The sequence below is a fragment of the Nicotiana tabacum genome, chromosome 10, assembly GCF_000715075.1.
Source record: "Nicotiana tabacum cultivar K326 chromosome 10, ASM71507v2, whole genome shotgun sequence".
Lineage (NCBI taxonomy): Eukaryota > Viridiplantae > Streptophyta > Magnoliopsida > Solanales > Solanaceae > Nicotiana > Nicotiana tabacum.
The window spans coordinates 12,327,415-12,399,503 of NC_134089.1; the positions used below are offsets into that span (position 1 = coordinate 12,327,415).

Below are 72,089 nucleotides of genomic sequence, written 5' to 3' on the forward strand. Positions count from 1 at the left end.
CACCAAGATGTTCAAATACCAACTCGGTAAAACAATGAAAGTTTATGTAGACGATATGTTGGTCAAATAAAAAAGGAAGGAAGACCATATCAACCACCTGAAGGAAGCCTTCAGTATACTAAGGCAATACGATATGAAGTTGAACCCCGAAAAGTGTGCCTTCGGTATAACCTCGGGCAAATTCCTCGGCTTTTTGGTTTCACAAAGAGGCATCGAGGTCAACCTCAGCTAGGTCAAAGCCATCGAAGGGATAACCGAAGTATTGACCATCAAGAAACAGATGCAAAAACTGACAGGCCATATAGCTGCCCTGTCGAGGTTCATCTCACGATCCTCTGACATATGCCACAAATTCTTCAACATGCTTAAAAAGGACAACGGACTCCAGTGGAATTAAGAATGTATCGAGGCCTTAAGAGAACTAAAGGCATACTTGTATTCGCCCCCGATACTCGCTAAAGTAGAACCCGATGAGCGCCTCCTGATATACTTGGCCGTATCAGAGGTCGCAATACGTGCAGTACTGATCCGTGAAAACAAAGGTAGGAAATCTCCAATCTATTACATTAGCAAAACCCTGGTCGACGCCGAAACAAGGTACCCCTACTTCGAAAAATTGGCTTTGGCATTGGTCATAGCTTCACGAAAGCTTAGACACTATTTTCAATGCCACTCCATATCGGTGGTGACGAACTCCCCCCTAAAGAGCATCCTACATAAACCCGAACTGTCAGGGAGATTGGACAAATGGGATATAGAATTGAGCGAGCACGATATAACATATCAGCCGCGAACAACGATAAAATTGCAGGTACTCACCGAATTCGTCGCCGATTTTAGTGCCAAAATAATGCCCGATGTCGAGTAGGAAACTTCTCGTACCTCTCCCAGGTTACCCGACCTATGGGTCCTATACACCGATGGCCTCTCCAAGTTAGCAACAACCACCAAGAACATTAAAGAAAATGTGGTTACCCTTCTCCACTCCTCAATAGACCAACTTGAGGTACACTCTGTAAATTTGACTTGGGACTGGTGCAACCGTATTATAACATATTTTCAGGAGGGAGTACTCCCATCAGACAAAAAAAAAGCCAAAAAGCTTCGAATGCAGGCGGTCAGGTACAACATCATAAACCATGACCTATACAAAAGAACATTTGGAGGCCCCTTAGCGAAATGCGTAGGGCCGAACCAAACAAGATGCATCCTCGAGGAAGTACACGAAGGCCACTATGGTGCCCATACCGGCAACCGAGCCCTCATTAGATGCCTCATACGAGCAGGTTATTATTGGCCCACCATGAAGAAGGAAGCCGCCAAATGTCAAAAAGTGCGAACAGTGCCAGAAATACGCTCCTATGATACACCAAGCAGGCGAGCACCTCCACTCGGTCACATCGCCATGGCCGTTCATCAAATGGGGAATGGACATTGTTGAACCCCTTCCAGTAGGACGAGGTAATATACGATTTCTTTTTATTTTAACTGACTATTTTCCAAGTGGGTAGAAGTAGTTGCATTCGCTCGAATACGCGAACAGGAAGTTATCACATTCATATGGATAAACATCATATGCCGCTTCGGCATTCCCAAAGAAATCAGCTGTGACAACGGACCCTAATTCACTGGGAAAAAAAACGATGAATTCTGTGAGAAATGGCACATCAAGCAAATACTCTCCACGCCATATCACCCTGCCGGTAATGGCCAGGCCGAATCCTCAACCAAAACAATACTAAACATCTTGAAGAAAAAGTTTGAGGACGCCAAAGGACTGTGGCCGGAATTACTACCGGAAGTGTTGTGGGCATACTGCACCTCGCCAAAAACAAGCACAAGAGAAATGCCAAATTCACTAGTGTATGGGACTGACGCAGTGATGCCAGTCGAGGTCGGGGAACCAAGTTTGAGATACTCCAATGAAAGCGGACCAAGCAATGACGAGAACAGAAAGTAAGACCTCAACGAAGCGAAGGAGCGAAAAGACATGGCTTACATAAGAATGATAGCCCAAAAACAGCAAGCAGAACAATATTACAATAAAAGGCCACAGTAAGACCACTTAAAGTCGGGGACTAGGTACTTAAAGCCAAAACACATGCAAGCAACGACTCGAGACAAAGGATCATACAAAATCACGGCAGCAGCAAACAAAGGATCATTCCAACTAGAAACAATAGAGGGAAAGCTACTATCAAACAATTGGAACGTCGCTAACCTCAAATACTTCAACTTCTGAGAACGGACGCCCTCCAAGTCATGCTCTTTTTCCCTCACCGGGTTTTGTCCCAGTTGGGTTTTATCGGGGAGGTTTTTAATAAGGCGACTAAGGGGACATCTCGAAGTTCGAGTATGATTCATTTCCCCGCCTATCGACTACTTTTCCAGGCCGAACGATGAAGGGACTAGGTAGACTAGAACTTCTCCAATGTATGAATGAAACAAGCAGAAACATGTAATATTCTTCAACGAATGAAATAAACAAAGCAACATCATTGCACAACTCCACCAAGTCATTTTACACTTTACATTTGACATTGCTCGAATTACTCTACATTCGACCTCGCTCGAATTACTTTACATTCGACCTCGCTCGAATTACTCTACGTTCGACCTCGCTCGAATTATTTTACATTCGACCTCGCTCGAATTACTTTACGTTTGACTATGCCAAAACACTACATGCAAACAGCCGAAAAGTTAGGGACTTCACCGCATAGCAAACAAAAAAAAGAGAATGAGAATCCAGAAATACATAACAAAAAGGCAATCATTCCATTTCAATTGTCGAATTACAACTTTTTACAAAGAGCCTGAGAACGCCCTCACAAAATAGCAAAGCCAAAAAAAACTAAGTACTAAAGCTTTCTCACCATCCTGGCTGAAAAAGTCGACCAACGTTCAGTGCTTGGTACGGTATTCCTTGTACTTGGAGGTCATCTTCTTAAAAATGGCCGTCCTCCGCTCCTCCCGTCGGTCATGCTCAATCCCCATAGTAAGAGTCTGGCATGCAAAAAAAGAGAGAAGAAGTCAGTGTAAGCATATTACACATATGAAACAAATCCTAACATGGAAAAGCACTCACTCGTAGGGCCATGCCAGATATACCCAACAATAGATACACATCTTGCATCGCCTGTAGCGTCATGTTCTTAGAAACTGTGCACAGGGAGCATAGGCTCGCACCCGTTCTGAGTTGTCCAAGAGGTCGTAGTCCACGGGAATGACCATATGCCGATTAGGACCCTCCGTCCTTATCTCCACATGAGTAGTCCTCTCCATGAAGGTCCGTACCTCCTCAGGGTCGATGTCTGAGCCAGAGTCATCGTCCCCCGCAGGGACAACTCTACTTCCCCGGCCGCCGATGATGATCCACCTTCTGCGGTCCGTGTAAGCTCTCCACTACCACGAACCCCTCAACTCCAGAGGGTATCCTCTCCATGACAACCCGCCGTAAAAACGGCCTCGATGTCTGGCGTAAGCACATATTCGGCTTCCAAAGCAACGAACCTTTCCAGCTCAACATCAGCGACAATGGCCTTCCCGGTCTCCACCCTTCACCTTTTCCTCGATGATGTCTTCTCGCCATTAGATGGCTCGTCTACAAGGTGAAAAATAGGTTGAGAAGAGATTTCATCTCGCACGGCAATTGTTTGAGGGTCTGACCTTCTCGAGCAGACTCAGCTAAAGCAAATTGCATTCCGGCCGATGCGACAACTTGGCAAAATGCAGGTACTAGAGCCTTCGCTTTTTTGGAAACTCGCCGACCTAGCACCAAAAGAAGGTCGCGTCAAAAGGCAATAGTGAACGACAATAAGTTAAGGTAGAAATAACACTTATTGGACAAAGTCTTGGGTCCAAAGCACTTGTGAAAGGATGCCTAGTCGCGAATTCCCATGGTGTGGGGTAACACACAAGTCACCCAATCTTCAATATTGAAACGGGAGAAGGTGCACGCCTCTCAGCTGAAAACAAGAAAGCCATGAGATTCGAAAACAAAAGATAAAGGAAATAATGAACATACGATAGGACGCTTACGATTATAATTCCATTGCTCGGGGAACCCGATCTGATTCGTCACCAGGTGCTCGGTCTTGATAAAGAAGTATTTATGCCAGAATCGCCGATTTATCTTATCATCCATCCCCGCCACCAACCCCTTGACCCCACGATGCCGCAGATGTATCAACATACCTCTATATAAGCTGGGTGAGAATAGATGCAATAGATGGAAAATATTGACCTCACAGCCGGCCAACTCTGCATACTTCGCCAGCATCAGAAAATCTTTGTATAAATAAGGGGAAAGCTACGTCAGGGAAACATTATAAAAGTGACAAAACTCCTCCGCTAATGGGGGGAGAGGAAGAGAATAACCAACTAAGAACGGGTAAACATAGAAATCACAATATCCAGGTCGATGAACCTGTACTATGTCATCTCCCGCCGGGATAATCTCGACATGAGAGGGAATACGGTACTTGGACCGGAGGTCGGCTATTTGACGCAGCCCCATCTCAGAAAGCTCTTGAGCATGAGCAGGAGCAGATTCCTTTGGGAAATCATGTCTGACCAAAGGATTCTTGGGAATCACCTTCTCCACGGTGAGAAAACTATCTTCCTCCTCAACAACCGATTCTTATTCGCCGGGAGGAATGGCCACCGATAAGGGAGTGGCATCGCTGACTCCATCGTGAATGAGAGGGGAATTTGACATATTTCAATAGTAAAGTGTATACAGCAAAGTCAGAGAAAAAAGATGTCAGCCGAAAAAAAAATCGGGGGCTGAAGTTGAAGAAATTGCAAGAAATCGAAAGTGGAGATCTAAGAAGAAGATCAAAGAAAAACAATATGCATGCAACAAGGGGAATGCTGAAAGTTTAAAAAATGAAACCCCTCCTCTACTTATAGGGTTGGGTAACACCGAAATCGAGGCAGAAAAGCTGTCTACGTCACCAAAAATGAAGCGATAGAAGCACATACATTGCATTGGGAAAACGCATAATAATGACGCGCGTGGCATGATGTCATCCTACGATTTCCACACCAACCGCAGCCCCGCCTCCAGTTCGACCTCGGCCAATTCGATTCAATCGTTACGACCAAATTTCCTCTGAACGACTGTGGACAAGATTTGCTCATTGAGGACGTCCAAGATCACGACCTCAACAAGTGGAGGGACTAACTGTATTGGTCAAAATTTGGATTAGACTTAATAGTTGTAAATGGACGTAGTCGAGGATTAAACCGGCCACAGCATAAGGGCGAGGAGTCGTCTTAAGAGTGATTAGCGCTGAGGTCGAGTAACGGGTGTATGAAAGTAACGGTAGGATAAGATTGAATAGAAAGAAGGAATATTCTATTAAATATTCCTTCAGTTATACTTTTCTGGGGTTTCTCAGGGATATCCCCTATAAATAAAAAGAGATAAAGAACAAAAGAGGGATCTTCAATAAGAGCACATTACAAAGGGTTGACTAAAGAGAATATACAAAAGCTTGTTCACTGATCACATTACTCGATTTATGTTATTCACTCACAAGATCCAAAGATTCCTTACACATCTTCATTTTTTACCACCCCACATTGTTGTCAGGGAAGAAAATCATCCAAGTCACCTAACATTTAGGTGACAAATCCCTTCTTATTACATTTATTGTCATTATCTACGTTTATTGCATACTTCTATTATGATATTCATTGACAAACATTAGTCATATACTTGATATTTATTGTTCATGAGCACGGTCTCATCCCACTGATATTTTTCTATTTTAGATCTAGAATTTATTATATTTAACTAGGATTCACTCTCTATTTCCTCATTAATTGTTTTAACAAAAAACTCAATACTTTAGGGTCAAACAAAGACGAATCAACATTGTTACAAAATAATAAATAGTGGGCTTTTTTATAAAATATAAAAGTTTGGGGTAATTTTTAAAAAATACAATAGTAATATTTTGGGCCAAAATCAGCTCTTGAGCTGCTTTTGGGATTTGAATTTTGGGAATTTGCCAAAATATGGATAAAATTTATGAACATCATGTATTTGCCCAAAAAAAATCCGAATAAATTTTGGCAAAATCTATGGCCAAAATGGGTCCTAAATTTATTTATTTTGAAAGTTGTTTTTCTGAAAAATATTTTTTGAAAAAAGCACTTTTGGATAATAGTAGTTTTATGTTTGGATAATTAATTTTTTAATAAAAATTTAGTTACTCAATGAAAAAACTTTTATCAATATTATAGCAATAATTTATGCTTTGCCCAAGATTTCAAAATGCGCTTATGAGAAAATTCTACTTTTTAGCTTATGAACAATGACTTTTGCTACTATGTAAAAGTATTTGTTTTTCTCCTAAAAACTGGCCAAACAACTCAACTATCTAAAATAAAAAAATATTTTATTTATATATAAAAAAGGTTTTGGATCAAAAAAGCTTGGCCAAATCCTTACACTTGTAATGGCAAAAGTTCAAGGTGCTGAATTTTGGCACACTTTTCCTACTTTGGCATTGGACCAACTTTGCCTACTTTTCTTTTTGAATGAAAGTAATAAATAAAATAAAATATGGAACAACACCGCATCAATATTAGCTAATCTTTAGATCAGTAAGCATTTCACTTCTAGTATATTAAGTAAAAATAAAAAAATGTTATCTCAAGCTTCTTTCTTATTTTTATTTTTCTACTATATTTTTGGGTAAATGATTATTAAGAAGTTTTTAATAATTAAATTGATGACAATATTGCTTTTAACAATTGGTAGAATAGGCTTCTATTACGAAATATTAGTTTGGATTGTTGAAAAAAAAAAAGAAAGAAAAAAAAGACATGTTTCAAGTTTCTTTAATCTAGCAGGATCTAATTAAATTATCCTAAAATTTGTAACTTTGACAATATGCAACAATCCTTATGTATTTTGAACAAGCTTTCTTTATGATTATAGTGATCACTTTTCGTGACTTTTTGCTTACCATTATTGGATTTCTAATTTCAAATTCTAGTCGATGTAAATAAGGTTGCTTTTTACAAAGTAGAAGATAATATTATTAAAGACCATAGAAATTACCATTCTCTAAAGCTAACAAGTAACTAAATATACTTTCGAAAAAGTAACAAAAAAAAATAAAAATAAACGTATTAAGTAATAACTACGAGAGTGTCAACACAAACTAAGAAAATAAAATGCATAATAGGCATGAGCTCGTGTACAAACTTTATCATAGCATTATAGACATCGATATCTCGCGAAACTTGAACATTTCAATAGAGTTGGTTGAACAGAAGTGTCACCATATATATAATTTACACTAATCTCCATTTTTCTAATATTATAAAAGTCATAGTCCCTACTTTCATCCCATGCTTAATATTCATAGTCCAAATTTAAAAAAGAGAAGAAGAAGAAGAAGAAAGCACCAAGTTAAGACTATTCAATGTTATAAAAGAATAGGTGCGTAAGAGTACTTTGAATTGTATTACCAATGGTTATGCTGAAATAGCAAAAGGGTCATTTAATTTGAATACAAGTTATGCCGGGATTATTTGTGCTGAGATTAATTATACTAATATTATTTTTTATTGACTATTTGATATGTTGTATTAGTTCTGAAATTATCAATTTTACTGTTTTATCTTGGGATAACTTATCCTAGGATAATTATTTCACCCTATGGCAAATATAAGTTATTCTGATACTACTTTTAATCATGTGATAACTTATCTCGGGATTACTATTCCACCCTCTGGCAGATATACGTTATCTCACTATTATTTTAAATTTTGGAATAACTTATTCCGGAATTAGTAATCAAACAAGGGATAATGCGATACTAAATTTTATCCCAAAATTAATTTTACTTATTTATCATACCAAACGACCTCTTAGTATCTCTCAATTCTTAATCGTTGTATTACCAACGATTTTAAGTTCGAGCCATAAAAATGAAATCGTCTATGATAAGAATGAAATTGTACCTTTAAATAAGAATTTCGATCCAAATCCAAATTTAATCGGACACCAAAATAAATACGTACCTAATAGAAATAGATAGAAGTACTTTGAATTGTGACCTTGACCGTTACAATGTGGAACATGGATAGAAATTCAGTTTATTCAGCCATCTTTCTTGTACCCCTCAAAAGAAACGTAAACTATGCATTTAAAAGCAAAGCAAAACCCATTTTAGTCTTCTCTTCTTTATTTGTCTCTTTATTAGAAAACTTTAGTTACTATATTTGTTTTTTCCCACAAGAAAGAAAGAAAACAGATATATAATCTGTGGAGCGCATTCTCTTATAGCCAAAATTCTCTGAATTCCTCAATCTCATTCGTATTTCTAAACTAGCCACATCTTTCTGTTTTAGCCCTTCAACGCCCCAGGTAAATTCTCTATTAAACCCTTCAAAATTCTTATTTTTGAATCTAAATCTAGGTTTTCATGTTTAATTATTGAAAATGATTTATGGTAATTTTTTCAAATTTGTGTAGATGGAGATCGATAAAGCAATTAGAGAATGTGATGATGGAAGATTGAAGACTAAGTATAATAACGCCATTTACGTTATTAGAAGAGCGCTAGCTCTTTACTCGTAAGTTTCCAAAATCATTTGTAGATTCAACTTTATTGATCTGCTCTAAGTTTGTGCAATTTTAAACAATCAATGTTACTCCCTCCGTCCCAATTTCTGCGGCCCCGTTTGACTAAGCACCGAGAAATTGAAGACTTTTAAACTTGTGGTTTGTGTCACTATAATTGATTGCATTAAGTTCAAAAGGGAAATTTTTAAAGGTAAATTGTTTTTGAATGTAGAAAAAATGATATTCTAAAAAGGAAAGAATGACACATAAATTGAGAATGAGGGATTATTTGCAACTGGAAGGGACGTGGGAGTATAACATATAGCGTAATACTTCATTTTCAAGTTCACAGCATTGTGATATCAGAGCATATTATTATCTTGTTACCTTATATTATGCTGCTAAGCAATAAATGCACAAAATTTCACTTTTTGTTTGAAGTTGTTGAATTATTAGTAAGTGATGCTTCCACTTTGTTTTTTTCTATAAATTTATAACTATGATTGATTTGCTCATCTCGGCTATTCCACTGGGTACCTGCATCCTCTCAAGGGTGGAGTTAGAAGCTTGAGTACGGGTTCGGGTGAACCCAATGGCTTTGTCCAAACAATGTAGTTGTGTTAAGAAATTCGTTAAATATATACAAATATAATATTTAGAGCCCAGTTTTTAGCACTTGAAGTCTTTGTCCTAAAATTCACAACCCATAAAGTTGAAATCCTAGCTCTGCCTCTGCATCCTTTTACCAATATAGTAGGAGTAACTTTACCCGCCCAGATAGATGAGAAGAAATCAACTGCAAGTCTACACGCATAGATGCATAAGCTATACTCCCTCTATCCTTATTGTGTTGACCTAGCTGACATTTCTTGGATATTAAGGGGTTATAATTTGGATGAGGTATTATATCTAGATTCAGCAGAGAACTTGTGAAACTAATTCCTCGATTAAAAAGTGTATATAAGTGTCACATAAAATACAATAATGATATGGATCAATACTATTTATGTTAATTGGACTTTTGGAAAAATGGTATAGTTTGTCTTTTAGAGAAAGAGGTCCTTTTTTTTTTCTCTATCCAAAAAATAGGATAATGGGTAAATAAAACAGGACGGAATGATTTGCATCTTTGAACATGATTTGATCTGAGAGCTATCACTACTACTTTTCTGTTTTAAAATGAAGTTGGCTAAGCATTTCTCAGCTTTCTTTGTTTTGATATTGCTTATGTCCCCACACTGAACAGTGTACAAGAGGTTGCGTTAAGCTTTAATGGTGGGAAAGATTCTACTGTAAGTTCTTTACGCCTTTCTTGGTGTTGAGGTATAAATAGTTCGTTTTCATAAATTTTTGACCACATATATGAATTTTTGTGATTCAGGTTTTGCTTCACCTGCTGAGGGCAGGCTGTTTTCTACATGAAGCTGAAGAAAATAATTCAGGAGGAGATGCAGCTGATGGCGGAAAGACATTCCCGATACGAACAATATATTTCGAGAGCCAATCTGCTTTCCCTGAGATCAACTCATTTACCTATGAAGCTGCAGCAACGTATGTGAGAAATGATAGTTTACCTTGAACCAATTTTATATAAAGAAGCTGATACAGTGGTGTCGCTGTATATGATGTCATCTCCCTTATTAATCATTTGGCTTGATCTCTCTTCTCTTGCAGTTACAACATACAAATGGATATTATTAGACTTGATTTTAAATCAGGTCTGGAGGCTTTGCTAAAGGCAAATCCAATTCGAGCTATTTTTCTTGGTGTCCGAATTGGAGATCCTACTGCAGTAAATATTTAGTTAACTAATCCAACTAGTCAATGATCTTCTAAATGTAAACCAGTATGATCTGCGGCTGACCACTGCTTATGGAACGTACTTTTCAGGTAGGTCAAGAGCAATTCTCACCTAGCTCGCCTGGGTGGCCACCTTTCATGAGGGTGAACCCAATTTTGGACTGGTCATACAGGTTTGGGTACACCTTATATGCAACTCATACACATGCAATATAAGTTGGTAAAACTGATGGGTGCAAATAAGAGGAAATAAAAAGGAAATCTAGCGGTTCTCAATCTTATTCTATTAGACTTTAAAACATGAATCCAAGTAGGATATTAATTATCATCATACCTCACCATTTTCATCTGAGAAGAGACGACTACAAAATGCTTTTGCAGATTAATGTTAATATATTGTCGATATTGACATTCATTTGTTCTTCATGATTTTTCATGGAAATACTGTTAGAAGTATTAGTAGCCTCTTGAGTTTTTTTTTTGAAGTACAAACACTAGCTTCAAGTCCATTGACAGTTGGATTGAGATTAAAGCTTAATTATTCAAGGAGTGTAAGAAAGCAACTGTTGTTTCTAAGGATTTTAAATAAATTCCAAATGGAGGTCACTAGAACATGTTAAAAGTAGATAATGGTTGACTTGAACTATTTCTTTTATAAGTTGGTTCCCTCGAACTATAGAAGATCAATTATGTACTTAAGTGTTAAAGATAGCACTTCTGATGCATTGATGCTCGTAAGAGCTGCTTTTCTTGTTGAAATGCATGAAGAAAAGGGCCCCAGAAAGACAGCAGGCCGAAGAGATAAGGAAGAAAAAAGAGGAAGAGTTTATTGATTATCAAGCATGTTGGTCCTTACCTACAAGGAAAACCCTATTATAATACCAGGGACTGGTTTTGGTCTTTGTTTGGTGTTATTTTACGGTAAGGAGCTGTAAGATATTAATTGATGAAATCCACCAATGACAAGCATAAGACTATTGTTTATGGTTCCAATCAACCAGTTATCATAACTCTGATTCCAAGACAACCCAATGTCAAGGCATCATAGCATTGCTTCATTTCCTTATAGGCAAATTGCACATATAAAAAGTGAAGGTGGAGTCGAAAGAGTTAAAGAATAGAGAGATTAAGGTGAGTGTGTGTCCTTGCCTATGCCCCCCCCCCCCCCCCAAAAAAAATGAAAAAAAAACAACCCTCCAACCATTGGAATTTTGTATTTGCTAGTATTTTAAGTGATTATGTTAGAAATTTAGAAATATTAGGTTGTTACGTTAGATATCGTGCGTGTATCTGTTTGACACCTATAAATGGTGTGTTATGGAGTTATAGATACATCTTTTCTTTTTGTTCTTTAAATCTTATTTTCTGGTAGCAGAATATCTATGCTCTTGCCCCTACCTTGAGAAGATAGAGAGGCTGTTTCCGATAGACGCCACTTGTGGGATTACACTGGATTTCTTGTTGTTGTTGTTGTTGTTGTTGTAGAATTTCTACGATCTTGACAGTGTCTTAAATAACTTCCATTTATCTGAGGGTGATTGTGCCACTTGCCCTTTCGAAGTGTCTTTTTCCTCACAGTTGTACTTTCTTGACCTTTTATATGACTGTTCCAGCAGTACTGGTCCCGTTCCGGTGGTCGTGCCAGCGGCGACATGTCTATTTTCGATGAATTTTGCAACGTCACCCTTGTTCTGGTGATCATTCTGGCAGCACGACCCTGTTATGATTATCATTCTGGTGGCACTGCTTTTTTATTTTTCCACGAGCATTTCAGCATTTTTCTTGAACCCAATCCCCCAAACCTCTAACCTACCTACGGAGGTAGAGGGTCTCTTCTCTAGGCTATTCCTTTTGTGTCTTTGTATCTTAGCCATTCTTTCATTCACTATTTCTCCATTTTCTGATCATTTCTCTTGTAATTCTCTAGCAAGAATTACAAGAGAAATTCTTGTAATAGGTTGACAGAGCATGTTAGAAAATCTAACTCAACTAGGTTTCCTCACCTTGAGTTTGAGAGAGCAACAACAACAACAACAATGACCCAGTGTAATCCCACTTGTGGGGTCTGGGGAGGGTAGTATGTACGCAGACCTTACCTCTATTCTGAGGGGTAGAGAGGTTGTTTCCAGGAGACCCTCAGCTCAAGAAGACGACAAGAGACGGTATATTAGTATTATCAATAAAATCATAATAGAATAACAACGATATAAAAAAAAACACGAAGTAGATGGAAAGTACACAATAACCAGTAGGTAAAGACCGACATCAATAGAAACCACTAACATTCTAAAACTAAAACCTAACTGGCAAGTCTCACTCTGATGCGCCGAAGAAATATTCACAACTACCTCCTAACCTACAACTTTAATGCTCGACCTCCACAATTCCCTGTCAAAGGCCATGTCCTCAGTAATCCTAAGTCGTGCCATGTCCTGCCTGATCACCTCTCCCCAATACTTCTTGGGCCGTCCTATACCTCTCCTCGTGCCCATCACAGCTAGTCGCTCACATCTCCTCACCGGAGCATCAATGCTCCTCCTCTGAATGTGCCCGAACCATCTGAGTCTTGCTTCCCTCATCTTGTCCTCCACAGGGGCTACACCCACCTTCTCCCGAATAGCTTCATTCCTAATCTTATCTATCGTAGTATGCCTGCACATCCACCTCAATATCCTCATCTCTGCTACTTTCATCTTTTGGATATGTGAGTTCTTAACTGGCCAACACTCGATCCCGTACAACATGGCAGGCCTAACCACTGCTTTATAACATGGCAGGCCTAACCACTGCTTGAGTTTGAGAGAGCGTGTTAGAATATTAAGTTATAGTGTTGGAATGTTAGAAGTGTTAATTTCATTAGTTAAATATTGTCCTACATTGGAACAAAAATTATGTGTATTATGATTTATGGGTGGCACCTATAAATAAGTGCCTCTTCTCTTCTCTCAGTTGTTGGTCATGGCAAGTGATGGATGTGTGATTTTCCATTATATTTAATTGATTCAATATGGCAATGCAGGATTGAATGTTTTTTACTATCATTTTGAAGCATTACTTCCCTGGCACCAAGAAATAACATTCAGAAGTATGACCTTTGGAACAAACAATCCAAGAAAGTTCAACCTTTGGAACAACCTAAAGGTCTAGAATCCAATGTAATCCAGCTAAGATAGAGATGACCAAACTCTTAGTCAATATCTCATTTTAAACTATTAGTCATGACTCAAGCGATTGACATTTTCTTTCACTACTCTCCCTTGTTGAATTGGTTGCTGTTAGATATGTACATAATGTAGTCTTGTCCCACATTGGAATAGGAGTAGTATGTCCTTGTATAGTATAGCTATAAATAAGGACCTCTTGTATTGTATTGAACACACAATATCAATATATCATATTTTCTTCCGTGCCTTCTCACATGGTATCAGAGCTATCGTGAGAGATTTATCGCTGTGCATAAATTCCAGCGATTCCGGGAAGTGAAATCAGTCACCAGAACCCTTTTTTTCCGGCGATTTTTCAAAGTTGTTTTGCATCTGCTTTGTCTCGGTTAGTGTTGTGCAAAATCCAACACTACCACAAGAGTAGTCACTGTCCGGCGATCAAACCCCAGTGAAAATCTCCGGCGGTAGTCGGTCGGAAGAAAATTTTCCGGCAAAGTTCTGACGTCGCGTGGGCCACCTTGTGGCCATTTTTTGGCGACGATTCTTCAGGACAGATTATTCCCCTTGCAATTCCGAGCCTACCCATCCAGGTTACACCAAATTCCGACCACTTTTATATTTTTCCAGCGTGAACAGTGATTTCAGAAGTGGACTTCCGGCCATTTTTTGAAAAAGTTTCTTCCGAACAGTTGGGTCGTCTGGTAATTCCGATCCTACCCCTACTGTTTTTATTTCATTCCGACCACTTTGAATTTTTCTGGCTGCTACAGTAATATTCCGAGAGCTACAGTATTTCTGGCGTGAACATTGTTTTCCGACGCAGAACAATGTTTTGTTTTCCTGCTGTAAACAATGTTTTCTCAGCGATTTCTTCAGTTTTCCCAAAGGAGTTACTAATTTTCACTATTTCAAGTTAATCCTACTACTATTAATTGTAGCGACATGGGAACCGATACTTCGAATAGTCGGATGGTTTCTTTAGTGGATTATTTTGAGTTTCTTCAGTACAAAGCAGGTAAGCAGACATCTTCTGAGATAGCTTCCGTTGTTCAAACAGGTAATAGCGTGACTTGTGTCTCTCAATCTTCATCCTTTGAGTTTTGGGTCATTGATTCAGGTGCATCGGATCATATTTATGGTAACACATCTCTTTTCACTACTTTTCGTATTCTCAATCTCTTCCAAGAGTCACAATGGCCAAGGGTCTCAAACCATGGCAACTGCAATAGGTCAAGCAAGCCCAATTCCTTCCTTACCTTTAGATTTAGTTCTTTATGTCCCTAATAGTCCTTTTAATCTTATAGCTGTTAGTCGCCTAGCCAAATCACTTAAATGTGCCGTTTTATTTCTTGATGACTATGTTTTTATACAGGAACGCAGTACAGGGCAGATCATTGGTACCGGGCGTGAATCAAATGGACTTTATTACCTTATCCTTGCTAAATCACATGGACTCACATCTTGTCTTCCTTCAACAACTTGTCCTGTTACTGATTCACCAGATTTATTACATAAATGGTTGGGACATCCTAGTTTGTCAAAACTTCAGAAAATGGTACCTGGTTTATCTCACTTGTCAGCTCTAGAGTGTGAGTCTTTCCTCGACGTATTGATAATCGAGTAGAGTCACCTTTTACTTTAGTCTATTCAGATGTTTGAGGTCCTAGTCGGGTCAGTTCTACCTTAGGATTCCGCTACTTTGTTAGTTTCATTGATGACTATTCTAGGTGCACCTTGATATTTTTGATAAAAAATCGATCTGAGTTGTTTTCTATTTTCCAGACCTTTCACGCTGAAATTCAAAATCAATTTGGGGTTTCCATTCGCACATTTCGTAGTGATAATGCCCGAGAGTATTTGTCTTTCCCATTTTAGTAGTTTATGAAATCTCATGGGATTATTCATCAAACATCTTGTCCGTACACATCTCAACAAAATGGAGTAGCTGAAGGAAAGAATAGACATCTTATTGAAACTGCTCGTACCCTACTCATGCAATCTCATGCTCCGTTGCGTTTTTGGGGGATGCAGTTCTTACATCTTGCTATCTTATTAATCGTATGCCATCTTCAGCTATCCAGAACCAAGTTCCATTTTCTGTTATGTTTTTCCACTTACCTTTGTTCTCCCTTCCACCCCGTGTCTTTGAAAACACTTGTTTTGTCCATAACCTTACTCCAGGAACAAATAAGTTAGCTCCCCGTGCTCTTAAGTGCGTATTTCTTGGTTTCTCGAGAACGCAAAAGGGGTATCGATGCTATTCTCCTGACCTCCAGCGGTACCTTATGTCCGCTGATGTTACCTTCTTTGAAACCCAATCATACTTCACAGGTCCATGTAATCACTTAGATATTTCTGAGGTACTACCAGTCTCTTCTTTTGGAGATTCAGTCACTCTCCTATCCATCTTCCTCTACATCTCCAGCTCCACCACCTATAGCTCCCGTTCCACCATCTATAGCTCCAGTTCCACCACCTATAGGTCCAATTCCTCCACATAATCCAGTTCAACCTTCTGTAGCTCCGCCACTCTTGACTTATCATCACCGTCCACATCCAGTATCAGGCCCAGGTGATTCACGTCCTACATCAGATTCTGCACCTACTGCGGACTTGTTTCCTCTTAGTCAACCAATTGCACTCCGCAAAGGTGTACGGTCCACACTTAATCCTAATCCCCACTATGTTGGTCTAAGTTATCATCGTCTGTCGTCACCTCATTATGCTTTTATATCTTCTTTGTCCACTGTTTCTATTCCTAAGTCTACATGTGAGACACTATCTCATCCTGGATGACGACAGGCTATGATTGACGAGATGTCTGCTTTACATGCGAGTGGCACTTGGGAGCTTGTTCCTCTTCCTGCAGGTAAGTCTACGGTTGGTTGTCGTTGGGTTTATGCAGTCAAAGTTGGCCCGGATGGTCAGGTTAATCGGCTTAAGGCTCGTCTTGTTGCAAAAGGATATACCCAGATTTTTGGGCTTGATTATAGTGATACTTTCTCTCCCGTGGCTAAAGAAGCATCTGTTCGTCTTTTTTTTGTCCATGGCTGTTGTACGTCATTGACCTCTTTATCAATTAGATATTAAGAATGCTTTTCTCCACGGTGATCTTGACGAGGAAGTTTATATGGAGCAACCACCTGGTTTTGTTGCTCAGGGGAGTTTAGTGGTTGTGTATGCAGATTGCGCAGGTCACTATATGGTTTGAAACAGTCCCCTCGAGCCTGGTTTGGTAAGTTCAGCACAATTATTCAGGAGTTCGGCATGACTCGTAGTGAGGCTGATCACTCTGCGTTTTATTAGCATTCTGCTCCGAATCTGTGTATTTATCTGGTGGTTCATGTTGATGATATTGTTATTACTGGCAACGATCAGGATGATATTACTAATCTAAAGCAACATCTCTTTCAGCACTTTCAAACTAAGGATCTGGGAAGACAAGTATTTTCTAGGTATTGAGGTCGCTCAGTCTAGCTCAGGTATTGTTATTTCACAGCGGAAGTATGCCTTAGACATTCTTGAGGAGACTGGAATGATGAGTTGCAGACCTATTGACTCTCCTATGGATCCGAATGCTAAGCTTCTGCCTGGACATGGGGAGCCTCTTAGAGACCCCACGAGATATAGGAGGTTGGTTGGAAAATTGAATTACCTCACAGTGACTAGACCTGACATTTCTTTTCCGGTGAGTGTTGTAAGTCAGTTTATGGATTCTCCCCGTGATAGTCACTGGGATGCAGTTGTTCATATTCTTCGGTATATAAAGTCAGCTCCAGGCAAAGGATTACTATTCGAGGATCGAGGCCACGGGTAGATTGTTGGGTACACAAATGCTGATTGGGCAGGATCACCTTCTAATAGACGATCTACATCTGGATATTGTGTTCTAGTAGGAGGTAATTTGGTCTCGTGAAAGAGCAAGAAACAAAATGTAGTTGCTCTATCTAGCGTCGAAGCGAATTATCGGGCCATGACTATGGCAACGTGTGAGTTAGTTTGGGTTAAGCAGTTGCTCAAGGAGTTAAAGTTCGGAGAAATCAGCAGGATGGAACTAGTGTGTGATAACCAAGCCGCTCTTTCATATTGCGTCAAATCCGGTGTTCCATGAGAGGACTAAACACATTGAGATCGACTGTCACTTTGTCAGAGAAAAAATACTTTCGGGAGATATTGTTACAAAGTTTGTAAAGTCGAATGATCAACTAGCAGATATTTTCACTAAGTCTCTTACTGGTTCTCGTATTAGTTACATGTGTAACAAGCTCGGTACATATGATGTGTATGCACCGGCTTGAGAGGGAGTGTTAGATATGTACATAATGTAGTCTTGTCCCACATTGGAATAGGAGTAGTATGTCCTTGTATAGTATAGCTCTAAATAAGGCCTTCTTGTATTGTATTGAACACACAATATCAATATATCATATTTTCTCCCGTGCCTTCTTACAGCTGCATCACTGTTTTTACCTAGTTCAGGGTTTTGCATGCCCTTTTCAATGGAAGATGTTCATTTGGCAAATTTTCTTTGATTTCAACTGCCATGATTTTGTGTATTTTTGATGGCCTTGGTGATCCACTTTACTGTTTGTTTCTCATATTGGATGAATTAAAATAACTAACCTGCAAAGTTTGATGCGACAGAGATGTATGGGCGTTCCTATTGGTATCCAAGGTTCAGTACTGCAGTCTTTATGATCAGGGGTAATTTTCTGTTGTGTCACTTCAAAATTTTATTAGATTCATCATCCTGCAATTACACGAAAAATATGAAATCTTAATCTTTCTCTTTCAATTTTTGAGATTTATACTAGTATCTCTTATATTGCTGATCTGATTTGTGCTACTCAATACTCATGAATTATACTTTGGAACTTCAACTTCCAGAGCTATACTCATTGATTTGACCATCTATTTGTTTACTGCTCTTGTAGGTATACCTCAATTGGGAGCATTCATGACACTGTTCGTAATGCACTTTTGTGCATCAGGAACTCCGACAATAGTGAAGAGAAGTTTAAACCTGCCTATTTACTTGCTGATGGAAGGTTGGAAAGAGCTGGAAGGGTAAAGAAGAACTCCTCTCTGGTGTGTGGGAAATTATCTTCTATTAGCAATGGAGTGAAAATGGAGAATTTGAATTCCGGCAGCATGCTTACTGCCTCGATTATTACTGTGGGGGATGAAATTTTGTAAGTTATTGTTGCTTGACATTTGTATTTGATGATCCTTGTACCATGTTCACATGCTCTTCTAAGTGGCTTCTTCTCATTATATGTAATTTTTGTTGAATTTCTGCCATATCTTTATCACTGATATTGTCCTTTAGCGTGTGTTCTTTTGAATTTTCTATTGATTGTTAGGACTTCATATTCTAGTTTTTGGTTCTTCTATGATCGGCTGTTATTGAACCTGAGAGTATTTATTAAAAGTTATAAATTGTTGAACCTGAATGTGCTTTAGTTGTTCTTGAAACACACAATCTCTTCGGTAACTAAATTTCCTGCAAGTGAATCAAATTTCTGCAATCACATAGTTTCTCCCTAACCCAGCTATCTCAGCTGATTTTTGGAAACAAGTTATCCTCTATTTCAATGGAAATTTCCCTCTAATTGAACTCTTGAGTCTATAATACAGAAGGAATATAACAATCATATTTTGAAGTGTAAACGAAATTGGCGTTTTATATTAGAAGATTTCATTTGAATTTTGTATTCTTTATCTGGTTAAATGGATATAATATTTTTTCATAGGCATTTAGTCAAACGACAGTGACTTGGTGAGAGGCAGAGCATGGTCTTGGATTCTAGTTGATGTGTCACATTAACTCATTTTGACTTTCTCTTTTGGTAACCGGATGGACATAAGGAGACACCTTCAATTTTCTGTGCATTGGTCAAATTAGATGTTTACATTTTTCGTTTACTATGCGGTTACGTGTAATGCAGAATATAGTCCATCTTTTCAGTTTGCTCTACATTAACTCAGCCATTTGAGGCAGAGAGCTAATAGGCTAGGGACAAGTGAATATATATTCGCTCTGAATCTAAAATCTAATATTCCATGCCGTCTACATCTGCTTGCTTATCAGATATTTTTCTCTTGGTTCCATAGCTCAGGTTTGGCACTGTAGAGGACAAATTGGGGTCTATGTTGTGTAAAAAGCTCCATTCTATTGGTTGGGCAGTATCGCGAGTTGCTGTCACTCGAAATGATGTAAGTAATATGTTATTGGGAGCTTTTGCAATTGTTTGAACTGTGCATGCAGTCAGAAGAAAGATGTCAAAGGTAGAAATAAAATCCTCTCTAATAAGCTTCAGGGAAAAAATGGATAGCTTAACCCGAATATCTCCCTAGTAATTGGAAAAGATTCATTACCATTCCAAGCCAATTATTAGCTAGAACAGTCAATTGTAATTGCTTTCCTGAAGCACGCCGGCTTTTTCCTTTATTTGCCACCTTGATAGTTGAGAAACCTTAAACCTTTTTAATTTGAAATTTATTCTAATCTCCATTTGTAATCTCGTCCTTCTCAATTTCAGATAGATTCTGTAGCCGAGGAAGTAGAGAGACAGAAGTCCACAGATGATATGGTAAGAAGCATTTGTCAGTATGGATTGTATCGTAGACCAGTCTGCATCAGTTTTGTATGTCTGTCTGTGCTTGTCTGTGAGGAAATACTACCAGCTCTGAGCATAGGTTTTAAAAATTGTTATCTTCCAACAGGTACTTATATTTGGCGGGATAGGCCCATTGCATTCAGATGTTACTGTAGCAGGAGTAGCAAAAGCCTTTGGTGTTCGCATGGTACATAATATTGATCCTTCTGCGTGCTTTTAATCCACGACTTAGCCTGAGCAATAGCTTCTGAATGATTTAACTTTGTAGCATGGAAACTTTTAAACTATTTGCATGTCTGGCTGATGTGGCATACGTTGCAAACTTGATGTGCCATGTGTCGTACGCTGTTGGCTGCTTTCATTAAGTAATTTCCCTCATTGGTGTGTGTTGTGTTCTCTCAGAGAACACATCTGAAGTTGTAATTCCTTGCTTTTATTTTCTTTTCTACTGGGATGGATGGTTTAGTCAAGTTAATAGTTTAAATGAAGGTACAGGTCTTAGAGAAGGATGATCAAACATCTAATTTTAAATTACCATGGATAAGTCACCTAGATACTTTATTGGTAAATGTATTTGATGCATAGATGTCTATGATTATGTGTTTATAAATGTGAATATGGTTTTTACATATAGGTTTAGATATGTTAATACAACTATAATGCTTTAAATAATTAAATATTCACTATTACTTTAGTTTTATAATCCTTGTGTCATTCTGCATGTTCGAAAGATACGACAGTGGTGCCAGAGTCTGTGATATTTATGAAACTCTTTCAAAAATGTTATTTGATATTTCGCTTTACACTGATATATCAGTGTCTCAAATCTTTCCATTACTTTCTTTTTCAGGCTCCTGATGAAGAATTTGAAGAACATCTGAGGCACCTTATAGGTGAAAAATGCTCCGGTGACAAGAACGAGGTCAGAGCTTTTCTTTAATGCAATATTGTGGGCAAGAATGGCACAGTGTTGTTACTATCGTACCTGTGCTTTTTGAGTTTGGTGCTTCAGTTACTTTCTATTGCACTGGTATTAAGAAATCTCTCATTTCATTCTGTTAGGAGTCGATTGAAAGTTTAAATGAAAAAGCTCCTTGATAGGCTGGAATCCAGTTTACATGAACAAAATTGTATTTTTTTCTTGAAACCTTGGAATTCATTTCTGCACCTTGATTGGTAAATTAGCTGAATAATATTAAGGCTTTTTCAATATAGTTCTCATATCCGAAATATTAGACATCCAAAGCAAGTAATAACCTGAACGGTAAGGAAAAGCTTGGAGATATTACTTTTCTACAGGATGAATCAGCCTTTTCAGACGCATTTCCATTTATGATTACATGCACTAGAAAGATCCTGACCCAAAAGTTTCAAGTCCTGATACTTTTCGTCAAGGCAGTTCTGGAATTTGTGTCATTCCAGAGAGTGTTCCACTAAACTGATTTTGAAATTATGTACCATCTTGTGTGCCCATCAACTAACTGACTCTGAAAGATACAAATTAAATAAGTGGAAGGAAGAACATACTTATTTATCATTTTCAGGAAAAACATCCTTATTTATAAAGGTAACCCTTGTTTCTTTTCCTATTCCAGATGGCGCTGTTGCCCGAGGGTATTACAGAATTGTTGCATCATGAACAGCTACCTGTGCCTTTGGTATGTTGGCCATTATCTGAACTATGATGGTTATTTTAAGTTCTTTCTGTAGTTTTGACATTTTATTTCTTTTAGAGTGTAAAATAATATCCAACTTCATTCTCAACCATTATATATTTTGCTAAGTTTTTGTTTTTATATTGTGTTAAAACATCTTCAATCGCACTTAGAGAGGACGTTTAGACGTAGGTACATTTTCTAATTATTGTTTTCAACTCAAGGTTTGTTTAATTTGCTGAGTTTTTGTTTGTATGTTGTCTTAAAAAATTTTCCACACACCTTGAGGATTGTTTAGGCTTAAGTATAAATATTGTTTATATTTATTTATGGAAGTAGCTTTAATGAAACTCACATGCAGCTTACTGCCCTGAAAACTGTCTATTTTTAAGTAAGAAGCTATCAGCCCCTAGAATGGTCTATCTTTCTAAACAATGTTGCTCGGATCCTTCAAAAAAATTTCTGCATCCTTGACCATCCGACACAATTTGGATGTGGGTGTGGGATTTGCACCAGATTTGGTCAAAATCTAACTTGGGTGCTGTGACTATACCTATGGCCAAGAAGTTTAGGTTGACTGGATATTTGGTTTGATTTTTGGTTTATGTCATATGTATATTCACATAAGTACTAGAACAATTTGCTATTTTACAAGATACCGTATGAATAAAATATTAAGGGTTTAGTTTTTACCAGAGTACTTTTTGCTCTGGCTATTAAAGACAGTTATTTCGACCACAATTGCTTTTTGCTTTCTAGTTACTAACAAAGCTCAAGAAGCATAAATAGATAATGATAGATTCGAACCAAGATTCTGGAAAAACTAATTACTTTTCTCCGTTCAAACTATTATATACTCCTTCTTTCCCAATTTATGTGACGCACTTTCCTTTTTAGCCTGTCCTAAAAAAGGAATGATACCTTTCTATATTTAGGAACAATTTAACTTTAAACTTTTCATTTTACCCTTAATAAGATGATTTATAGTCACACAAATATTTATATTAGATTACAATATATATTTATAGCAATTTATAACTATGCAATAGACACTTCCCACTCAACTTAATTGACAGGAATGGATTTAAATTACCTTGTAAATCGAAAATAAGTTACTTTTCAACAATCTAAATAACTAATTGGCATATATATTATTAGTTGTATCCTAGCATCAGTGTATATCCACACTCGGATCCATACCCCCAAATCCCAAAATTCATGTGATGATGAATCCGACCTCTAGACCCACACTCGTATTTAATACCTGACCCATATCCGACCAACATAGTTTTCCAACCATAAGTAGCTTGTTCTATATTTGCTGGTCGTTTTTATTTCCATTTTGTTCTGGTCATTACATTCATGTTATGTCTCTATCAGATGTCTACCTAGTGTCCAAGTGGGTGGTCCAATTGAAAATTTTGCTTTATTTTTACATTTTTGTATATTGAGCCCGTTTGGCTTAGCTGATTTAGAGTAGCTGATAAACATTAGGTGCTGAAAAGCACTTTTAAGTGCTGAAACTGATTTAAAAATAAGCAGTTACGTGTTTGGATAAAAGTGCTGAAATTGATAATAAACAGCTGAAGAACTGGGTATACGAAGAGTTTTGTTTTAAAAATAAGTATTTTAGGGATAGAATAGTAAATATTTTGGTCAAACCTAAAGTGCTTATAAGCTGAAATTTGATAAGTTGGAGGAGACCAACTTATGACTTTTGGCTTATTTTTGGCTTATAAGCACTTAACTAATAAGCACTTTTAATTTTGCCAAACGCATAGATAAGCCAAAAAGTGCTTATAAGCCAGTTTGACCAGCTTATAAGCTTAGCCAAACACCCTCATTGTCATCTACTAAATTGATTTGCCAAGCTCTATTGTCAAAATTGGAGATTCAGTTAGTTAGGCCTTTCCTTTGATGCTACTTAAAAAATAGCACGCTAGGAATAATTTCTCAAGTTCCATGTACTTTAATTTTTTGAATTTGGAAATCAAATAAGACATTCTTTTCATCAAGTGGTAAAACACCTTAAAAGAGTGGCATAGGGCGCAAAAGGCAAGTGACAACCTCATAATTTATTTAAGCGAGTGGAAGGCGGTTTTAGTAGATTTGTTTTTCATGCAGTGAATCAATTCTCATTCATACTGATTTGAGAGTATCCAACAAAAAAGATCCAAACGGCTGAATGTATCTAGCTATAAGTCAGGACCTCTTTTTCTTGGTAACTAACAGTTTTTGTATTAATCACCAGTAAACTTTACATATCCATGGCCTGCTTATAACTCAGCAGCTATCAATCTTACAGAAACTAAAGCCTTACACTAACTGTCTATATCAAAACATAAAATGTTGCACCGTGCTACTAATCCCAGTGGTGGCTCGTAAGTTGCATATGTAGGCTACGTCTCGTGCAATACTATCAACTCCTCTGCTTCTCTTTTCAAACAATCGCTGGTTCCTTTCTATCCAAATGAAGTGAGTTAACTCAGCATATACCATCCTATAGACTTGTGCTCGTTGTGTTTTACCCTTGGCACATTGTACAACCCAGTGCATATGTTGTTCCCAATTATCCCTAGCAACATCCTGCCTTTACATCCATTGTAGGATTCTCTGCCACAACTCCTTAGTGTTCCCTGATCTCATCATGAGCTTGGCATAAAGAGCACCTGGAATCTACAACTAGTCCCCATTGTATCAACCTATCTGCAGTCAACATTCTCCCATGTAGTTGTAGCCACATGGTAAATATAGATTTTGGCCTGGCATTGTTTTGAAACATCAGGCATTTCCAGTTAACTCTTGGTCTGTCTCCCAACAGCTGCAAGTAGAAGCTTCTGATCATACTCTTTCTTTGATGCTAATGATGATGCACTGTTGAAGTGTTGTTCTAGTATTTAGAATCTGTCTCACCATCCAACTTGCTTGTTGGGCAATTGCCACCTCTTCAAAGTTTTTGTCTTTGATGTAGAAAGCATGTATCCATCTTATGCATAGTCGATCTTGCTTGTTTGCTACATCCCAACAGACTTTAGCTAGAGCAGCCTTGTTCCATGGATGCAAATTAATCAAGTTTAGGCCCCCACTTGATTTAGGTGTACACATTCAGACATTCTATCCCAGGCTACCAGAGCCTTTTTTGTGATCACATTTATCCCAGACCAGATGTAGCTTCTGCAGTATGAATCAATCATCTTCAAGACCCTTTGAAGGCAAAGTGAACAGCTGCGACCAATAGAATTGAATACCAAATAGCACAGTTTGAACAAGCTGTACTCTACCAGCATATGATAATTTCTTTGCTGTCCAGGAGGAGATCTTTGCAACTATCTTCTCTATCAAAGGTTGCCACTGTATCAATGAAAGCTTCTTTGTAGCAAGTGGGATACCTAGTATTTGAACGGCAGTTCCCCCAATGTAAAGCCTAAATGTTGCAGGATATCCATTCTTACAGCACCAAAGCACACTGAGCTTTTCTCCAGATTTGCCTGTAGCCCTGATACTTGAGGAAATTGACTAAAAACATCTATGAATAGCAGAGATTGAGGGAAGGTCACCTCTAGCAAATAAAAGAAGGTCATCTGCATAACAAGAACCTTTTTTGTTCCTGTAGAAAATGCATTTTTGTTTGTATAAAAAGAAGATCAGTTTTATAGAAGAGCTGTCCATTTTGGTTATCACTTTGGAGGTGAAATTTTCGAGGTCTTCTGTGGACATGTCGAAACATCTTTTTAGATGCATGTAGCAACTAGTAGACTTTTGTCCTCAATACCAAAGAGCCATATTTGAAGACCGAAGCTAAGGAACCAGCCAAATATTCAAAATGCATTTTTTTATAGTATGATTGATATAATTCTCTTTGTCGTTACTCATCTTGTCTTGATAAAAAAATACTAGTTGTGTTGCCTATAAAAAAGAAAAGAAATTACACTTATATCCAAAGGACGATGTTCTTAAATCTGAAGCTATCACATCTGAATAGGCACACATTTATGACTCTTCAACTTTCCCCTTTTCTGTTTTTCTGTTAGCAGGAGGGGGCGTGGGACTTATTTACCTACTACTTACAAGCATAGTTTTGATTGGGCCCATGCAGTCATTATCTAAAATATAAATCTTCTATGGATTCTTCCTCTTGTCGCCGAAGTTTGGCCAGCAATGTTTTTAATCTGACTCTATTATTATATCCAAATAGGCACACATCTAAAATTCGTCATCTTTCCTATTTTTTGTTTTCTCTGGTTCCGTCGTCTTTAGAGATATGCATGTTTGTGTTCAAAGTGTGAGGTTTAGAGATCCTCTGGTTTTATAGAAAAACTAATTCATCTTAAAATATTGCATATTTGAGTGAAAAGGGCTCAATAGAGCCAAATGGATATGATGATTTCCCCCTTAGATTCTCTCGACAACTTTTTGAACTTCGTTAGCTCCTTGGTACTAGAATAGTCTTTTTGTAATTGAGCTAACAAAGTCTTTTTTGCTTCCATAACTTATGTATTATTATGCATCTTCTTGACGCCAACGATGAAATCTATTATTACTTCATCAAAAAGAGCCAAATGGATATGATGATTCATTTAACCGAGGGCGCAAATAGAGCCGAATGGATATGGGTGATTCATATAGTTGATCCCAATTTATGTAGGGATTGAGGCATGGTTGTTGCTATTGTTGCAAATTTTCGTTCTAGATATTTGTAGTGGTAGTGTTTGATTGAATGCCCTAAGCTGCTTATTGGCCTTTGAAGTTTTTTTTTTTTTACAAAAAGCTGGATTTTATTAAAGAAAAAGAAAAGAGGAAACTCTTGATGATATAAGAAATTGGATCACATAGAACTAACAATTTTTTTGGCTTATGCAAAGCTGTCAATATGGTTAACAAATATGGAAAAAGCTGATTGCTGACAGTGAAGCTACCTTGTCTTTGCCTCGATTTCCCTCTTTAATTTCATTCTTTTAATTACATGGGGCTGTTTTATATTCATATTCCTGCTGACACTCTTACCTATTTGTTTAAGATACTTATGAAGTAAAAAAAAATTAGCATGTGCATTTTGTTTTTTGTAGATCAAGTGCCATAATGTGATTATTCTCACTGCGACAAATGTTGTAGAGCTGGATCGGCAATGGGATTGTCTGATCGAATTGGCAAAATCTAATGGCATCCTGGTATTGATGGATCCATTTGTATCAAAATGCTTTGCAACAACTCTTTCTGATGTGAGAGCTACGTAACCCTTTCTTAGATTCTTTTATGCCCCTTTTTATAGTTTCCTTCTTGATGTGTAATATTTAGAACTACTGAAGTCATTTCCTTTTATATCATGAGTATTTTTGAACCCTTGTTCCCCATGTGCTAGTAAGTGGCCTTTCCAAGTTTCTTTTTTTTCCAAACTGTTTCATGTTAGGACGAAAGACTCCTGCTTTCGCCTTTCTTATGGGAACTCCTCTCCCTGGTTTGGCTAACTATTGTCTTTTATGTTTTCCTTGGAACTTGAAAATTGTACCTGACAAATTTTTGATTATCACTAGGTTCTAGTTCTGAAAAGCAAATTTCCTTTTTGCTGTACTAGACTTCATGAAGAATGTATAAATCTGTAGTTCCCATATTGTAAATGAGAAGTGAAGAAAAATATGAATTGTTAATAAATCAGGTAAATAATATTCTCAGTCCCTTACAACAGATTTGAACTTGCATACTAAATGAACTGAAGCATTGGAAAGGACTTGTCATAGCAGAAAAAGGCACCACAGTCCAGTGAACTTAAGATCCTTTTCCCATGTTTTCTTATGTGCTCATACAAGGATAACGTTTCTAGAAATCCTAGATCTGCATATGCTTATAGCTGAAAAATGCATATGCTCAAATAACTTTCACTTTATCTATGTGCTGCTAGCATTCTTAGTTGCAATTAAGTTGATGTAATGGAACCTGCTCTGTATTGCGGCTATCATGCAATCATCGTTACAGATACTTGAGATAACAATATATCTATTCGTTCATCAATGGAGTATCATTAATAGTATTTTACACCCTGGATAACCTTCTAGAATTTCAGTTATCACATAATGTCAGAAATGGATATTTAATACTTCTTATTTTGTCCTATTCCATTGATCATTACGCGTCACTCTGTATTGCAGGTCGAAGTTGCTCAACCTCTGTCAAAGCTTTGCGCTCAGTTCCCTGATCTTTACATTGGTAAATCATATTTTTTTGCCACCCCCCCTCCCCCCCCCCCTGAGTCCATCTACTTTTTTCCTCCTTCCTGACTCTTACCTGTTTTCTTGGATATGAAGGAGGCTATCGCAGATCAAGAGAAGGCCCTCTTGTAATTACATTTGAAGGAAAGGTAAAGACCTCTTGATGAAGATGTCACATTGGCTTTGAAGCATTTTCTTTTTTCATCAAAGTTGAATAGGATTTGTTGTGTTGCTGTAGGATCTATCAAGAATAGAAGCTGCTTCTCAGTCGTTGTGCCAGAAATTTCATGCCGGTGCATTCTCTGAAATTGAGTGACACATGCATTTTCCAGACTGTTTCCTATCGTCATCCTTTCTTGGCTTGCATATCCAAGTTATATTTGCCTAAAATGGCCTCTAAATCTTGGACATATAAATGCCAAAAAGGAGATTACAGGTTTAACGACTTCCCCGCGACAATGAAATAGAAGGATGGGCTCACCAGAAAAAGGAAAAAAAAAAAAGATCAAGAGGAAATAATCGCCTCAAAAAGGGAAGGGAAAGGAGTAACTTTATTTTCAGATTTGACCGCAATGCGAATGCCAATATTTACTATTTCATAAAGTTTAAGACACAATTACTTAAAGCTTATTGAAATTCTGGGATCTAACAAGCCTTTCTTTGACACAGTATCTCTCTTTTCTGGCCTAGTAGTTTATCTTCTGCAATTTACTTGGTTACATTATGTTATTATCTGTCACTTTCTTAGCTCCTTGTAAAGCTGTGGCGTCTATCTGCTTCCTAAATGAAGACTTGAAGATAGTGAAAAACAAGTTTGAGAAAATTAATAAGATACAACACAACCCGCTCTAACCCAATGTATATATATATATATGACACAATTGCTATTTAGGACTTGAATTTTTTTTTCTTGATTACAAATTTCTGAAATATTTTTCCCAATGTCTTTAACTCTGAAAATGTTTAGTTTACATTAAATCAAAAGTTAAGAAAGTTTGAATATACTGAAATTCATGTTGTTTCAGCTTGGGCATTTTGTCTAACAAAACTTGTTCCAGTTACACATTTACAAATAATAACAAACCCAGTGTAGTCCCACTAATTTGGATTAACTAATATTTTCTATGAGAAAAGTAATAATTTAAAGAATAATCTAATTGCCTTCAGTAACTCATAATACGTGTAGTAAGCTTTTCAGTGAATAGGTCTTTATGTCGCCTTTAGTATTAGCGATCTACATTCAGTGACGCTGAAGTTGCCACTAAAAGTGAGACTCTAAGTCGCCTTTTAGTATTGGCGACCTACATTCAGTGACGCCGAAGTCGTCCGTAGAAGTGTTCTTTACGTCGTCATTAGTATTGTCTTCCTACATTCAGTGACGACAAAGTCACTAAAGTCTAAAAGTGGCCTTTTATATTGACAGCCTACATTGAGTGACGACTATACATATATGATACAATTGCTTTTTTTTTTTTTTTTTTTTTATGACCGAGAAATCCTTCTGGGCCGATCCTTTGAACCAACCGTAACCTTCAAAACTCGGTGGATAATGGACCTGCCCCTCTACCCTTCTCCACTTAAATACCAGGTTTTGCTTTGCATGGTGTGGGGGCTTGAACCTGTGACCTAAGACAACTCGGTGGATAATGGGCCGGCCCCTCTACCCTTCTCCACTTAAATACCAGACTTTACTTTGCATGGTGTGGGGGCTTGAACCTGTGACCTAAGACACAAATCTACCACCCTTTGCCACTTGAGCTAGGCCCTGGGGCTTATATGATACAATTGCTATTTGGACTTGAACAATTTTTTTTCTTGATTACGAATTTCTGAAATATCTTTCCGAATGTCTTTCACTTTGAAAAAGTTTGGTTTTTATTGCTTTTCCTTTCCCTCCCTCGCTTACGGTTACTTCCAATTCCAATAGGTTCTAGTTAATGTATCGATAAGAACCCGATAATCCCCCGTATATGGAGCCACAATCATTTCGTCTGGCGTGTACTCTCGGGTCACCATTCCTCCGAGTACGATAAAGTGAAAGGAGACAAGACTCAACTCCCCTGCTTTGTCAATCACTGTCGTCTCATCTATTTTATTATATTCTCGAAAGTGTATAGACAGAAGGTCTTTTTTTGGACTGTCTTGTTTTCAGGCCTCCGGCCATCCGGGATCTCTACTCAGCTTCAACTTTCCTATTTGTCTAACAAAACTTGTTTCAATTACACATTTACAAGACTGACAACATTCCCTCCTAGCTGCAATGGCTTCAATTGTTCTTTGATCCATTTTCTAAGAAGAAATATATTTTGTTGTTATTGAGGATACAATATCTAATATCTGGTGCTAAACTGAAAATTAATCCAGTCCACTATAAATTTTATAGAATAGAGAGTAATATTTAACCAATTTGAACACCATATTATACTAAAAAATGCACAAGCTTTTTTCTTTCTTAGTACATACATGCATCAAATTTGGCAAATCTCATAGAGAAAGATTGCCTACTATGAATTGGTGCATTTCACCTTTCATCTCAACCAAGCTAAAGCCTGGAGTTTTATGTATACCTGAACTTTTCATCTTCTTCCTTACTTTTTCAGCATCAATCCATCTATTTTCTGCAGCATAAATGTTGGAGAGAAGAATGTAACGACCCGAATGATAAGGGTCCATTTGAGTAACAATCTTGGCTATCTTTTCACCTAATTGAACCTTACCATGCATTCTACAAGCTCCCAATAATGCACCCCAGATTCCAGCATCAGCCTTTTCTGGCATTTCTTGAATAAACATCTCTGCTTCCTTTAGCAAACCGGCTCGGCCAAGAAGATCAACCATACAACCATAATGCTCAGATCTTGGTGTAATACCATGTACTTGACTCATAGCATTGAACAACCATTTACCTTCTTTTACTAAACCTGCATAACTACAACCACATAAAACACTTAAATATGTTATCTCATTAGGCTTTATTCCCTCATCACACATTTTATTGAACAACATTAGAGCTTCATTTGCAAGACCGTTCATTGCTAGTCCTACAATCATGTTAGTCCAAGCTAACACCAACTTTCTTGGTATGGTTTCAAATACTCTAAGAGCTTTCTCAGGATCACCACACTTACTATACATTTCCAATAAGGCTACCTCAACTTCTTCCTCCTTTATGTTCTGTTTCTCCACGAAAGAATGAACGGCTTCACCAATACGCAGTACACCTGCGTATCCACAAACTGAGAACAATGCCACTAATGTTATCCGATCAGGTTTCAATCCGAAACTAAGCATTTCTCTTAGCAGCTCTAAGGATTTCATATACTTCTTGTTCTGAGTATAGCCACCAATCATAGTGTTCCAAGAAACCAAATCTCTATTTGGCATTGCTCTAAAGATCATTTCGGCTGAATTCATATCGCGAGCCTCAGCATATCCATTAAGCATAACATTCCAAGCAGTAATATCCTTAGGCATATGATTAAAAATTACACTAGCTTTTTGTAGTTCACCTTTTTGTATAAAACCAACAAGTAGTGAAGTCCATGTTACCACTGTCTTCATTTGCATCCTATTGAACAGTTTGTCAGCTGATTCCATATCTCCAAATTTAGCATACATATCAATCAAACCATTTCCAAGATTCTCACTAATGTGTATCCCTTTCTTTATTACATACAAATGAATCAACTTCCCTATACCAAAATCCCCCGTTTTCAAGCACGACGAGACAAGTCCAAGAAGTGTAACCGAGTTAGGCTCAACCCCGTATCGACCCATCTCATTGACTGCATCAAGAACCTCATAAAAACAACCATTTTGACCAAGATCATCAATTATCACATTCCAAGAAACGATATCTGGTTCAGGAATTTCATCAAACATAATCATGATCTCATTAGACAACCCAAAACTTGCATACATATGTAAAAGTGAATTTACTATATGAAGGTCCAAAACATGCCCAAATTTAATAACTGAACAATGTAAGGCTTCACCAAAAAGGTAATCTTTAGTCCTAGACAAAGCTTTAACAACAAAAGGGAATGTATAATTATTAGGAACAAAACCATAGTTCAACATTTTAACATAAAAAATCATTGCTTTACTTGGATTAAAACTAGAAGCATAACCCCTAATCATAGTATTAAACATGAAAGTGTTAGGTGAATCTATGTGGTCAAAAATTAAATGGCTATAAGCTAAATTTCCATTAGGAGAGAGTGCAGTAAAAGATAAAATAGCACTAAGGAAAAGGGTGTCATTGGAAAGGCCAGTTGTGACAAAATGTGCATGAAATTTCAATAATTGTTTCATATTTGGACAGTTTTGTAAAAGAAAAAGATGTGGTGAATATGGAGTTAGTTTCAGAAGCTTTGTAATTAAAGACATGGTTTTTCTTAGCCATAGAAAATACTAAATCAGTGGAAAAATATTTAAGTTTCAGCTGCTTAAGGAAATAAAGTTGAAATCTTTGAAAAAGGGATTCAAGAATTGATTATTGAAAATTTTGGTAAATTTAAGGTAGAGAGACTTGAGAGCAAATTTTCAAGAATTTTCAGAGAAAATGGAAGAATAACATGGAAAGTGGATTTCAGGGAGAAGGGGCAAATTTGTAAGTCGTAATTACCAATTTGCCCTCTATTAAATATTTAGTCTAATAGGAAATTTTTTCCTCTTTATTTAGACTTTTTATGGAAGAATTTAGACACGTGAAGCTCACCTGTCTTGGTAGCAGCTTGTTTGGATGGTCGTTTTATATGTCACACCTCCTTTTTGCGTGCCTGCCCCGAAGGATAAATGCGTGAGAGAGTCTTTTCCAATTTAAGTGACAATTATTCGAAAATGGGATTATTTATTTATTTCAGAGTCGCCACTTGGGAAAGGTTTGACTTTTGGTGTCCCAAGTCACCGGTTTATTTTGAATCCCAATTCGAGGAAAATATTCGACTTTCCAAATGAAGTCTGCGAACCAGAAATTCTAAGTAAGGAATTTTGTTGACCCGAGGGAAGGTGTTAGGCACCCCCGAATCCCGTGGTTCTAGCACGGTCGCTTAAATTGTTATAATGGCTAAATATCTGATTTTAATACATGTTATAAATTGTGTGCTTTTATTAGGTTTAGAATGTTTTATTATTATTATTATTATTATTATTATTATTATTATTATTATTATTATTATTATTATTATTATTATTATTATTATTATTATTATTATTATTATTATTTATTTTTTTGGAATTGCAACGTCGTGAAAAATGCATTTCGAACCACGTCACAATCAATGCGCCCGTGGTTGTTAATACATTTCAACTCCGTTGAGATTTGAATTTGGGTCACATAAATGCGCACCCGAATTTAAGAAGGTAATTTAATTAAATTGCGCCTAAAGAGTCTAACGCGTTATTATCTTTGGGGAAAGCAGTGAAGTTCACTAAACAGTCCATCCCGAGAAATCTAAATATTTATTAAGACCAATTATTGAGGGCCCCGCAATTTACATTTTTTGTTGGGCGAGACACGCCTCGTTTATTTTAAGGATATCCTAAAGTGATTATATCTTCTAAATTTTGTCTCTAAAAAAAGGTCCTACTTAATTGCATGCTTGAAAAGGGTGTAACTTCTTAGTCATTAGATTAAGACAAACGTAAACATAAAATTTGCACTCAAATATGTACAAAAGATAGTCAGTCACAAACCTTAGCCCAAGCCCAAATGGAATTCTAGTTTACAAGAAATGAAGATATGCTAAGTAGTTATGTCATGCATTTAGTAATCATCCAGAAAGAGTAGTCCGTGCCTATTCAAATTAACAAATACTGATTGTTTATTTTTAGTCGCACGCACAAACATTCCTTCCTAATTATCTACTTATGGGTTTCGTAATGTTATTAAGAGTAAAAAAAACGACTAGGAGATCATGTTGAATTTGGCATTGAGACTTTAACAAAACAAGGCTGATGTATCAACTTCCATTCATTACTAATACGTTATTACACGTAGGAATCACAGATTCCAGAACCATTTACCTGTTTCAATTACCCTTTGATGTTCAGTAGCTAAACGTACAGAAGCTATAAATATAGAGACAAGTGAATGAATATTGGTTCCCTATTCTAAGTTTAACTACAACATCTAACTATTAAGCATGAATTTAAACTAAGAAACAATTTTCAGTCCATAGTCGATTACTGATACCAAAAGTTCAAAGCAAAACAACTTCCTAACAAACTAAATATTGAACAACTACAAATCAGTTGAATGTCCATAACTACAAGCGTGTAAATATGCGCAGATCAGGAATATGGCTTCGTTTCATTCAAGTTCAAAGTTACATCAGGGTGAGCTTAAACTGTGTACCTGAAATCGTAACACAAAATGAAGAGGAAGGAGGAGTCAGCTGGAGCAGCGAGAACAAGCAATAGCAATAGCCAACAACAATCAGTAGATTAAAACCAAGCAATAAACCCAGAATCCAGTTGCAATTTCAGAAAAATCAGGCAGCAAATAACAACAACAAACCAACAACAACACGACCAAAGCCCAGGAAATCAAAATATGGCCCCGAAACACTTGGAATTAATCGAAACCAATATGCTCAGCAATGAATCCAGCAACTACAGTTGAACTCAAATGAAACAGAAAAACAAATCGAATGTCTCACTACTAATGTTTAAATGAGTCCAATAGCTTCAAACTTCAAGTACTGGACATGATTGCCTATTTCAAACTATGCTTTTGTTCTTTTAAGAGATGTTGGAATTGAAATTCAGTTTAGAAATTGGAAACAAACTCAGAAGAAGAAGGCAATGAAACAGTGCTTTTCTCTTTAGCTCTCAAAACCTTAAACTGATTTTAAAAAAAAAAACTGTTCAGAAAACTCTCCAAGCACAATGACTAAAAAAAACTGTCTGAAAGAAATTCTGAAGAACAGTGATTTCCTTTTCTGTTTTTGAACCTCTCTAGACTGATTAAAAACTGATCTAAAATGCTCTCTCTCCAACTTCTGCCCTTTCTGGTTTTTTTAAACTCTTGGTTTCTGACCTCTAATCCCCTGGAACCCTTCCCTTTTTATAGCCAAAAATCAACTCATTCCACAGCCTATTAAAACCCATTAAAAACTGACCTCCCCCATGTTCTCTTTTCTGTTTTTCCACTCACAATTTAAAAGAAAGGTATTCCCCATGAGATTCCCCCTGACAACCCCCTTTTCCTTATTATAAAGGTTTATCTTTTATTAATTTAAACAAATATGGGCAGCAGGAGTATGTCCTGACAGCACATGCTATCAAGTTTACTTTAATTCATTAAAGAATTACAATGCACATGCTGTCCAAAATCTAAAAATGAGTAAACATGCCATCAATTCAAACTAAACTCTGAAATCTATACTAAACTGCAGCTATAAACCAATCCTTAAATGATTTCTGATTTAACTAACAGACTACAAGCAATTGTAAACAATTCTCAACTGATTCAACAATGCCTTAGTAAGAATTAAACAGCATGGGTCAGATTACTACCATTCCAAACTGAAACTAATCGACGACATATATCGAATCGACTATGCGAATTACAACACATACAATCAGAACCAATGATTAGAATCCAACAGTATTAAACAGGTGATTCAAGTTGTACTAAAAAAAATAAAGAATTTCCCTGGAAACTAATTAATCGACCAAATTCATTTCAATCGATTATATAGTTTAAACACATACACTCAATCAGTGAATAGAGAAAAATTCGACCAAATAAAAGGTCCGGGCAAGGTGGACAGAATAGTCGACACATAAATGAAAACAAATCAAACTGACATTTAAACACATAAACAAACATCAAAAGAAAACAACATGGAACTGACAAGGAAAAGAAATTACCTTAAGAAATTGAAAGTTAGACGACCCTGTCTCAGATTTTGAATCGAACCTCTTTTGGGGTTGAACGGACTTTAATCGAAGTGTTCTCAACTGAGAACACCTTGATTAAAGTCTATTAAAACCCCAACCTTTCGTTTAATTGGACAAAACCTCAGGTTCTGGATTTCTAGGGTTCTTGGGGGTTGATTTGGGGTCCGAGCTTTTCTGGTTAGATTCGGACCAAACCAAGCTTGGTTTGGTCACGAGGGAGGTCAGGGGGGTAACTAGTATGGATTTGGGGTGGTTTGGCATAGGTTGGGGTTTGGCTCAAATCTTCAAATGAAGATTCGAGACGATGGGGGAAGATTCGAGACCAACGGTTTGCAAATCCGTGTTCAGGGGGTCGAGGTGCACTAGGGGTGTTAGTCTGGTGGTCACCGACATCGTTGTCGTCGGGCTTATGGTGAGGGAAAGGAGGGGCGGCGCTAGGGTTCTTGAGGGTGTTTGGGAAGGAGACGATGATGGGGGAGGAGGTCTGGCTTAGGGGGCGTGGGGGTAAGGGATTGGGTTTATATAGTTAGGGGGAAACTTAATCTAGGCCGTTAGATCATCAAAAATCAATGGCCTAGATTGATCAGCTTAAATGGAAACGATGCCGTATGGATTAAGTGAGACCGGTGGGTCTCTGGGTGAGACGGGTCTGGTTAAAACGTGGATATGGAGATGTGATCTTGGCCGTTGATCATTTTGAGATCAACGGCCCAGATCAAGCATGATCAAAATGACGTCGTCTGGATGTCCCTGAGGTCAGCTGATCTGGACCGGGCAAAACACTACTTTGGGCCTGATTTGGGTCCAATTTGAATGGCCCATTTCCGATTTAGTCCACTTTCAAACTCTTTTCTTTTTCTATTTTTAATTAAAAATCCGAATTTACAAAAACTCCTAAAAAATAAATTATGAAAAATATAAAATTAAAATTATATCACAAGACATTAATTGATTTTTAGTAATAATTAACACACAATATCGTATATTAATTAAACAAAAATCAACCTTTAAACGATAGAATGACAAAATTACCAATGATAATATTTTTTGTGATTTTTTATTCATTCAAAACCAAATATGATTTGATTAATTCCTAATAGTAGAACGAGATTCTAAACTTACACACGACATATATTTTTTGTATTTTTAATTTATAAAACTAAACAATCACAGACAAAACTACAAATAACTACCAAAAAATGCCACGCAAATTCTAAAAATTGTACAACAAGACAATTTGTTTTATTTTTCGATTTCTTTTGGAGTAATTGTCGTGTAAACAAAAATCACGTGCTCACAGCTGCCCCTCTTTGTTCGAAAACACGAAAGGTTTTTGTGCAAAGATGAAGTGAGCGGATACGAGCAATTTTTGTCTGTTTGACTACTCCGTGTGAAGCACATTTTGAAAGATTTGACCGAGTCTTTGCTTCAAAGATTTCCTACATATCCTGGGCTAAACAGGAATCAGGTCAATGTAGTTCGGGAATTTTTGGTAGCTGGAACTACCGTGGGATTGCAATGCTTGCTGTTACTGCTATTGTTGTTGCCACTACTGCTTTACTGGCCTCCTTATTACAACCAAAGAAAATTGAAACTGAACTACTTATGCCTGCCAACCACTAGTTACAAGTTCCTATCTATAATTCTTTTGCAACTTGATCTTGGGTCTTAGCTTATTCTGCTTGTAGACTTCGATCCGAATCTTGATGCTCGCAAGTTGTAGGTGCTTGTTTAGTTTTTGCAGCATTGAGTGAAGCGGGATTGGAGGAGCTCGAGACTTCAATTAGATTTTGAGCTATCCGCACTTTGTTTGCTCCAGTATTTGGGCTCATCTTCTTTTTGTTCTTTTCTTCCTTTCTTTATTCTGGATCGAAACTCACTCCGTAGGTCATCTCGATCTATGTGCCTCGAGGTCAGACCTGCTCAGACAACAAAACAAATGAACGAACGAAATTTTTCTGCCCCAGTTTCACTAGGAAAATTTCGGGAGTTAATTGCCATAAAAATCTACACAATTGATGAGGGGATTGGAAACCCCAAGTCTAAAAGACGCAACTCAGGGATTGGAGCCCTAATGTTTGCAAAAGGCAAAACGCTCAACTCAGGGATTGGAGCCCTAATATTGGCTAAAAAGGGAAAACCGCTCGACTCAGGGATTGGAGCCTTAATGTCGGCTAAAAAAAATTGCTCAACTCAGGGATTGGAGCCCTAATGTCGGCTAACGGAAAATTGCTCAACTCAGGAATTGGAGCCCTAATATCGGCTAAAAGAAAAATCGCTCAACTCAGGGATTGGAGCCCTAATGTCGGCTAAAAGAAAATAGCTCAACTCAGGGATTAGAGCCCTAATGTCGGCTAAAGGAAAATTGCTCAACTCAGGGATTGGAGCCCTAATGTCGGCTAAAAGAAAAATCGCTCAACTCAGGGATTGGAGCCCTAATGTCGGCTAAAGGAAAATTGCTCAACTCAGGGATTGGAGCCCTAATGTCGGCTAAAACAAAATTGCTCAACTCAGGGATTGGAGCCCTAATGTCGGCTAAAAGAAAAATCGCTCAACTCAGGGATTGGAGCCCTAATGTCGGCTAAAAGAAAATCGCTCAACTCAGGGATTGGAGCCCTAATGTCGGCTAAAGGAAAATTGCTCAACTCAGGGATTGGAGCCCTAATGTCGGCTAAAAGAAAATTTCTCAACTCAGGGATTGGAGCCCTAATGTCGGCTAAAGGAAAATCGCTCAACTCAGAGATTGGAGCCCTAATGTCGGCTAAAAGAAAATCGCTCAACTCAAGGATTGGAGCCCTAATGTCGGCTAAAGGAAAATTCGCTCAACTCAGGGATTGGAGCCCTAATGTCGGCTAAAAGAAAATGCTCAACTCAGGGATTGGTGCCCTAATGTCGGCTAAAGAAAACTCGCTCAACTCAGGGATTGGAGCCCTAATGTTGGCTAAAGGAAAATCGCTCAACTCAGGGATTGGAGCCCTAATGTTGGCTAAAGGAAAATCGCTCAACTCAGGGAATGGAGCCCTAATGTCGGCTAACAGGAAAATTGCTCAACTCAAGGATTGGAGCCCTAATGTCGGCTAACAGGAAAAACGCTCAACTCAGGGATTGGAGCCCTAATGTCGGCTAAAAAAAACTGTTCAACTCAGGGATTGGAGCCCTAATGATGGCTAAAGAAAAAAACTCTCAACTCAGGGATTGGAGCCCTAATGTCGGCTAAAGAAAACTGCTCAACTCAGGGATTGGAGCCCTAATGTCGGCTAAAAGAAAAACGCCAAACTCAGGGATTGGAGCCCTAATGCTGGCTAAAGGAAAATCGCTCAACTCAGGGATTGGAGCCCTAATGTCGGCTAAAGGAAACTTGCTCAACTCAGGGATTGGAGCCCTAATGTCGGCTAAAAGAAAATGCTCAACTCAGGGATTGGTGCCCTAATGTCGGCTAAAGAAAACTCGCTCAACTCAGGGATTGGAGCCCTAATGTTGGCTAAAGGAAAATCGCTCAACTCAGGGATTGGAGCCCTAATGTTGGCTAAAGGAAAATCGCTCAACTCAGGGAATGGAGCCCTAATGTCGGCTAACAGGAAAATTGCTCAACTCAGGGATTGGAGCCCTAATGTCGGCTAACATGAAAAAACACTCAACTCAGGGATTGCAGCCCTAATGTCGGCTAAAGAAAACTGCTCAACTCAGGGATTGGAGCCCTAATGTCGGCTAAAAGAAAAACGCTCAACTCAGGGATTGGAGCCCTAATGCTGGCTAAAGGAAAATCGCTCAACTCAGGGATTGGAGCCCTAGTGTCGGCAACAGGTGAAGGATTGATTTTGGGGATTCTAAACTAACCCTTTTTTTTTAATTTTCTTCTTATTTCTCTTTACGTTTTTTTATATATATTTTTTTTGTTTAGTAAAAAAATGCAGGAAAGAATTTGAAGGAAACTTCCCTCTTGGGTCGATTCCTTGCTGCAAAGCTGTTTCTTGCACTTGTGCATTTCTTTTCCTTTTGGGCAGCGCCTGCTTCTTGCACGGTTGCTTTGGATCGCACCTGTTTTAATTTTCCAAACAAAGAACAATTGTCAGTTTGAAAATGGTGGTTGGTTCGGTGGCTTTGATTGCTTGGTCCTGGCCTCATTTCCGTTTGAGAAATTCTGCCATTGATTGGATGCAACAGGCGACCCCCTTTCAAACTGATCAGACTCGCATTTCCGGATTTTGTGATGATTCGCCCGTGTAAGGCTTTGGTTCTTCTATCCCATCCTGCTTGGGGATTTTTACTGAGGCAGACTCAGTAGGGATTTTTTACTGGGGCAGACTCGTTGGGGATTTTTACAAGGGGAGACTCGTTGGGGAGATTTTTTTTTTGTGTCTTTACTTTGAAAACAATCAACATCATGATCAGTCGGGATTGGACTGACGCACCACTGAAGCGGGGTATTTTCTTCACTTCTTACTAAACGGAGCTCCGTGAAACCGGTCCTGCCACTTTTTCTTTCCACCACATTTTGGAATTTAGGGTTAAAACGCAAAGGATTCAAGGAAGGGTAAACAAAGAGTGGAGAAACGAATTTAAAAGAGAAGCGTCCCTTTCGGGACAAGAAAGACTTATCTGAGGCACATGTTGCTTTTAAATTGACATGACATGCTTCTTGGACTGGATGCCCGACCCTCATGAACTTGCATTTCCTCATGAACCGAAACGGATCTATGTTTCCGAACCAGGGAACCTTGCCAGAACTTTCTGAGGTAGAATCATCTTTTCGGCCAACAGCGCCCTTTGCGGGTTTTCGCCAGTCGACCTCTCTCATTTTCGATTTCTCTACTCTCGTTGCCTCACGGTGCCCGAAGGTTTTCACCGACAAGACTCTCTCATTTAATTTCTCTCTATTTTAGAATGTATCGGCTTCCGATCGTGATATCTCTTGGTTTTCCCCCGCGTTTGGCGATTTATCCGAAGGACTTGTACTTGGTTTTTGGTAAAAGAATTGTGGATGAAATTACAAACTTCGGAACCATTTGGTGGGCCTCAGTTTCAACTTCAGGGAAAATTGGATTTTATTTTTGGTGTGACTGAACCCCAGAGAGAGGCTGCCTACGTATCCTTTCGGAATCAAGTCAGACGTAGTTTAGGCTCAATCAATGTTTTGTTTTGTTTTTTTTTTCTCAATCAATTTTTTTTTTTTTTGTTTTAATTAGGTATCCAAAGAAATGTAACCGGGTCAAAAGGCTTGTAAAGAGATAGTGTTTGGGTCGTGGAAATAAAACCTTCATCATCTCAAATGTGCCAAGACATCACCGAAGTAAACTCAGACATAGTACCTTTTGACTGCATCCGCATTCACCGCTGTCTCAGGATCATTTCCTTCAATATCACCCAGATATAACGCTCCTCTTGGCAGTATCTTCCTGATGATGTACGGGCCTTTCCAATTAGGAGCAAATTTTCCTTTCGCTTCCTGGTGATGTGGCAGAATGTGCCTTAATACCAGTTGACCTACTTCGAAATTCCTGGGTCGCACTTTCTTGTTGTAAGCACGGGCCATTCTTTGTTGGTACAACTGCCCGTGACAAACCGCGGCCATTCGTTTCTCATCAATCAAAGTCAACTGCTCCAATTGAGTCTTAACCCACTCGCTATCTTCAATTTCTGCTTCAACAATGGTTCGGAGCGAAGGAATTTCTACCTCTGCCGGTATCACAGCCTCGGTCCCATAAACCAACAAGTATGGGGTTTCCCCTATTGATGTGCGTATTGTAGTGCGATATCCCAGCAAGGCGAAAGGTAACTGTTCATGCCATTGTCGGGAACTCTGGATCGTCTTCCTCAAAATCTTCTTGATGTTCTTGTTTGCTGCTTCAACAATGCCATTGGCCTTGGGCCGATAAGGAGTGGAGTTCCTATGCGTTATTTTGAACTGTTCGCATACATCCTCCATCAAGTGACTATTCAGGTTTGCCGCGTTATCTATGATGATAGTTGCAGGAATACCGAAACAACAGATGAGATTTGAATGTACAAAATCCACCACGGCCTTCTTAGTGACTGATTTAAGAGTGACGGCTTCGACCCATATGAATATGAATATGTGCCCATTTGAGGCTTTTGGCTCAATCAGACCAATGACGTCCATACCCCAAGCGACAAAAGGACACGACGCCGACATAGGATGTAGTTCTGTGGGGGGTGCATGAATCAAATTACCGTGCACTTGACACTGATGACACTTCCGAACGAAACTAAAACAGTCCTTCTCCATGGTCATCCAGTAATAACCCGCTCGAAGGATTTTCTTTGCTAAAACGTACCCATTCATGTGGGGCCCGCATACTCCCGCGTGTACCTCATGCATGATTCTTCCTGCCTCCTCGGCGTCAACACATCTTAACAAGTTGAGATCCGGGGTTCTTTTATACAATACCTCGCCGCTCAAAAAGAAACCACCCGCATGCTGCCTAACAGTTCTCTTTTGATCTCCAGTAGCATGTTCGGGGTATTCTTGTGTCTTCAAGAACCTCTTGATATCATGGTACCATGGCCGGGTACATGATCCTGCCTCGATTACATTACAATAACCGTGTCTTTCCCTGATTTGGATTTCCAAGGGATCGATATGGGCGTTGCCTGGGTAAGGTAACATTGAAGCTAGGGTGGCAAGTGCATCCGCTAGTTCATTGTGACACCGCGGGATATACCTGAACTCTATTGATTTGAATCGCTTGCCGAGATCCTCCACGTGCTGTCGGTAAGGAATAAGCTTGACATCTCGAGTTTCCCATTCACCTTGGGCTTGCCGGATAATCAGGTCAGAATCTCCCATAATCAACAAATCTTCAACATCTTGATCGATCGCCATATTCATGCCCATGATGCAGGCTTCATATTCAGCTGTATTGTTCGTGCAAAAGAAACGAAGCCTAGCTGTAGCAGGATAGTGCTGACCAGTGGGTGAGATCAAGATTACCCCAATTCCTACACCTTTGGCGTTTACGGCCCCATCAAAGAACATCTTCCTGACATGAGCGTTTTCCGAGACTACTTCTATGGTGTTTATTTATTCATCTGGAAAATAAGTACTCAATGGTTGGTATTCCTCATCAACCGGGTTCTCGGCCAAATGATCCGCTAACGCCTGGGCTTTCATTGTCGTGCGGGTGACATAGACTATGTCGAATTCAGTAAGCAAGATTTGCCACTTGGCTAGTCTACCAGTAGGCATGGGTTTCTGGAATATGTACTTCAACGGATCCAACCTGGTTATGAGGTAAGTAGTATGAGCTTGGAGATAATGTCTCAATTTTTGAGCGACCCACGTCAAAGCACAACACGTTCTTTCCAACAAAGTATACTTGGCCTCATAGCTGGTGAATTTCTTGCTTAAGTAATAGATCGCCTGCTCTTTCTTTCCGGTTATGTCATGTTGCCCGAGGACAAACCGAAAGAATTTTTCAAGACTGTCAGATACAAGAACAGGGGTCTCTCTGGCTCTGGCGGGACCAAAACTGGAGGATTTGAAAGATATTCTTTGATCTTGTCAAAAGCCTCTTGACACTCAGCCGTCCATTTGATTGTTGCATCCTTACTCAATAGCTTGAATATGGGCTCACATGTGCTAGTTAGCTGGGCAATGAATTGACTGATATAGTTTAACCTGCCCAATAGACTCATCACGTCTTTCTTCATTCTTGGAGGAGGTAGATCTCGGATAGATTTTATCTTTGTTAGATCTAACTCGATACCTCTCCTGCTTACTATGAAACCCAAAAGCTTGCCCGATGGGACTCCGAAGGCGCATTTAGCCGGATTCAGCTTCAGGTCGTACTTTCTCAGCCTCTCGAAGAATTTCCTCAAGTCTTGGACATGATCATCATGAGTCCTGGACTTGACTATCACGTCGTCTACATATACTTCTATCTCTTGATGCATCATATCATGAAAATGGCAGTCATGGCTCTCATGTAAGTTGCCCCGACATTCTTCAAACCGAATGGTATAACCCGATAACAGTAAGTACCTCAAGGTGTAGTGAAGGCAGTTTTCTCGGCATCTTCTTCATCCATCAACACCTGATGATATCCAGCGTAACAATCTACGAAAGACTGTATCTCATATTTGGCACAATTATCAACAAGGATGTGGATGTTGGGCAATGGGAAATTGTCTTTGGGACTCGCCCTATTCAAATCTCGATAATCCACACATACCCGAGTCTTCCCATCTTTCTTCGGTACCGGAACTACATTCACCAACCACGTAGTGTACTGGACTACCCGGATTACTCTTGTTTTCAACTGCTTGGTGATTTCTTCTTTGATCTTATCACTGACATCAGTCTTGAACTTTCTCTGCTTTTGTTGAACTGGAGGACAATCAGGGTAAATTGGCAATTTACGCACCACTAGATCAACACCTAATCCTGACATGTCATCGTATGACCAAGCAAACACATCTTTAAATTCAAAAAAGAGTTGAATTATCGCGTCTCGCGTTTTCTCGTCCGTGTGAATGCTTATTTTGGTCTCTCGGATTTCTTCAGGAGTTCCCAAATTAACCGGTTCAGTGTCATTCAAATTCGGCTTAGGTTTATTCTTAAAGTGTTCCAATTCTCGATTTATTTCCCTAAAAGCCTCTTCTTCGTCATATTTCGGTTCTTGGTTCATTATTTCACAATTAAACAGCTCGTTGGGATCTGGGCGTGAAGTTCGCAAGCATGTCATATTATTTAAAGCCGCATTATTATAACTGAAAGGAAAAGATAAAGGAAAAAATAGCAAAAATCAGAATAAAGGAAAAAATGAGGAAATACTGATTTTATTCCTTGGAATTGGGGAGATAACAAGGTTTATAATTCAGGAATTCAAAACAGGAAACTAAAGAAAAACATCCGAGTTACATCCTGGGATAACTCGTGATGCAGGAAAGGTAGCAGGACAGGTCTACCCGGACTCCTGCCTAGTTGGGAACGGTGTGGCCTTCCAATTCTGAAGCTTAGCATTTAGCCCCACATATAGCATCTCAGCGGTGCTTGTGCCTTCTTCCGGTTAAACCATGTGGGTTTCGTCAAGCAATTCTCTCATTGCCCCACATATTTCTTCGATCTCTTCGACCGTAAAAGCCTCGTCGTCTTCTTCTTCAATGTTTTTTGGTCCGACGAAAGTCTCGTATAAATGTGGCAATGGTCAAGGAAGATTCCAACCCTCATTTTTCCTCTTCTTTGCCCACTCTTCATCTTTTGGAGTGGGTTGAAAACCTATCCCAAAAAGTTTCTTAGTGGAAGGCAAGGTGATGGGTTCTGTTATTCCTTGCAGCGTTCGTCCAAGCCCTTTTCCTGGTTTGAATCCATGTCGGATCATTTCTTTAGCCACCATGATTGAGGCGTTGGACAGGAAAGGTTGGGGGCAAGGTTTTTCTTCTTCATACTGCTCTGCCAGCACAACTTCGAAAGCCTAATAAACTGTGTGCTCACTCCCTTCCCCTGCTTCAAGATATGGGATGGATGGGTCCCGATAAATAGATTGTTCGTCTTCTCCGTGGACCACAATTTCCCGATCTTCACATTCAAACTTCACCATTTGGTGGAGAGTGGAAGGTACAGCCCCTGCCGCATGAATCCAAGGTCTTCCGAGGAGAAAATTGAAAGACGTATCCATATCAAGTACCTGGAAAGTTATTTCGAACTCCACCAGTCCTATAGTCAATACCAAGTCTATTTCCCCAAGGGTGTCCCTCTTGATGCCATCAAAAGCCCTTACGCAGACATTATTGGGGAGAATTCTTCCAGTCCCAATTTCCATTCTCTGCAGCGTGGAGAGCGGACAAATGTCAACACCCGAACCTCCATCCAACATTACTCGCTTGACGTAGTAGTCTTCGCACTTGACTGTTAGATGTAAAGCCTTGTTGTGAGCCGCTCCCTCCGGAGGTAAATCGTTCTTGCTAAAAGAAACTTGATTAACCGCGAAGAACCTTTCCGTCATTCTCTCCAGTTGTTCAACTGAAGTCTCAGCCAGTATATACGCTTCGTTCAAGGTTTTGAGCAAGATCTTCTGATGTTCGGCCGACCTCATTAGCAAAGATAGCATAGACACTTGCTCAGGGCACTTGCGTAACTGATCCACCACTTCGTATTCAGGCATTTTCATCTTTTGGAAGAAAATTTCCGCTTCTTCAACGCTTACAGGCTTCTTGGGTGGGAAGCGCTTCCGTGTGGCGTTGTTTAACTCTTGAGTGTCTGAATATTTTCTAACGAAAGTATTCTCCGGAAGTTCCCCCGTGACTTCTCTGTCTTTGTACGTAACCAATGTTCTTTGATAGTTCCACGGTACTGTGGACGGGTCTGTCATTGGCTTCTGTGGTACGCGTCCGATAACCATTGGCTCATTCAGCCGAGGTGGTTTAATCGTTCCCCAGACTACATAGGCCCCTTTCGATACGTACATTGGTTTTGCCCTTTTGACTTCGAATCTCTGCGGCTTCTCTGATTGGCCTCGTGGAATATAAAGAACTTCATTCTTCACAAGCACCATCGTCACTGTCTTTGTCTCAGCCTTCTCTTCGAGCTCAACCTTGATAGTACTAGTCTTTTTTTCCCATTTCTCTAGCTTCGGGGCTGCTCTAGGCTTTTTCCCTGCATCGCCGATGGCGATTATAGCTTTTAGGGCAGGATCAAACTCCTTGTCCTCGCAAATCATCCCAATCAACGGCCCGTTATTGTGAGCGAGCAACGGATTGTTGGTCACATTTGGGACCTCCTCGTCCCTCAGTACTATCTTTCCCTGCTCTATTAAGTTCTCAACCACCCTTCTTAAAGTCCAACAATCATTGGTATCATGCCCTTCTGCTCCCGAATGATAAGCACACCTGACACCGGCTTTGTAAGTAGGTGATGCTGGATTGTGCCTTGTCTGAGGGACTGGTTGGAGGAAACCCATCTGGACTAGCTTTGGGAATAAGGTAGAATACGATTCACCAATAGGTGTGAAAGTCCGTCTTTTGGGTGGTTCTTGAGGGCGGAAGTTATTTTGAGGTGATTGTGGATTATAGTGGTTTTTGTAAGGAGGCTGATTTCTGGGAGGTGGAGCTTGGCCTCGATTGGCTTGTTGTTGTGGCTGGACATAAGTCTGGGTATTCATGACCATGTAGGGTTGAGGAGCATAGGTCACATTTTGGTGGGGGTAGTAATGTTGTGGGGTTCTTTCTGGAAAACGGGGCCTGGGATTACGATATTCTCTTGCTTCTGATGCCGCCATGGACGTCTCTTCCTTTTTCTTCCCTCTTGACATTCCTCCGGACCCGCTTTGTATGGCTTGGGAGGTTGCCCTTATGGCTGCCTGACTCAAGATTCTACCCGTTTTCAAACCATTCTCTACCATCTCCTCGATCTTAATCGCTTCCGCGAAAGGCTTTCCCATGGCCGACATCATGTTTTGGAAGTAATCTGATTCTTGAGCCTGGAGGAAAGTAGTGACCATTTCTATTTCATCCATGGGAGGTTTTACCCTCGATGCTTGCTCGCGCCATTTAATAGCATATTCTCTGAAGCTTTTCGAGGGTTTCTTCTTCAAGTTTGACAAAGAATTCCTGTCCGGTGCGATGTCAATATTATACTGAAATTGTCTTACAAAATCCCTGGCGAGATCATCCCAAATATGCCATCGAGATATGTCTTGGTCCATATACCACTCTGAGGCTATTACTACCAAGCTTTCTCCGAAGTATGTCATCAACAATTCTTCTTTGCCGCCAGCTCCCCGCAATTGGTTGCAATACCTTTTGAGGTGGGCGATGGGATCGCCATGCCCATAATATTTCTCAAACTTTGGTGTTTTGAACCCCACGGGCAGGTGCACGTGAGGGAACATGCACAGATCATTATAGGAAACACTCTTTTGCCCGCTTAAACCTTGCATATTTTTCAAACTCTGCTCAAGGCTCCTCATTCTTTTTGCCATCTCATCTTCTTCAAAAGCTTTGGAATTTTGGTCTTGCCCCGGCGTAAATTCGTATTGAGGCTGTTGAGGGTGAGTGCTGGTGGTAAACCGAGTTGGTTCCAGTGAGAAGGATGGTGCTTGGAATGTGAATGAAGAAGAGTCAAAATTAGGCATGTGTGTAGCGGGTTGCCATGATTGGACAGGGCAGGGTGGTGAATGTGTTTGTAGCTACATCTATCGTTGACATCCGGGGATAAGAATCGGAGGGTGATCCAGCGGAGTGGGCTGAAATGGTCGGGTACCCGAATGGGGTAGTTGGATAACTTATGGGGACGTTGGAAGTCCCACTTGTCCTAGAGAACAACTCAAGGAATCCAGGGATTACACTTGGTGGCTCTTTTCCGTTGTTTCAGTCATCCAACATTTCCAACACGCGAAGCCGCAAGATTCTGTTTTCTTCAGCAGTTGTTGACTCAGAAGTTGGGATGACCGAGATTGAACTCTCCTCGGAGACAGGAATTGTCGGCAAAGGAATTTCTGAAGACATCTCTACACTTCCCTTTGATCTCATGAAGTAAGTGTGAACCCTTCCTCTTGACTTAGTGACGGGCAACTGAACACTTCCTTTCGACCTCGTAAAGTATGAATGTGAGGCCAGACCTCCACCAAACCAAACCAACTTTTCTAAAAACCTGAACTTAGCAGCAAACAAACAGTTAGTTTGGAACAAATAACAGACAGGTAATCTCACGTTGGGGCGTGATGCACCTATACAGTTAAGTGAATTTCTACATGTTTGCATCAATGACATGCGTCATTCCGGCTTCTATTTAGGCTCCCCTTTATTTATTATTATTTTTTTTTATTATTATTTTCATTATTTGCAGTTAAAATGTGACCGGATCCGATGAGGATTGCCTACGTATCACGATACCGCGTGAATCAAATCATTACGTAGTTCGAAGACAAACGTGTCTAAAAGGAAGAATTTTTCTTTTATTATTGAAACAATCTATTACAAACTAACATTTTTGAAAAAGTGAAAATAACAGACAAACTCAGACAACTACTGATACACCCTGATGCGAAAAGATAGACGGAAGATGCTAAGATGAAAAATACAGACTCGACCTATAAATACATTAAGGTTTCAAAAATTGGCGCCCGCGGGGCATCGTTCGGCCTTGCCGCGGTCTTAGGTGTGAGGTCCCTTTCAAGTTGTTCCAGCTCATACATGGTCTGCTTGACATAAATCATCACTGCCGAGAAAAAGTTAACGCTGGTCATATCTTCGCATCGCAGACATCTCCTGATGATGGCATGGGCAATGGTCTTAATCTTATCCTTGGTTTGCCTCTTTTCTATGAGTAGGTGCTCTATTTGATCATTAGGGGCCGTCAAAACCCGAGAATCCTGGAGATATTGATTTTGCCACTGCTGAATTTCTACTTCCATTTTGGCCAGTAGATTGTGGCAATGTCTATTTTCAGCTTCAAAGGTTCGGGCTTGCTCAGCTGCTCTGTCCTCAAGAGTGACTACCTTTTTCTTCAAATTAGCAATGGTTTGCTCGTGATCCCTTTTCAACTGCTGCAGGCACCGGTTACGCTTTTCTGTTCTTTTTGCCCAGCGTGCTTCGAGTCCTGCTATGGTACTCTCAAGTTTTTCTGATTTACTCCGGCATTCACCAATTTCCATTTTTAAGCCTTTTATCAATCGTTCATCCGACCGGCTCCTTTGTTGGTTATCAGCGGCTATCCTTATCTGCTGGATCTGGGCCCTGAGCATCTCGTTTTCCTGGATCAACCTGTTCTTTTCCCCAGATCAGTAGCAACTTGCACGTTGCGCTCATATTTTAGACCTTCGACTTGTCGCTTTAATTTGTTGATTTCGACACGATAGCCTCTTTCTTTTGCTAACCAATCCCATTGCTTTTGTGATGACTCGGCAAAATTCAGGATGTGGGGTCTTTTAGCCGGCCTTTCATGTTCAAGTTCTCTTATGTACCACGCAAGGTAACCTGGCGCCATTTCACTTTTGGCCCGATCCTGCACACAAGTATCCGCTTTCAAATATTGACATTCATTCCAGATCTGGTGGACTTTTGTTTCAGGAAATTGTCCGTCAGGGCTAATCTCAATTGCTTGAACACTAAGATCTTCCTCGTGTGGCACTATCTGGCATCTCCCAAGTTGTCTCAAAACTCGGTTAGGCGCATAAGGCTGAATGCTCTTAAGTCCCATCAACAGGAAGTGGGTTCTAGCCGCCGGCATATACATAACCTCATCAACAGGTAACCATCCCAATGTCCATTGTATTTGGCTGTCAGTGAGGGTCTGAAAGAATAACGTCCATGCTGTAACTCCCTCGGGCAGACTGACCTCCTTGGTTCTCGTGTAAAACTCTTCTATGCAAGTTTTCTTCGAGGAACCATGACTCAAAAGCTCGGAACGATGGCAGAGATGTTCAATCATCCATATTTGTAGCAGTAAATTACACCCTTCGAAGAAATTCCCCCTAGCTTTGCAGGCTGTGAGAGCTCGAAAGATATCAGATACTACCATAGGCGTGAGAGTGCTTTCCTTCTGGGTGAGCAAAGTACTGACGACCCCGGATATTTTCAAATCAATGTTTCCGTCTTTCCTCGGAAACACCAAAAGACCCAAAAATGTTATCATGAAAGCCACTCGTCTATGCTCCTCCCACTTCTGACGGCTGCCTTTGCTGCATAACTTGTTACCCGGGTTGTTGAATCCTCCTACATGACCATATCTGTCGTATATGAAGTGTGGATTACAGAAACCTGCGGCCAAATCTGGGTTATGAACCGTCCTGGGTATCTTCAATGAATTTAGAAAACGATGCACAGTGACAGCTCTCGGGGCAACCAGGTATTTTTGCCTTAATGGGAGTTCAGCATTTCCGATGTACCCAACTATTTCCTCCAGAGTCGGGGTGAGTTCAAAATCGGAGAAGTGGAAGACATTGTGCGCTGGGTCCCAGTAGGTGACCAAAGCTCTTATGATATCTCCCCGAGGCTGGATTTCCAATAAACCCGTGAGACCTTTCAGATATTTCTTGACCCCATCTTGCCCTTCAACACCTAGATCATTCCACCATAGCCGTAACTTGACAGGGATTTTAATCATTATCGAAAAGCACTCATTTTGCATTGTGCTCATCCTGCACATTTATTAAGGTGACTTAAGCAAAAATGATTTGACTATATTTCAAAAAGAAAAATTTGATTTTCGAACACGGCCTTTCAGCACTTCGGGGATGAAGATTTTGAGGCTGTGAGGGTCAACCGATCAAAACTCTAAAAGATGATCGAAAGTGGCCGTTTATGCAAGGTAAGCCTTCCGCCGTCCCTTTTGGGAACATTTGGCTATTTTTTGACAAAAATAGTCGATTTATTTATGATTCTTTTTTTTAGAATGGTGACCCGACATTGGGAACATGACCTCGCAGAGCCTCAGGAACGAGGATCCTAAGGCCATTGGGCAATTTGGTCACAAATAAAAAATGACCAAAATGACTGTTTATGCAAAGTCAGCCTTCCGGCGTCCTTTTCGGGAACATTCGGTTATTCTTGACAAACGGCATCACCTGACTCATAAATTGCAATTTTGACACTTTGGTTATTTCTAAAAAAAGGGAGGTTGGACCTGATGAAGGTTGCCTACGTATCTCACACCCTGCGAGAATTAAACCGGCGTAGTTCAGGCCGATCAGGCGTAGAGGAAATAAACTAACCCTTTTTCTGAATAAAATACTACAAAGAAAAGGAGAAAATATTTTTGGATTTCGATTTTTTTTTATTTGTGTTTTTTTTTTATTATTATTTTTTTGAAAAGAGACGACTACTAAAGAATATTTTTTCTTTGAATTTTAACTTCTTTTCACTTTTTTTTTTGAAATTTCGAAAAATTATCTAAGGAAGTATTTGGACTATTAGTCTGAATTTATGAAAGAGATACTACAAAAGAAAAAATATTTTTTTTTGAATTTTGAATTTTCCCCCTTTTTTTAATTTTTAAACAATACTTTTTTTTTGAATTTTGAAAGTGATTAAAAGGAACTTTTTTTTGTATTATATATGTTTTTTTTATAAATCAAACTAAAAGACAAATTTTGTTTTCATTTTTTTTAAGAAAATTTCGGCTAGGTTTTGACACTACTTGGACATTGGTTTTATTTTTTCTAAAAATAAATAGTTATCTCCCTACGCTGCTATTTTTCTTTTCTTCTTTAATTTTTATTTTTAGAAACCGGTCAGCATGCAGATCTGAAGCAAATAAATGCGCAAAACAAACGGGATGCAGCAGGATGATCTTTTCATTTCGGGTTGCTTATCCTAGACGGACCCAACCCCTATGTTGAGTCCCCTATGTCAGATGCAACATGATACAAATAAGCGTTCCTACTAGGGATCCGGCATAAGGTTTTGTTATACTAGGTTCATCCTGGGTATATATTCTAGACTGTGTACCCGAGCGGACAACTCGAGTCGAGGAAGGGGCTACGTACCGGGGACCCGCGAGATCGTCCGGCTTTGTAACTTGTCTGGCCTCTTTCTTACTTCAGGGTATGACACTAACAGAATAGGGAGTCTTGACCAGCAAGCTCCTCCCCGGAGGTAAGAAGAGAAGGGTTTCAGCACAGTTTATATACAGTCCAGGTAATATCAAAGCAGTAAAAGACAACATTTAGCACGTTATGCCAAAACATGTAATAAAGATCAGATAATAAAGCCAAATAGAACAATTATTCTAAGCTCGAATTCTGAACCCTGAACTAACGTTCTGGGTTCTTATCCCCAGCAGAGTCGCCAGAGCTGTCACACCTCCTTTTTGCGCGCCTGCCCCGAAGGATAAATGCGTGAGAGAGTCTTTTCCAATTTAAGTGACAATTATTCGAAAATGAGATTATTTATTTATTTCAGAGTCGCCACTTGGGAAAGGTTTGGCTTTTGGTGTCCCAAGTCACTGGTTTATCTTGAATCCCAATTCGAGGAAAATATTTGACTTTCCAAATGAAGTCCGCGAACCAGAAATTCTAAGTAAGGAATTCTGTTGACCCGAGGGAAGGTGTTAGGCACCCCCGAATCCCGTGGTTCTAGCACGGTCGCTTAAATTGTTATAATGGCCAAATATCTGATTTTTAATAAATGTTATAGATTGTGTGCTTTTATTAGGTTTAAACCGCTTTATTATTATTATTATTATTTATTTTTGTGGAATTGCAACGTCGTGAAAAATGCATTTCAAACCACGTCACAATCAATGCGCCCGTGGTTGTTAATACATTCCAACTCTGTTGAGATCTGAATTTGGGTCACATAAATGCGCACCCGAATTTAAGAAGGTAATTTAATTAAATCGCGCCTAAAGAGTCTAACGCATTATTATCTTTGGGGAAAGCAGTGAAGTTCACTAAACAGTCCATCCCGAGAAATCTAAATATTTATTAAGACCAATTATTGAGGGCCCCGCAATTTGCATTTTTTGTTGGGCGAGACACGCCTCATTTATTTTAAGTATATCCTAAAGTGACTATATCTTCTAATTTTTGTCTCTAAAAAAAATGTCCTACTTAATTGCATGCTTGAAAAGGGTGTACCTTCTTAGTCATTAGATTAAGACAAACGTAAACGTAAAATTTGCACTCAAATATGTACAAAAGATAGTCAGTCACAAACCTTAGCCCAAGCCCAAATGGAATTCTAGTTTACAGGAAATGAAGATATGCTAAGTAGTTATGTCATGCATTTAGTAATCATCCAGAAAGATAGTGCGTGCCTATTCAAATTAACAAATACTGATTGTTTATTTTTAGTCGCACGTACAAACCTTCCTTCCTAATTATCTACTTATGGGTTTCGTAATGTTATTAAGAGTAAAAAAACGACTAGGAGATCATGTTGAAGTTGGCATTGAGACTTTAACAAAACAAGGTTGATGTATCAACTTCTATTCATTACTAATACGTTATTACACGTAGGAATCACAGATTCCAGAACCATTTACCTGTTTCAATTACCCTTTGATGTTCAGTAGCTAAACTTACATAAGCTATAAATGTAGAGACAAGTGAATGAATATTGGGTCCCTATTCTAACTTTAACTACAACATCTAACTATTAAGCATGAATTTAAACTAAGAAACAATTTTCAGTCCATAGTCGATTACTGATACCAAAAGTTCAAAGCAAAACAACTTCCTAACAAACTAAATATTGAACAACTACAAATCAGTTGAATGTCCATAACTACAAGCGTGTAAATATGCGCAGATCAGGAATATGGCTTCGTTTCATTCAAGTTCAAAGTTACATCAGGGTGAGCTTAAACTGTGTACCTGAAATCGTAACACAAAATGAAGAGGAAGAAGGAGTTAGCTGGAGCAGCGAGAACAAGCAATAGCAATAGCCAACAACAACCAGTAGATTAAAACCAAGCAATAAACCCAGAATCCAGTTGCAATTTCAGAAAAATCAGGCAGCAAATAACAACAACAAACCTAGCAGCAACACGACCAAAGCCCAGGAAATTGAAATATGGCCCCGAAACACTTGGAATTAATCGAAACCAATATGCTCAGCAATGAATCCAGCAACTACAGTTGAACTCAAACGAAACAGAAAAACAAATCGAATGTCTCACTACTAATGTTCAAATGAGTCCAATAGCTTCAAACTTCAAGTACTGGACAGGATTGCCTATTTCAAACTATGCTTTTGTTCTTTTAAGAGATGTTGGAATAGAAATTCAGTTTAGAAATTGGAAACAAACTCAGAAGAAGAAGGCAATGAAACTGTGCTTTTCTCTTCAGCTCTCAAAACCTTAAACTGATTTTTAAAAAAAACTGTTCAGAAAACTCTCCAAGCACAATGACTAAAAAAAACTGTCTGAAAGAAATTCTGAAGAACAGTGATTTCCTTTTCTGTTTTTGAACCTCTCTAGACTGATTAAAGACTGATCTAAAATGCTCTCTCTCTAACTTCTGCCCTTTCTGGTTTTTTTAAACTCTTGGTTTCCGACCTCTAATCCCCTGGAACTCTTCCCATTTTATAGCCAAAAATCAACTCATTCCACAGCCTGTTAAAACCCATTAAAAACTGACCTCCCCCATGTTCTCTTTTTTGTTTTTCCACTAAGAATTTAAAAGAAAGGTATCTCCCATGAGATTCCCCCTGACAGCCTCCTTTTCCTTTTTATAAAGGTTTATCTTTTATTAATTTAAACAAATATGGGCAGCAGGAGTATGTCCTGACAGCACATGCTGTCAAGTTTGCTTTAATTCATTAAAGAACTACAATGCACATGTTGTCCAAAATCTAAAAATGAGTAAACATGCCATCAATTCAAACTAAACTCTGAAATCTATACTAAACTGCAGCTATAAACCAATCCTTAAATGATTTCTGATTCAACTAACAGACTACAAGCAATTGTAAACAATTCTCAGCTGATTCAACAATGCCTTAGTAAGAATTAAACAGCATGAGTCAGATTACTACCATTCCAAACTGAAACTAATCGACGACATATATCGAATCGACTACGCGAATTACAACACATACAATCAGAACCAATGATCAGAATCCAACAGTATTAAACAGGTTATTCAAGTTGTACTAAAAAAACAAAGAATTGCCCTGGAAACTAATTAATCGACCAAATTCATTTCAATCGATTATATAGTTTAAACACATACACTCAATCAGTGAATAGAGAAAAATTCGACCAAATAAAAGGTCCGGGCAAGGTGGACAGAACAGTCGACACAAAAATGAAAACAAATCAAACTGACATTTAAACACATAAACAAACATCAAAAGAAAACAACATGGAACTGACAATGAAAAGAAATTACCTTAAGAAATTGAAAGTTAGACGACCCTGTCTCAGATTTTGAATCGAACCTCTTTTGGGGTTGAACGAACTTTAATCGAAGTGTTCTCAACTGAGAATACCTTGATTAAAGTCTATTAAAACCCCAACCTTTCGTTTAATTGGACAAAACCTCAGGTTCTGGATTTCTAGGGTTCTTGGGGGTTGATTTGGGGTCCGAGCTTTTCTGGTTAGATTCGGATCAAACCAAGCTTGGTTTGGTCACGATGGAGGTCAGGGGGTAACTGGTATGGATTTGGGGTGGTTTGGCATAGGTTGGGGTTTGACTCAAATCTTCAAATGAAGATTCGAGACGATGGGGGAAGATTCGAGACCAATGGTTTGCAGATCCGTGTTCAGGGGGTCGAGATGCACTAGGGGTGTTAGTCTGGTGGTCACCGACATCGTTGTCGCTGGGCTTATGGTGAGGGAAAGGAGGGGCGGCGCTAGGGTTCTTGAGGGTGTTTGGGAAGGAGACGATGATAGGGGAGGGGGGTCTGGCTTAGAGGGGCGTGGGGGTAAGGGATTGGGTTTATATAGTTAGGGGGAAACTTAATCTAGGCCGTTCGATCATCAAAAATCAATGGCCTGGATTGATCAGCTTAAATGGAAACGACGCCGTATGGATTAAGTGAGACCGGTGGGTCTCTGGGTGAGACGGGTCGGGTTAAAACGTGGGTATGGAGATATGATCTTGGTCGTTGATCATTCTGAGATCAACGGCCCAGATCAAGCATGATCAAAACGACGTCGTCTGGATGTCCCTGAGGTCAGCTGATCTGGACCGGGCAAAACACTACTTTGGGCCTGATTTGGGTCCAATTTGAATGGCCCATTTCCGATTTAGTCCACTTTCAAACTCTTTTCTTTTTCTATTTTTAATTAAAAATTCGAATTTACAAAAACTCCTAAAAAGTAAATTATGAAAAATATAAAATTAAAATTATATCACAAGAAATTAATTGATTTTTAGTAATAATTAACACACAATATCGTATATTAATTAAACAAAAATCAACCTTTAAACGATAGAATGACAAAATTACCAACGATAATATTTTTTGTGATTTTTTATTCATTCAAAACCAAATATGATTTGATTAATTCCTAATAGTAGAACGAGATCCTAAACTTACACGCGACATATATTTTTTGTATTTTTAATTGATAAAACTAAACAATCACAGACAAAACTACAAATAACTACCAAAAAATGCCACGCAAATTCTAAAAATTGTACAACAAGACAATTTGTTTTATTTTTCGATTTCTTTTGGAGTAATTGTCGTGTAAACAAAAATTACGTGCTCACAATATATCGTATTGTATTATATTATACTGTATTATTTTAATGTATATAATATTTGAATATATTATATTATTTGCTATCGTTTCATGATGATGCACCTATAATATAAAGAATAAAATTATAATATTACCAAAAAAAGGTACAAGGTAGAATTATGATATAAAAAGGTAGGATAAATGATAAAATATAATAAATATATAATAAAGAAGGGTGAAATGAGAGGAAAAAAATAAGGTAACGACACAATCACACTAAATAGTTTGTTACATAAAGTGGTACTTCTCGTTATTTTTTTTTTGGTAATTAACTTTCTTTGTATTAATCACCAAAATAAACCATTACAAAACTATAGTCAAACATCACACTCTGTTGACTATCTCAACTACATCACTGCAACATTAATCTACTTAAGAGGACTATACAAGCTACTACTCAATATACTAATAAGTATTTCTGTAATTGGATTCTAGCTTTAGGTTCAACTCTAACATTACAAATATAGGCTATCTCTCGTATTAAACTTTCACAATTATGATATCTTTTTTCAAAGATACGATTATTCCTTTCCAGCCATAACACATAGGATGCTTCTGTGAATACCAATCTAAAGATGCTGGCATGGTTAGATTTCCCTTTTGCTTTCTTGATGATCCATTGAAGATGATGTTGCCAATTGCTATTGTTTCCTTGATCTTCTTGAATCCATTATTTATATTCTACTCCATAATTCTGTTGCATAAGAACAATGTAAAAACATATGATCTCTTGTTTCTAATTGTCCCTGGCATAATACACAACTCTGATCAATGTTCAGCCCCCAGCTTGCTACTCTATCCTTGGTAGGTAATCTCCCATGCAACATTAACCATAGACTGAAAATAGCCTTTGGTCGAGCAGAATTCTGAAATACCAAGCTCTTCCAATTCACTCTTGGTAAGTCTCCCAGTAGTTGTAGATACATATGTCTGATAGTCTCTTTGTCATCCCTTGTGCACTAAATTTGTTGTAGAATATCTCAGGAAGCTATTATTCTTCGAACCATCCAACTAGCTTGCTTTGGAATAGGCATGGTCTGAATCTGATGTTGTTTGATGTAATAGGCATCGATCCATCTAATCCACAATTTGTCTTCTTTATGAGCTAAATCACAGCAGACTTTAGCAATTGCAACCTTGTTCCATAGCATCAGATTAATGATATTCATACCTCCAGTTGATTTTGGAGTACACATTTTGTCTCGTTGTTTCATAACGATAAATTCAACAATACAATATAGTAATAAAATTTAAGTAATAACCATAATGAATATTGTATTTAGTAATAATACGATACAACGCAATAAGTAATGGTAAATACAATATTTATCCAATAGTATTATGGAAGGTAATAATTTTGAGTAATTTCGAATTGTATATGAACAAATTTGAACTTTTTCAGTGAATTTTATAGGCTTTCAGGGGCAGATTCGTCAAGAGAAAAAATTGGACTAAATGGGGGTGGTAAGAGACGTAGTGTGGGGTATTTATTGGAATAATAATTAATGGATTTTGATAGTTATTCAGGAAAAAAATAAACCGAAAAATGGGTGAAGAGCAGGGAAACTTGAAGACAGCCACAGGTGACGAGAATCTCAAGGACATTTTTCACAATATTAGAACAACTAAAACTCCGGTTAGTTAAGTTTTTTGTATAAAGATTTTTTAAAAAAACAAGTTTTTTACTTATAGATAATGATGAATTGAAGCTTTTGTTAACTTCTGCTTTTGGGAAAACTGTGTTTGCAGGCTGTAATCAACTATGGGGCTTCTTGGTAAGTTAATGGTTCACTAAATATCTTTTGTTTGGTGTTTTTCTTTTCTGGGTTCTTCTTTATTTTCCATATTTCTAGCATAATCTTGTATTTCTCTTTAGTTGGAAGTGCTTTTGCTTTGTGTTCTTTCCCTAGTTTGCTATGGAGTTAGGTATACCAATCTGAATAAGGTGTGAGTTGGGGGAGAGGAGAGGGAGGAGGGGGCAGTTTTGGGGGATTTTACTTCTAGGGGTAGGGGAGGGAAACATGTCAATCCTAATGTTACTTCTCTGGTTCAAATCCGTACAATTTTTTTTTTTATAATCATGGCGTCCGGGCTAACTTACGTGTACCTTTAATTCCATGTGATACCTGCTATCTCCTATTAGCGCAGGTACCTGGTAATCTTGTCCATCAAGGTTTGGGCATATGAAAAAAAATCACTTAGGGCTCGTTTGGTATAACAGATAAGCAAAAATAATCCTGAGATAAAGATTTAATACCGCCTTATCCCTTGTTTGGTTACTAATCTTCTTATCCAAGGATTAAAATAGTACATGGATAAGTTATACCTGCTAGATAGTGGAATAGTAATCTCAGGATAAGTTGTTCACGATAAAAAAGTAAAATTGACAATCATAGGATTAATACAACATACCAAACAGTCAATAAGAAATAATACCAGGATAATTAATCCCATTATAACTAATCCCAGCATAACTTGTTTTCAAAACAAACAACTCCTTATTAGAGTTTTTGTCTCCACTGAAATATGAGTTTTTGAACTTAAGACTTCATGATTCTCAACTTACTTTGTTGAACATTAGGCCTGATTTGTATACACTTCTTTTTAGCATCTTGTATGAAATTCAACTAGAATATGAATGAATCTAGTAGAAACAAACCAACTGCTGAGAATTGGATATGTGCTGAGAGCAAAAACTGCAAATGGTGGAGGTGAAGTTATAGCTATTTGCTGGTCGTATATATCTATTTTAGCAAAACCGGAGGTCGTCTGAGTTCCATAGATGAATTTGAAGACTACTTTGGCTGCATTTAGAGTGTAATGTTTTTAATTGTTATTAGGAGTTCTAAATTGTAGAACTGCTATAATGCTTAATTCAGAAGTTCCACATCCAACACTTATGTTTCCAACCGCTGTTTAAAATTAGTCCGTCTTCCTCTGTCAATTTCGTTACTTGCTAGTGTACGAGGCCCTGGCTCTAAATCTTATTGAAGTCCTACTGGTTTTCATGGTATTTTGAGTTGTAGAGGGTGCGTTCTTTAAATGCTTTTAGGGGTTGAAGGTGCAAAACTGCTATAATACCGCTCAACTCGAAAGTTGCACATTTAACACCTCTGTTTCAAACCCCTACTTGAAATTAGTTTGTCTTCCTTTGTCTATCTCTTTATTAGCTAGTTATGACAATATTACTAGAAATTAGTTTCTCTATATCAGTGTTGTCAAAGCCGCGCTTAAACCCTGAAGCGAGGTTCAAAACATGTTGAGCGTTTTGCCTCGCTTAGACGGCGCTTCAGTGTTGTCATCAAGGCTCTAAGGTATGCTTTTTCTTGCCAATTAGCATAATTCTAAAGAGGTGACACAAAACGATTGATATTTCACTTTATCGTATTTCTTTTCCTAATTCTTTGTCCATAAATTTGTTATTTATGCTTATAATTATTAGCATTGGACTACACATACATATTTGCATTTTTTTTTCCATTGCGCCTTTTTTCATTATAGCACACGTTTTCTTTTGCGCTTTGCGCTTAAAGCCCCAATGGACCTTAGGACTTTTTTCGCTTTTCGCCTTTGATGACACTGCTCCATATCTTCTCTAGGTCCTCCTGGTTTTTATTGTTTACTAGTTATAGAGGTTCGGCTATGAACAAAGCTGATATTGATAAGGATAATGTTCCATTGTTGTCGCGGGATTCTTGCTAATTCCCTGTTTTCATGGGATTAACCTTAATTTCTTAACTTAAATCTACCATGCTCTTGTTTGGTAGAGCATAATCCTTTAAGCTCTCTGAAGCCCACCATCAGAAAAGACGTGATGCGGATTCTCTCTCAGTTTTACAAAAGTAAACGGAATTAAGACACGATAGATGTGAGTTCCATGTCTGCTATATGATTTTGGCGAGCATCTGGAATTTATAATGATGCAAGCATGAGACAAATATATGGAAATTATTCTGTGACAATGAGATGAATTTTGTATACTGAATATCGACTATTGTTGTTTTTGCATTTGTAGGTGCCATGTCTGCAACCAGATCCTTCCTACATTTCAGGAGCTGAGCAAGAAGTTCCCAAAACTCTCTTTCATATATGCTGATATCGATGAATGTCTAGAGACAACTCAGAATATACGTTACACGCCAACTTTTCATTTCTATCGAGATGGTGAGAGGGTTGATGAGATGTTTGGTGGAGGAGAAGAGCGATTGCATGACCGTCTGTGGTTGCACTCTTAGAAGGAACTTTCAGTACCTTTTGCAATTGAAACAAATCATTGGATCTTGAATGGCAGTTTCTATAACAGATTACTGTACTTTTGTATCGTCAACAGACTGAGTTGTTCGTTATTATCAATTGTAGATCACCAAATTTTAGTTCTGCTTTTAGTTTTATCACAATTCTCAGTTTACCATGCGCATGTTCACAGGTAGCAATAAACTATTACCTGAAGGAACTCTTTCACCTCAGGAGATAATTTGACAAGTTCACATATAATATGATAGAACATGGGAAACTTAATTCACTGCTACTTAACAGGGAAAACTTAAATCACTGCTACTTAACAGGGAAAACTTAAATCACTGCTACTTAACAGTAACAAAATAAAAATAAGGTACTGCAGAAAAGGGTGAAAAAAAAGAAAGAAAAATAACAAATGTTCAATGACTCAGAGCTCATAGAATCCTCCAATGGAGACACAAATTCTCTTCTCCTGCCACCAATGCATGATATGATGAAGCTTGTTTATTGGTCTGCAAGAAAAATAATGGCCAAAAGGCTACACCTCACTTAAGCTTTTGGCTTGAGGACCTTGACAGTCTCCCATGTGAAGTCGGGGTCATCACGGCCAAAGTGACCATAAGCTGCAGTCTTCTGGTACCTGAAGTTGCCTCCTCTTAACAAGTCAAGATTGATTGACATCATTCCAGGCCTGAAGTCAAAGTTCTCCTTGATCAGAGCCAAAATATCCTTGTCTGGAATTGTTCCAGTCTTGTAAGTGTCAACAAACACGGAAAGTGGTTCAGCCACACCGATAGCATAAGAAACCTGCACAATACAGCGGCGAGCAAGTCCTGAGGCGACCACACTCTTTGCTGCCTGTCTAACAATATAAGCACCACTCCTGTCCACCTTAGTAGGGTCCTTTCCTGAGAAAGCACCTCCACCATGGGCACCCCAGCCTCCGTAGGTGTCAATGATAATTTTCCTGCCGGTAAGTCCAGCATCTCCGTGTGGTCCACCGATGACGAAGCGACCTGATGGGTTGAGGTGGAAGATGGTATTCTCATCAAGGTACTGAGATGGGATCACAGGTTTGATCACATGCTCTTTCAAGTCCTGGGCAATCTGGTCGTTTGTGACAGTTTCGTCATGTTGAGTTGAGATGAGAACAGTGTGAACTCTAATTGGGACCATGGCACCATTGTCGTTCTTGTACTCAACAGTAACTTGGGTCTTGCCATCTGGTCTGAGCCATGGGCAAGTCTTGTTCTTCCTCACTTCGGTAAGCTTGGCACCAAGCTTAGTGGCCAAAACATGGGTAAGGGGCATGAGCTCTGGGGTTTCATCAGTGGCATAGCCAAACATGTGACCTTGGTCACCAGCTCCAATCTCTTCTGGTTTCTTGGTAAGATGACCGTGAACACCTTGGGCAATGTCAGGGCTCTGCTGCTCGATGTTGACAAGAACCTTGCAGTTGTCAGCGTCAAGGCCAACATCTGCTGAGGTGAACCCAATGCCTCTGCATGTGTCACGCACTATCTTCTCATAGTCAACAGTGGCCTTGGTTGTGATCTCTCCAAAGACCATAACCATGTTTGTCTTTGTGCAGGTTTCACATGCAACCTTGCTTTCTGGATCCTGTTCTAAGCAAGCATCAAGAATTGCATCTGAGACCTGGTCACAGAGCTTGTCGGGGTGGCCTTCATTGACTGACTCTGAGGTGAACAAGAAAGTTTCCATGTCTGCCCTGATCAAATTTAAGAGCGAGTGTTAAAACCTATCTTAAAATATTCAATTTACCAGGAAAATCAGGGAAAAGCTGATTGCATTACACATGAGACAATGAAAGTAGTCAGACTCAAGAGTGATGATGGAATAACCAGAGTTGACCTCCATCCATTATATTAACACTTACTATTTAGCAATATAACTAGGTCATAATTGTAATGGAAACACTGTTATTAAGAAGATCTAGTGGACCAGAACATTTTGAGGATCAAATATGCATGAAGACTAATCACAGATTTTACCCCAAAACTCAACTTCAGAGATTTTTATAAGATCCTTGGTATTCTTGCTGAGAACTCCAAAAAACATTTCCCTAACTAAATGTAAGCAATACAAGATTGAATCATCAATCTAACACTATTTTACCTTTTACTCATATGATAATATGATAATATAACGTTTTTCCATAATAATATTTGCTGATAGCACTTGCAGTAACCGCACAAGTACAAAGATGCAATTGTTTTACTGTAAAAACCGGTTTTTAGCAATGAGATCAACACACCTCAGATAACCTTAGAAGACAATATAACAACCAGAGTCAACTTCTTTTTTGGTTGCTTTATTGGCTTTTGCCTTTCTAAACTTAACAATGAAGAATTACATTGTTAGCCCTTAAATCATATGAAGATGCAACTCCTTGTAAGGTATTTATAAATTATAAATGAGATCTGAGTAGTACTTCATATGAGACAACGCAACAATTAAAAATTACTATTTTCCTTTTTCCTTTTCAATAATTAACCAAGATCAAACAGGTTTATGCCGTTACACTCGCGATTAACACTTAAACTACCCAAATTTATGAAAAGTACCAAACTTTTGTCCAAATACAACTCCTTGGTACAGTAAAACTAGTTTATCAATGAGATCCGGCTAACTAGTTTTTACCAACATTAACAAAAAACGTAACAATCAAAGATAACATCACTAGTAAACAAAGAGATCTAACCATTCACCTAAGTAATGCATGCATAGGTCTCCATATCGAAAATTTAAAGACATTCAACAATTACCAAGCGAATCAACATGTATGGTACTCAACTACTCATGTTCACAAATATAACTGAATATAACGAGAATATTCACCGCAAAAATGCTGAGATCTAACTATTAACCTAAGTAATTCATGAATACGACTCGATATCGAAAAATGTCGATAGAAAAACACTAATTTACAGACATTCAGTTATTACCAAACGAATCTAACATGTATGATACTCATGTTCATAAATATAATTCAATATAACGAGAATATTCACCGCAGAAATGCTGAGATCTAGATCGTAAATCAACAAAAAAAAATATGCATGAGATTCATAACAGATCTAATACGAGTAAACACATTACCAATTTGATACAGAAAAAAGAAGTAACAACTGTAAATTTGCGGCATGGATTTGAAAAACATACCTCTGAAAATGAAGAAAACTTTGTAGATCTGAAGAATTTGAGAGCAGAGAAGGGAAGCACAGAAGAGAATTGGATCTGATCTGTGTATGGTCACGAGTTTGGGGAAGTTGTGGTCCAGTATTTATACACAAGCGAAATTGAAGGGGACAATGGCGCGTATGATTCACTCGCTTTCTCGATCTCTCTTTCTTCTCACTTTCATTTCATACACCAACCAACCTATGGCCCACAATGACCTTCTGTGGGACCCATTTAGCACCACACCGTTTTTTTGTTTAAAACACGATTTAGCACCCCAACTTTACCCTCTCTTTGCGGGACCCACTGTTTATTTTAACGGGCCAGATGATCCCTAAAATTGCGTGTAGCCAATCATGAACGTACATTTCCATTCTATTTTCGGGGTTTTTTGTATCGTTACGTTAGTTATGACTCACATGTTCCCATTAAGATGGTTTTATAATTTTTTCTACAGAAAAGGGTCAAATATGCCCCTATCATATTGGAAAGGTCTAATATTGTCCTCCGTTATACTATCCAAATATACCCCTAACATCATACTATCGGTCCACATATACTCCTGACATTATAAAAGCGGTACAAACTTATCCTTCCTCTATTAATTGCCTCCCTATGACAACATTTCATTACCACCTCACCATTATACTCTCATTTTCATCCCTTCCCCACAACTTTCTTTCCCGTTCATTTGAAGAAAAATCACAGATCATAAATATACAAACAAACTACATCAAAAGAAATGCTGACAACTAAAGATAATATGAAACAATGTGAACCGAAAAAATTTTGATTTTGCTATTCAAAATTCATGTATACAAACGAAAATACATTTTATTTTATATATAAAAAAACTAAGCAAAGATACAGGTAAACTAGTTTAAGGTTTCAAAATTGACCATGGTGAGAAAGAAAAGCAACCTAGACACGAGAGTTAATTTTTTTTGTTTCTTTCTCTTCAACCACATTTCTGGAAGGCTACCATTTTTTCTCTCTTTACGTTTTGTGTTAAAATAAAAGTGCTACTAAATTTTCCGTAAATAGATCTTACAAATTCAGCTGCAACACAAGGAAATGCAAAATAAAACATAAATTGTAAGGTCAAGTGAAAGGTACGTACAATTCTAGGATCGGTCGGAGAAGCAACAAGTATTTTGAAAAGCAAGAGGAAGTAGAGGCACTAAAGTCTTCAAAATAATGATAGAATCTCAAAGTAATTGAACTTGGTAGCTGCAAATAGGGTGAAATAGTGAGGTAGCAATAAAATGTGTTTATAGGGGAGGCAGTTAACGGAGGAAAGGTAGGTTTGTACCACTTTCATGATGTCAGAAATATATTTGAACCGATAGTATGACGTTACGAGTATATTTAGAGTGATAGTATAACGGAGGGTAATATTAAACCTTTTTTCAATAATATAAGAACATATTTGACCCTTTTCCGTTTTTACTATTAGTTGTAGTTGGTGAGAATCTAAAAAAAGAATAATAATAATAATAATAATAGCATAACAATAACAATACTACTACTAATAATAATAAGTTGGTTGGTGAGAATTTGCAGTGCAGAGTTGTACGTTGTGTTTTGAGAATTGGACTTGTTAGTTTAAAAGTCGAACTAATTTTTTTAATCCACCAACAACGAGGTTTGGTAGATGTCACTTTTGACCATAGGGAGAGGAGTTACCTACTTTTTGACATGATTCGATTTTTTAAGTATTTGATTTTTTTTTCTATAGTTGGTAGAACAAAATATTAGCGGGCGTTTGGACATGAGAATAGTAAAATTTCAAAACAAAAAAAAATCAAGCGAAAATGGTATTTAAAAATTAAAGTTGTGTTTGGACATGAATATAATTTTGGGTTGTTTTAAAATTTTACGAGTGATCTGAGTGAAAAGTTTACAAAAATATTTTTTTGGAGTTTTTATAATTTTCGAAAAATTCCAATATTCATCTTCAAATGAAAATTTTATGACCAAACACCAATTTCGAAAAAAAACGAAAAAAATTCAAAAAAATTAAATTTTTTTTTATGTCCAAACAGGCTCTAACTATTTGATTTTTTTTTATAGTTGGCAGAACAAAATACTTAGTTTAGGTTTCATATTAATTAATAAAATACTCTGTTACACAATATATGTCACTTTTTGTATGGTGCAGAGTCAAAATGTTGAAACATTTGCACTAATAACTCTAGGCTCTAGCTATCTAAAGTTGGTAGAATATAATAGAATCTGTCCCTACTAAAGATTTGGAGTTCAAATATTAGAAAGAAAAAAAAAATCCTAATATGAAATATTTCTTGCTTGAAGTCAGATAATTTTTTCCATTAAGAGTTTTTAAAAATTTATTACGTATCTTCAGCTAAAATTGCAAATTATCTATTTTATGTAATTTCTTATTTTTAAAAAAAAAATATAGGAACTAATTTAGGATTAACACTGAAGAATATATTTATTGGTCATCATATTCTGAATCCCGTCATTCTTTTGGGGGAGTATTATTTTATCTAACTTATATAAGTACGTAACTTCAACAAAATTTAACATATTAAACGGTTAGTTTAATTTGTATTATATTTTATCGTTCAAATATTGGAATTTTCGTCCCATAACATTTACATAATTTACGAGTCACACTAATGTTTTAAACTTTTAGCATTCAATTTTGTAATGTTACATAGAGAGTGTAACTTCATATCTTCCCTTTAGCTTTGTGATTTCTTAACTTATATCTCAATTAATTAAGTAATATATTTTGTTTGATGTAAAAGAAAATATGGAAGAAGAAAGAGTGCGGAGATCATGTTGTATGTTTTTTAAGATCTTTTTTTATTTTAAGAAACTAGATTATTGCAACCTGTATTTACTGCTTCTGAGATTCATCAATTAATTATGAGAATTTTTAGAGAAACTATAGCTTGCCTAACTGATTCATTAATTTCTTTGATTGTTTGGCAGATCTAATATTGGAGAATAAAATCTTGAAAATTAACAGAGAATATTTTCTTGATTTTTACCAAATACCAATCAAGATGAGGTGAAGTTAAAGAACTCTTTAATATCTCTTATTGAACTTTCAGCATTTTTGTTTGACTCAAAAGATGTTAAATTTTTTTGGACAAATCAATCAAAGATGAAGGGGCAAATTGTAGCTGAAAATAATAAACACTAGGATGATAATAATAGAGAGAAAAGAGTTCAATCTTCATTCAAGGTTAGTAAGTTTTACAAGAAAATGAACCCCCCCCCCCTTTACAAGACTTTCATCCCTCTTATATACTAAGGATTTTTCTCCGATCGCAGGAACGACAGGTTAAGAAATATCTAAAGAATATTCCCTAGGTCCCCTAATGTGCTGATTCTACTGTCGATGTCGTAGCGTCTCTCCTTTTATCATGGGGTCGTATCCCTCTAGGTGTCGACTCATGGGTGCTTGGTCGTCTGTCGTGCTCACCGTAGGTCGTGGTCGATCAAATTTGGACCCATACAGTTAGTCCCTCCGCTTATCGATGTCGCGATCGGATGCGTCCTCGATGAGCGGACTCTATGCCTTCCTTGGGGGGAATTTGACCTGTTGGGATGTTACGACATGGCCAACGAAGGGTGGCTATCATGCTGGGCGAAGCACCGAAGAGTACACACCACCCAGAGGTGATGTCAGCTTTTACGTCATCATCACGCAGATTTTTGAGGCACAGACTGACTATTTTGGCGCTATGATTTTTATGCTGATTTAAAACTTGCCGCCTCGATTCTGGCGCCACCTAACCCTATAAATAGATGAAGGGTTCGATTTTTTGAAAAACTTTAGCCACTCTCTTGGTAATTCTTCAGTCTTCTTCATTTGCTCCTACACCTTCTTGTTTCCATTCCTGGCCGGAAGTTTCTTCTTTTTTACTCCCTTTGTGTAGCTACTCCTTTTAAACGAAATCATGTCAAGGTCTCGTCGTACTAATGAAGAGGTTCTTGAGGTTGCTCCGTCAACCGCAGCGCCTCTTTCAGGTAGCGGAGAGGTGGAGATAGAAGAAGGTGATAGTCATCTCACAGTGGAGGCGCTACTACCGAGGCATCCCCTATCCCGGAGCGACTTCCTCAAAGTCCGCCCCCTACTCTGAACCCCGTACTCCGCATAAAGTATGGTATTCCTGCCCATGTGGAGATGATTCTGGCGGGGGAGGATTATGTTGACGTCCACAGGCCTGGGTACTGTGCTTTCTACGAATATCCTTTTGTGATCGGCTACACCCTTCCTCTCTTCCCTCTAGCGGAGGAATTCTGCAGATTTTACCATATTTGCCCGGCTCAGCTTTCGCCGTACACGCTCAAGGTGCTTCTGCTACTGACTAAGTATGCAGAGTTGGCAGAGTGTGACGTCTTCGTCTATCATCTTTTGCACTTATTCACGCCTGGTTTCCTCAGGGGTACCATGGTACATTTGAGGCTTCGTGGTACAAAAGGGCTGGTGGTCGGGACGGATGACCGGGCGAGCCATAAATTTTGGCACAAGTACTTCTTTATCAAGACCGAACACGTTGTTTCTGACCCTGCCGGATTTCCGGAGCGATGGAATAGAACTCGTAAGTGCCATCGTTCGTTATGTCCCCCTATTTTCTGTAATTATTGTAGCTTTTTCTCACTCGTCATTCTGCAGCTATGGGCCGCCCGCCTCGCCCTATTTGCGGGTCTCAAGAACTGGGTAGCTCGCCTGTTGCCCCATACGGAGTGAACTCGAACTTGGTCTGCCTTCGTGCAACGTTATGGCCCTAGGTTTCCTCAGGTAAACGTTTGCTCTATTACCTCATAGGCCATGCGACCTTGATTGACCGTATGACTCTTTGTGATGATAGGTCGGGGAGCTTCTAGGCGGAGGGCGCCAGTTCCTGCTTTTAGACGAGCCATTGCTGCTGCGGACACACGATTCATTTTGTGCGAGTCTGTTCGAAAAGGCCATCCTCAACTTCCTCGACAAGGGGATTTGTCTCAAACCGTGGCCACGAGGGAAGAAGCCTTATTGGCACCGGTCTCACATCCCGTTGATGAATATTCTAATGGTGACGAGCCGTTAGAGAGAAAAAAGAGAAGGTTGGAGCTAGGAAAGGTTGTGGCTACTGATGCCGACGGAAACGGAGCATCCCGCACTGCCCCGGTGCCCGTATTTATGGTCGATGTCATTTTGTCAGGGAGGTCTCCCCGAACGGAGGGACTTGGCCTAGGAGTCGGTTCAGTGTGTTTCATTGAAGGTGGTGCGTCATCCAATGCTGGAGGACCTCGTGTTGAGGGTGATGGCTTGGGTTCGGATATCGCCTCGGAGGACGTCAGTGAATTTTTGGGTCGCCATAACCATATGGAGGTAAGGATAGACGGGTCTGACCGTCACGTGGTAGTCCCGGGGAGCTATAACTTGCTACTGAACAGCGAGCATGTTGCGTCGGCCCTTGCTCCTCTATGTGCCGCTCTTGAAAGCGAGACGCTTGGAGCGATGAGCGATGCGGAGTTATCTCGGAAGGTTGCCGGTATGGCTCTGCAAGTAGGTTCCCTTTTCTTCTCTTTTTATCGTGTGGTTGGTGTGACAATCTGCGTTGTCTATTTTATTTTCTAACTCTGCTCCTCTTTTGTCAGACCCTCATCCTGGAGGTGGAGAGAGAGCGTCGTGAACGAAAAAAGACGGGCCTCTATCAGAAGATGTCGTCGAAGTATCATCAGTACCGTGCTAAACATTGGGCGATGTCTGACATCTATCATCAGGATCCCGAGTTCTAGGTGTTTCACGAGGGACTTAAGTAGCGGGAGGACCAATTGGAGCGTAGGATAGAGGAGCTGGAGGAGAGGGACGAGGAGCTTGTGAGGGCTATCGCCCGCAATAGCGAACTGGAGGCTTTCCTTAAGGCGAAGGAGGGCGAGCTCGAGTTGAGCAGGGGGTAACGGCTGAGAACGCTGACTTACAGCTGAAGGTGGTTGTCTTAACCGCCGAGTTAAATGCTAAGGCAGTGAAACAGGCTCAAAGTCGAGCTGAACGCCAATACTGATAATTTGGAAGCCACTATTTCTAAGTCGGTATCATTGGAGGATGCCCTCCATATTTCCTGGTTAGAGCTTACTGGGGAGAGGGAAGCCTCCGGTCGTCAAATTGCAAGGCTTGAAGAGCGTGTTAGGGGGCTTGAGACGGAGTTGGTTGCATTGCGAGGGCAAATGGCTTCGCTGAGGATGGAGGAGGCAAATCAACGTTCCCAGCCTTCCACATCTCGTGCCTCAGCCGATCAGGGCTCGCCTCGTTGCTTGTATGAGTTGTGGGTACTTGCAGAGTCTCAACTAGATGTGTATAAGGTTTTTCACGCCGAGGGCAGGGCAATAGAGGTGGAGGTTCAGGCGGTGCATGCCGAAGCGCGTGCAGCCTATGAGTCGTGTGGATATGACCCCCTCACTCCTGACGGGGAAGGTGTCAATTCTGATAATGCAAATCACCTTGCTTCAGATTCGTGGTATGAATATGCTTACCCCACTGGGGATGATGTGTAGTTTTGGTTTGTATTTCACTTTTTGCTTAGGAATTTTTAGCACGGGTCGTGCTAGGGCTTTTCGTAGGGGCAAATGTAAATGATATTTTTGTTGCAATGTGAACTTTACTTTTATCGGTTTGTTTGTTTGTTGTCCTCTTTTGTTTATTGCATGACGTTCGCGCCTGTGGCTATTGGGATGTTGCTTCGATTATCATCAAAGTAGTATCCCGTCGTGGTTCGAGCGAGGTCGCTCATATTTTGTCGATGGTCTTGGTCATTAGGATGTTGCTACGACTGTCGTCGAAGTAGTATCCCGTCGTAGTTCGAACGAGGTCGAACTCATATTTCATTGATGGCCTTGGACATTAGGATGTTGCTTCGATTGCCGTCGAAGTAGTATCCTGTCGTAGTTCGAACGAGGTCGAGCTCATATTTTGTCGATGGCCTTGGCCATTAGGATGTTGCTTCGACTGTCGTCGAAGTTATTTCCCGTCGTAGTCCGATCGAGATCGAACTCATATTTTGTCGATGGCCTTGTCCATTAGGATGTTGCTTCGACTGTCGTCGAAGTAGTATCCCGTCGTAGTTCGAACAAGGTCGAACTCATATTTTATCGATGGCCTTGGCCATTAGGATGTTACTTCAACTATCGTCGAAGTAGTATCCCGTCGTAGTTCGAACGAGGTCGAAATCATATTTTGTCGATGGCCTTGTCTATTAGGATGTTGCTTTGACTATCGTCGAAGTAGTATCCCATCGTAGTTCGAACGAGGTCGAGCTCATATTTTGTCGATGGCCTTGGCCATTAGGATGTTGCTTAGACTGTCGTCAAAGTAGTATCCCATTGTAGTTCGAACGAGGTCGAACTCATATTTTGTCGATGGCCTTGGCCATTAGGATGTTGCTTCGACTGTCGTCGAAGTAGTAACCCATCGTATTTCAAACGAGGTCGAATTCATATTTTGTCGATGGCCTTGACCATTAGGATGTTGCTTTGACTGTCATCGAAGTAGTACCCCATTGTAGTTCGAACGAGGTCGAACTCATATTTTTTT

The 72,089-nt window shown here is 38.8% G+C and overlaps 4 protein-coding genes across 4 annotated transcripts; 2 read left to right on the forward strand and 2 right to left on the reverse strand.

The window, feature by feature from the left end:
- The first annotated feature begins 8,210 nt into the window (after nucleotides 1-8,210).
- Nucleotides 8,211-28,676, forward strand: LOC107813953 (uncharacterized). Its single transcript, XM_075222583.1, has 17 exons — nucleotides 8,211-8,392; nucleotides 8,501-8,601; nucleotides 9,837-9,882; nucleotides 9,972-10,141; nucleotides 10,265-10,382; nucleotides 10,481-10,563; nucleotides 18,199-18,258; nucleotides 18,489-18,746; nucleotides 19,674-19,770; nucleotides 20,097-20,147; nucleotides 20,281-20,361; nucleotides 21,025-21,096; nucleotides 21,770-21,832; nucleotides 26,896-27,048; nucleotides 27,973-28,030; nucleotides 28,129-28,181; nucleotides 28,271-28,676. The coding sequence occupies exons 2-17, from the start codon at nucleotides 8,501-8,503 to the stop codon at nucleotides 28,346-28,348; spliced, it is 1,542 nt and encodes a 513-aa protein (XP_075078684.1). The 5' UTR covers nucleotides 8,211-8,392; the 3' UTR covers nucleotides 28,349-28,676.
- A 1,840-nt stretch (nucleotides 28,677-30,516) lies between these two features.
- On the reverse strand, nucleotides 30,517-32,421 carry LOC107813951 (putative pentatricopeptide repeat-containing protein At3g05240). The gene has a single exon (XM_016639274.2). The coding sequence runs from the start codon at nucleotides 32,419-32,421 to the stop codon at nucleotides 30,517-30,519; it is 1,905 nt and encodes a 634-aa protein (XP_016494760.2).
- A 26,155-nt stretch (nucleotides 32,422-58,576) lies between these two features.
- LOC107785514 (thioredoxin-like 3-3) lies at nucleotides 58,577-61,471 on the forward strand. Its single transcript, XM_016606839.2, has 3 exons — nucleotides 58,577-58,730; nucleotides 58,844-58,869; nucleotides 61,110-61,471. Exons 1-3 carry the CDS (start codon nucleotides 58,641-58,643, stop codon nucleotides 61,327-61,329), a joined length of 336 nt encoding a protein of 111 aa, XP_016462325.1. The 5' UTR covers nucleotides 58,577-58,640; the 3' UTR covers nucleotides 61,330-61,471.
- Nucleotides 61,472-61,527: 56 nt separating this feature from the next.
- On the reverse strand, nucleotides 61,528-64,598 carry LOC107785513 (S-adenosylmethionine synthase 1). Its single transcript, NM_001325403.1, is given in 2 exon segments — nucleotides 61,528-63,062; nucleotides 64,517-64,598. A coding segment is annotated over 1 exon segment (1,173 nt). The 5' UTR covers nucleotides 63,056-63,062; nucleotides 64,517-64,598; the 3' UTR covers nucleotides 61,528-61,882.
- Between the last annotated feature and the right edge of the window lie 7,491 nt (nucleotides 64,599-72,089).

Coding starts and splice junctions, on each gene's coding strand:
- LOC107785514 (XM_016606839.2), top strand. CDS start 58,641: ATGGGTGAAGAGCAGGGAAACTTGAAGACAGCCACAGGTGACGAGAAT. Junction 58,731..58,843: donor TTAGAACAACTAAAACTCCG/GTTAGTTAAGTT, acceptor CTGTGTTTGCAG/GCTGTAATCAACTATGGGGC. Junction 58,870..61,109: donor ATCAACTATGGGGCTTCTTG/GTAAGTTAATGG, acceptor TTGCATTTGTAG/GTGCCATGTCTGCAACCAGA.
- LOC107813953 (XM_075222583.1), top strand. CDS start 8,501: ATGGAGATCGATAAAGCAATTAGAGAATGTGATGATGGAAGATTGAAG. Junction 8,602..9,836: donor AGAGCGCTAGCTCTTTACTC/GTAAGTTTCCAA, acceptor CACACTGAACAG/TGTACAAGAGGTTGCGTTAA. Junction 10,142..10,264: donor ACCTATGAAGCTGCAGCAAC/GTATGTGAGAAA, acceptor CTTCTCTTGCAG/TTACAACATACAAATGGATA.
- LOC107813951 (XM_016639274.2), bottom strand. CDS start 32,421: ATGTCTTTAATTACAAAGCTTCTGAAACTAACTCCATATTCACCACAT.